Source organism: Mus musculus, chromosome 5, assembly GCF_000001635.26.
Source record: "Mus musculus strain C57BL/6J chromosome 5, GRCm38.p6 C57BL/6J".
Classification (NCBI taxonomy): Eukaryota; Metazoa; Chordata; class Mammalia; order Rodentia; family Muridae; genus Mus; species Mus musculus.
Window position 1 is genome coordinate 135010069 of NC_000071.6, and position 67625 is coordinate 135077693.

The 67625-nt window shown below is 51.0% G+C and overlaps 5 protein-coding genes, 1 long non-coding RNA gene and 1 other non-coding gene across 26 annotated transcripts in view; 3 read left to right on the plus strand and 4 right to left on the minus strand.

The window, feature by feature from the left end:
• Positions 1–2107, plus strand: part of Abhd11 (abhydrolase domain containing 11) — a 3024-nt gene extending 917 nt beyond the window's left edge. For 3 of the 5 annotated variants that reach the window (NR_033794.1, NM_001190437.1, NM_145215.2), the window contains 5 exons: positions 1–49; positions 819–992; positions 1142–1312; positions 1416–1597; positions 1819–2107. The exon at positions 1–49 is cut by the window's left edge. Coding sequence is in view for 3 of the 5 variants with exons in the window: in NM_145215.2 (NP_660250.1) it covers positions 1–49; positions 819–992; positions 1142–1312; positions 1416–1597; positions 1819–1951 (709 nt within the window). In the remaining 2 variants the exon portion in view is untranslated. Of the gene's footprint in view, positions 50–818; positions 993–1141; positions 1313–1415; positions 1598–1799 lie in introns of all 5 variants that reach the window. The other 2 variants (XR_003955705.1, XM_006504492.4) reach the window with 2 other exon arrangements.
• Abhd11os (abhydrolase domain containing 11, opposite strand) lies at positions 2054–3089 on the minus strand. Its single transcript, NR_026688.1, has 4 exons — positions 3017–3089; positions 2626–2720; positions 2362–2482; positions 2054–2264 (listed from the first exon to the last, which is right to left on the minus strand). It is a non-coding gene; the product is annotated as an abhydrolase domain containing 11, opposite strand (long non-coding RNA).
• Positions 3090–13413: 10324 nt separating this feature from the next.
• Stx1a (syntaxin 1A (brain)) lies at positions 13414–41032 on the plus strand. 5 transcript variants are annotated; one of them, NR_152855.1, is made up of 10 exons: positions 13414–13542; positions 27058–27135; positions 27408–27507; positions 31169–31243; positions 31863–31936; positions 32041–32149; positions 32525–32598; positions 35529–35790; positions 38843–39036; positions 39759–41032. NR_152855.1 is itself a non-coding variant. In NM_016801.4 (10 exons), exons 1-10 carry the CDS (start codon positions 13513–13515, stop codon positions 39834–39836), a joined length of 867 nt encoding a protein of 288 aa, NP_058081.2. In that variant the 5' UTR covers positions 13414–13512; the 3' UTR covers positions 39837–41032. The 5 variants fall into 5 exon arrangements, 3 of the variants coding, with proteins under 3 accessions (NP_058081.2, NP_001346108.1, XP_006504463.1); NR_133683.1 differs by having other exon boundaries at positions 35529–35666; NM_016801.4 differs by having other exon boundaries at positions 35529–35666; positions 38926–39036.
• A 1856-nt stretch (positions 41033–42888) lies between these two features.
• On the minus strand, positions 42889–54891 carry Bud23 (BUD23, rRNA methyltransferase and ribosome maturation factor). 8 transcript variants are annotated; one of them, NM_025375.4, is made up of 13 exons: positions 54456–54891; positions 53946–54107; positions 53816–53853; positions 51181–51276; positions 51005–51087; positions 50666–50762; positions 49039–49135; positions 47552–47602; positions 46774–46859; positions 46271–46316; positions 45960–46018; positions 43481–43570; positions 42889–43356 (listed from the first exon to the last, which is right to left on the minus strand). In NM_025375.4, exons 2-13 carry the CDS (start codon positions 53991–53993, stop codon positions 43302–43304), a joined length of 846 nt encoding a protein of 281 aa, NP_079651.2. In that variant the 5' UTR covers positions 53994–54107; positions 54456–54891; the 3' UTR covers positions 42889–43301. The 8 variants fall into 8 exon arrangements, 7 of the variants coding, with proteins under 7 accessions (NP_079651.2, NP_001350253.1, NP_001350256.1 ...); NM_001363324.1 differs by having other exon boundaries at positions 43477–43570; XR_003955691.1 differs by lacking the exon at positions 54456–54891 and having other exon boundaries at positions 46774–47045; positions 53946–54057.
• Positions 43920–44048, minus strand: Gm25492. The gene has a single exon (XR_003956112.1).
• Positions 54138–55297, plus strand: Dnajc30 (DnaJ heat shock protein family (Hsp40) member C30). The gene has a single exon (NM_025362.3). The coding sequence runs from the start codon at positions 54183–54185 to the stop codon at positions 54840–54842; it is 660 nt and encodes a 219-aa protein (NP_079638.2). The 5' UTR covers positions 54138–54182; the 3' UTR covers positions 54843–55297.
• Positions 55298–62830: 7533 nt separating this feature from the next.
• Positions 62831–67625, minus strand: part of Vps37d (vacuolar protein sorting 37D) — a 5428-nt gene continuing 633 nt past the window's right edge. Inside the window, exons 2-5 of one of the 5 annotated variants that reach the window (XR_001784645.2) lie at positions 66390–66561; positions 64326–64408; positions 63448–63915; positions 62831–63417 (exon numbers count right to left, since the gene is read on the minus strand). Coding sequence is in view for 4 of the 5 variants with exons in the window: in XM_011240873.3 (XP_011239175.1) it covers positions 63523–63915; positions 64326–64408; positions 66390–66577 (664 nt within the window). In the remaining variant the exon portion in view is untranslated. Of the gene's footprint in view, positions 63916–64325; positions 64409–66389; positions 66578–67625 lie in introns of all 5 variants that reach the window. The other 4 variants (XM_011240873.3, XM_011240872.3, NM_001199677.1 and 1 more) reach the window with 4 other exon arrangements.

Consider the following 67625-nt stretch of genomic DNA (forward strand, 5'->3'; position numbering starts at 1 on the left):
CAACTTCAACTCCCTCGCCAAGGCAATGGTTCAGAGGACTGGCCGGAGGGTGAGCTTCCGGATGGGGCGGTGCATGGGTGGGCGGGGGCTAAGGGGTAAGGCTGAGGGCAGTGGACCTAGTTTCAATCACTCAGGTCTGGGCTCTTGGTGACCTGAAAATGGAAAGTTTCAGTGCCCAGTAAACCGTAAAACATCTATGAAGAGGCCTGGTCCTGTAAGATGCCCCACAGTTAGTCCATTTATGTTACTGAGACATAACAGGTCTCTTTGTCAGGTCCCAAAGAAACTTGGGACAATTTTGTGGCACCTACTAGCATGCCAAAGCACACTCTAGCCTCCTGGCTTACTCAGTACGAGTGGCAGCTCTCTGCTCTTGTTACCCCCGACCCCTTACTATAAACCTTTCCAGTCCAGAGGCTTCCCGTCCCCCAGCGTCTCTTTCCTGTTAACCCAGCCATTTAAGCCATTTGCTCCCTGACTACTCTGATCCTCCTTTGGTCTGCATGCCCTCTCTCCTTGGCACCTGAAGTTCTCATTTGATCTCCACATGTACACCATGGCACGTGCTTGCGAAGATATAACTTGCGCACATGCATACATGTGTGTATATAATAAAGCAACTAAGGAAGTTGCTCAATATTAACCTCTGCACGTGCGCATGCGCGCGCGCACACACACACACACACACACACACACACACACATACACACACATACTTATGTCTCCAGACTTCTCTCCCTAGCTGCTCTGTGGACCCTATCAGGCTTTTCGTTGTCTGTAGTCAAAGTAACACCATTCCTGTTTCACCCCCATCGCAGGTGCTGACGGTGGATGCCCGGAACCACGGTGACAGCCCCCACAGTCCAGACGCAAGCTATGAGGCCATGAGTCAGGACCTTCAGGGCCTCCTTCCACAGCTGGGTCTGGTGCCCTGCGTCCTCGTTGGCCACAGCATGGGAGGAAAGACAGCCATGCTCCTGGCACTGCAGAGGGTAAGCTACACCTATCTGGGTCCTCTTAATGCACTCTAAGCCCATTGATAACGTGGGACTCATCCACACTTTGGATGGCCAGGTCCAGAAACTCTGCTGGCGGCTCAGAGTTTGTCTGGGACCTGCTCTGGTCTGATTCTGTCTCCCAGCCAGATGTTGTGGAACGATTGGTTGTTGTAGACATAAGCCCGGTAGGAACCACACCTGGATCACACATTGGAGCCTTCATAGCAGCCATGAAGGCTGTTGAGATCCCAGAGAAGGTGCCGCACTCCCAAGCCCGAAAACTGGCGGATAAGCAGCTTAGTTCGGTTGTCAAGGTGACGCACGCCCCCCCCCCCTTTCCCCATGGTGTGTGTCAGAGGAAAAGTGGTGGGTGGGCCTCACAGGGAGCCCCTTCACAGCTGCCAGGTCTCCCCACAGGAAGCGGGCATTCGGCAGTTCCTGCTCACTAACCTGGTAGAGGTGGGTGGGCGATTCTCCTGGAGACTGAACTTGGATACGTTAGCTCAGCACTTGGACAAGATAATGACCTTTCCTCAGCAACGTGAACCCTACTCGGGGCCAACTCTCTTCCTGCTTGGTGGAAATTCTACATATGTACAGTAAGCCGGTGTGGGACCATAGGAAGGGGCATGCTTTGCCCACCACCAGCTATGGGAGCCTGCGTGGGCTAGGGGAGGCGGGGTATCTGGGAGCCTGGCAATACCACTGCGCATGAAGGCTCATGCACATCTCTCTCTCCTGTTCTCTCTCTCTCCCTTTCTCCCTCTCCCCACACCTCTCCATTGTCTTCCCTCTCCATTGGCTTCACTATGGCGGCCAGACCCAGCCACCACTCAGAGATTAGGCGACTCTTCCCTCAAGCCCAGATTCAGACCGTGCCTAACGCTGGCCACTGGGTCCACAGCGACAAACCCCAAGACTTCATGGATGCTGTCACCAGCTTCTTGGCTTAAGAAGTAGCTCCTTGGAAGAGCAGCCAGGGGACTCTAGGCTTGGGATCTGTGCCATCTTGCTTCTGCACAGAAAAACTCAGGGGCACGGAGAGGGTCCAGGAGTACAGAAGTGGCCCAACACTTTTAATGAATAAAGACAGTTCCCCTTTAAGCCCTGGATCCGTTTTCACCACCGTCGCCCCCACTGACCCCGGGAGAGTTGAATCCAGGAACTTCTGCCCGGGCTTGTGTTCTCGTGTGTTCCCAGGGTGCCTCTGGGCTCTCCCTGCAGCTGACTCCGCACCCGCTCTCGAACCATATGCTGCATGTCTTCCTGGGCACGGGAGAGAGAGCAGGTCCGAGGCAATCCCTGGGGACGGAGGGGCGGAGGGGCGTCTTCCAAGACTCCCGACTCAGAGGCTCCACCCTACCTCCCAGGCCTCCACCTCCTGTTTCAGCTTCAGTTTCTCCTGCAGGACCTCCAGCAGCTGAGCCTCCACTGTGCGCAGCCTGGCTCGACAGGAGTCCAGCTCCTCTTCCACCGCGCGCTTCCTACAGGCAGTGGGGGATGGGGGTGGGGGTGTTCCAGTGGCTGTCTTCTGGAAATATCTGGAGCCCCCTTCCTCTCCTCTAGTAGGAGTGAGTCCCCACTTCCCCCTCCTCCACCCCACCCCCACCCCCAGAGTTTCTCTCACTTAGCAATGGCTTCATCCCTCTCCTGCAGTACTTGCTCCAGGGAAGGTTCCGCCCGGGTGTCCCCCAGTGCTCCTGCCGCTTGGGATTCTGGGTTCTGTTGGGGAGTGATGGATGAGGAGGCAGTGACCTGGGGCTTGTCAGAAGGAGAAGCCTCACCCTGGGTCCTTCTGCCCTGCCTCTGCCCTGCCTCATGCTATTTCCACTCAGTTTTACCACCCTTTGCCTCCAGGGGGTGCTGCGCCGGCATCTTGTAAAGGAGACCCTTAGTCTGGCTAGCCGGGAAGTAGACTATGGGACTTTGCAGAATGGACAGTGTTTGAAGCTCCTGAGGAGAAAGGAGTTCCCACACAGCCCTACAGAAATGCTACTGAGTGCTCTGGAGTCGCTTACCTTTCTATGAGCTTAGAGAGTCAAGGCCTGGTGACTGAGACTTGTCAGTTGGTAGAGGCTAGAAGACAGAGCCCTTTGCCCTTCCAGGCAAGGCACTCCCTAGCAGACTCCACCTACAGGAGGACAGCCTGGGGCAAGGAGCAAGTGCACCTCCCTCTTAACACCTTGGAAGGCCCCAAGCCTTTTCCCCAATTCTTGCCGTCTGTCGCCTCCAGGGGGCGCTCCACCCGTGTCTCAGAGGAACAGACAACCTAGGTTTAGTTTAGTTGTAATGCCAAGCATCAGGCAGTGTCTCGTCTAGTCTCCGCCCCCCCTCGCCCCCCCCCCCCGCCCTGCCACGAGGGGTTGACTCTGTGCTAGTTCTTCAAGGAATCATCTGCCCCCAGAATTCTTTTTTTTTTTTAATTAAAGATTTATTTATTATTATATGTAAGTACACTGTAGCTGTCTTCAGACACACCAGAAGAGGGAGTCAGATCTTGTTACAGATGGTTGTGAGCCACCATGTGGTTACTGGGATTTGAACTCTGGACCTTCGGAAGAGCAGTCGGGTGCTCTTACCCACTGAGCCATCTCTCCAGCCCGCCCCCAGAATTCTTATCCCACCTCAAGAGGAAAAAAACAAAAACCCAAGGAACCAGGCATGCTTACCATTTTATTTTTTTTGTTTTGTTTTGTTTTGTTTTGTTTTTCAAGACAGGGTTTCTCTATGTCACCCCGGTTATCCTCTGTAGATCAGGCTGGCCTTGAACTCAGAGACCCACCTACCTCTGCCTTCTGAATGCTGGGAATAAAGGCGTGCGCCTCCACCGCCTGGTTCATTACCAATAGCTTGAATCCCATCTTACCTTTATGCTGTTACTAGTATACCCCAAACACGCAGTGCCTGGGAAGCAGTCTAACTGAACTCAGCATTTCCAAGCTGAGGGACTTTTGTTTGTTTTGAGATAGGGCTTCTCTGTGAGACACCACTGCTTGACTCTAAAATGACCACCAATCCATATTGGAAATAGAAAAATACTTTTGAGATTTTGAGCATCTCTTTTGTTGTTGTTTATTTGTTTTTGGTTTTCTCTGTATAGCCCTGGCTGTCCTGGACCTCACTCTGTAGACCAGGCTGGCCTCGAACTCAGAAATCTGCCTCCCAAGGGATTCTACTAGGCAGGGGCTCTACCACTGAGCCACGCCCCCAGCCTCTCACTGGGGGATTCTAGGCAGATGCTCTACCATTGAGCCATACCCCAGCCCATAATATAGCATTTTGTATAAGGGACTTGAGCATCTCAGCATCCTAAGATTGGATAATGGTAGAGAGGTTTTTGTTTTTTGTTTTTTGTTTTGTGTGGCCTTAGCTATCCTCTGTAGACCAGGTTGACCTTGAATTTAGAGGAAACTCTGCCTCCTGAGTGCTTTGGTTTATTTATTTATTAATTTATTTATTTAATCTATGTATACGAGTACACTGTAGTTGTCCTCAGACACTCCAAAAGAGGGCATCAGATCCCATTACAGATGGTTGTGAGCCATCATATGGTTGCTGGAAATTGAACTTGGGACCTCTGGAAGAGCAGTCAGTGCTCTTAACCACTGAGCCATCTCTCCAGCCCGGTTTACACCTGTAATCCTGTACTCGGAGGCAGAGGCAGATCTCTTGAGTTTGAGGCCCACCTGGTCTACAGAGCTGAACTGAGTTATGTTGAACTAGGTCCCGCTCTTTCCCCCAGACAGGGTTTCTTTGTGTAGCCCTGGCTTTCCTGGAACTAGCTCTGTAGAGGCAAAATCACATTGAAAGTCTTCTCAGAAACTACATGGAAGATGCATTCTAGGGCTGGTGAGATGGCTCAGTGGTTAAGAGCACCGACTGCTCTTCCAAAGGTCCTGAGTTCAAATCCCAGCAACCACATGGTGGCTCACAACTGTCTGTAATGGGATCTGATGCCCTCTTCTGGTGTGTCCGAAGACAGCTACCGTGTACTTACATATAATAAATAAATAAATCTTTTTTTAAGAAAAAGATGCATTCTAAAGATAGGATATATGTGTTACTCTTTTTCCCTCTCTTCTGAATCTGGGAAAACGCACATATACATTAAAAAGAAAAGAAATTGCTTTACAGTTTTTTACCTCTTCATTTGTGTTTCCTTATGCCATATCAAAAACATTCCTTCGTAATACAGGGGTAGCTCGGTGGCTGAGCCCTTGTTGCAGAGTTCAGTTCTCAGCACCCTTGTCCGGTGGCTCAAGACTTCGTGTACTTCCAGCCCCAGAGGATCCGATACCTCCAAAGGCATCCATGCACACAATAAACACCTTGTGGGTGTAGCTCAGCAGTAGAGCATCTGCCTAGAATTCCCCCTACTGAGGGGTGACTTGGTAATAGGGTGCATGTGTGAGACTCTGGGGTTTATCCCCAACTCAAAAACCACGTTGGGGGTAAAGCTTCCTCCTCCTTCTCCAGGCACATTCAGCCCCTTATACTTCTCTGTCTCCCTCTTTCACTGGCAGCGGGGGGTGTCACTGCCAGGGTGTCTTTGCCGCCACCTTCTGAAGGGAAGGCAGCTAGACAAGCGAAGCAGTACCACCTTTGGCCTGAAGGTGGCAGCAGCCCCCAAGAGCAAAGATCCCATGAGCTGCCCCTACTCCCTCAACGTGTGAAATGGAAACCCTCCCCAGGGTGGTGGGCAATTCCCAGGGTTCCTTTGTAAAAAATATCTGTTCACCTGACTCCGCATGTGCTTTCTGCTCACTCTATCTAGTGACACCTCTGGAATCAAGGGGCATGACCCAGTGTGGGTGGTGGTGGTAGCGGCACTGGCATGGAATCCCAGCATTGGAGAGGTGAAGGCCGAAGAAAAAGGAATTCAAGATCATCCTTGGTTACATATCAAGGTTAAGGCCATAGCAGGCATAGTGGCCAAGCCTTTAATCCTAGGACTCAGAGGCAGAGACCAGCCTGGTCTACACAGCGAGTTCCAGAATAGTCAAGGCTACACAGAGAAACCTTGTCTCAAAAACCAAAGAGGAGGGAAGGAAGGGAGGGATGGAGGGAAGGAAGAAAAAGTAGGAAGAGGCTAGCCTGGGGTAAATGAGACACCGACTCTACAGGTGTTTTCCAGCCCAACCCTCATCTGAACTCCAGGGCATACTTGTCTGCTGGCTTTCCCATGGAGCTGTGATGGAGAGCTCAAATTTAAGAATACCAACCACAGTCCAGTGATATCCTTTCCCCTGTGGCATCCTAATCCTCCCCCTCCCTCCCCACTCCCCGTCTGTCTCTCTGCCCTGTGAGATAGGCACCCTGAATGGCCTTGGCTGTTGTGGAACTCACTGTGTAAACAAAGCTGACCTTGAACTAGGTCGCTGCCTTCTGCATTTGCCTTCCCAGAATTGAGGTTAAAGGTGTGAGCTACACACAGTTTTATTTTGAATTTTAAGTTTATGAGTATTTTGCCTGATGCCTACAGAGGCCAGAAGAGGGCGTCAGAGCTGCTCTTCCTTATGGGAGCTGAGACCCAAACCCAGGTCTTCTGAAAGATCGGCAGGTGCTCATTTTTTTATCAATCAATCTATTTATCTATCTATTGGGCTTTTTTTTTTAATATTTATTTATTTATTTATTTATTTATTTATTTATTTATTTATTTATTATATGTAAGTACACTACTGTAGCTGTCTTCAGACACTCCAGAAGAGGGCATCAGATTTCGTTACGGATGGTTGTGAGCCACCATGTGGTTGCTGGGATTTGAACTCAGGGCCTTTGGAAGAGCAGTCAGCACTCTTAACCGCTGAGCCATCTCACCAGCCCCCTATTGGGCTTTTTTTAAAGACAGGGTTTCTCTGTATATTCATTTTTTTGTTGTTTTATATATTCATTTATTCATTTTGAGTCAGGGTTTTTCTGCACAGCCCTGGCTGTCCTGAAACTCACTCTGTTGACCACTCCGGCCTTAAATTCAAGGGATCTGTCTGCTGAGTGGTGGGATTAAAGGCATGCGCCACCATAGTCTGGCTTAATTTTCTTTTTAATTTTGTGGATGTGGGTCTGTGCCATAAGTGTGGGTGCCAATGGAAGCCAGAGATGTTGGATCCCCTGGGGTTGTAGTTACAGGTGCTCATGAGCCGTCATGTTGAACTGAGGACTGAACTCAGCTCCTCCGCAAGAGCAGCACTCTCTGTTAACCTCTGAGCCATCTCTCAGGTCCTGGACTACTTTAAAATACACACACACACTATAATAAAAGCATTTATTTATGTATTTATTTACCTTTCAAGACAGGGTTTCTCTGTACAGCCCTGACTGTATTCTGGAACTTGCTTTGTAGACCAGGCTGGCCTTGAACTCACAGAGATCCACTTACTTCTGTCTCCCAAGTGCTGGAACTAAAAGGCATGTGCCACCACTGCCTAGCAACTCTTTTTTAAAAAGGACAATAACCAGGCTGGCGAGATGGCTCAGCGGTTAAGAGCACTGACTGCTCTTCCGAAGGTCCTGAGTTCAAATCCCAGCAACCACATGGTGGCTCACAACCATCTGTAATGGGATCTGATGCACTCTTCTGGTGTGTCTGAAAACAGCTACCGTGTACTTACATAGAATAAATAAATAAATCTTAAAAAAGAAAAAAAGGACAGTAACCATTATTCAAATACTGAGTTCTGTTGGCCCCACCTTTAGTAGGTGTTACAATCCAGCTCTTTCTTTCACCACCGTTGTCTGCCACCCTGCCTTCAGGACACAGCTTATGTGTGTTCCTCCCCTCAACCCCTGTCAGCCTGTTAACCTGAAACAATCCTGTTAAAGCCTATGGTGGACTCTACCCATGCCTCTTCTGCCCAGCAATGATAGGCTAAGATCGCTTGAAGCTTCTTGAGCCCACTTCCTCCATGGACTCTGGCTTCATCTCTTCCGAGGTCTTCCTTACCCACAATGCCCCAGGCTTCCTCACTTCCCTGATGTCCCACACACATGCTAGACACTCTTCCTGGTCACTGCTGTGGTACATACTGTCCCCTCAGCCCCAAGCGCTCTTCCCTGCATGGTTTACCCCTCCCCTCCTGAAATTTCCTCAAAAGCTGTCTTCTCAACAGAGACCATTTATTTCAAGTGGGAGCGGGGCTGGACATGATGTCGCCCGCCTTCAGTCCCACCCTGCACTGGGAGGCAGAGGTTAGGGTTCTTTATGAGTTTGGGGCCAGCCTGCTCTACATAGCAAGTTCCAGGCCAGCCAAGGCTACATGCTGAAACCAGAGCTATGCGATGAGATTCACTTTGGGCGACATGAAACTCTTGATTTATTTACTTATTTGTTTGTTGTTTTAGTTTTTGGAGGCAATCTCTGTGTGTAGCCCTGGCTGTCCTGGAACTTGCTCTGTATGTAGATCAGGTTAATCTCAAAACCAGTGATCCCTTTGTGTCCGCCTAAGGAGTGCTGGGATTAAAGGCATGCCCCACCAGGCCTCCTAGTTGAGACTCTGAGTTAAAGAATATAGACATCAAAAGGACCTGGTGGAGGTGGGGAGAGGTTGGCTCAGTCAGTGAAGTGCTTGTTTTGAAGTGTGAGGATCAGTTGGATCATCAAAACCCACTTGAGAAAACTAGGAATGGTGGCACGTCCTTGTAGGCACAGTGCTGGGGAGATGGAGGCAGGAGGATGCCTGGCCAGAGAGTATCACCTGCTTAGTTCCAGAGCAGTGACCAACTCTATCTCAAAAGTGTGTATATGGAGGTGTGGGGTGGGGCCTGGGGGTGGGGGTGGCTGGAGAATTGGCTCAGCAGTTAAGAGCACTGTCTGCTCTTGCAGAAGACCAGGGTTCAACTCCTAGCAACCACATGGCAGCTCAACGTTGTCTATTCTCCAGTCCCAGGGAATCTGATGCTCTCCTTTGGTCTCCTTGGACACCATGCATGCATGTGCTGCCCATGTACACCTGCAGACAAAATACCCACACACACTTTTTTTTCTGAGACAAGGTTTTGTTATGTAGCCCTGGCTGTACCAGAACTAGCTCTGTAGCCCAGGCTGCCTCAAACTCAGAGATCTGCCTGCCTCTGCCTCCCAAGTGTTGAGATTAAAGGCATGCACCACCACATAAAATATTTTTAAAAAGACAAAAGCAAGTTAGCACAGAGATAGAAATTATATAATAAAGAATGCTTTTAAAAACCTGAAGAGCCGGGCAGTGGGGGCGCATGCCTTTAATCCCAGCACTTGGGAGGAAGAGGCAGGTGGATTTCTGAGTTTGAGGCCAGCCTGGTCTACAGAGTGAGTTCCAAGACAGCCAGGGCTACACAGAGAAACCCTGTCTCAAAAAACCAAAACCAAAACCAAACAATAGCTGAGAACGCCTAGGGCTGGGGGTGGGGTGAGAGTGGGGGGGAGGAGAGAGTTAAAAATGACAATACTCAAGCTAGGAGTCGGGCTGTGTCTGTAATTCCCGTCCCTTGAGAAGCAGAGACAAGGTGATTGTATCAAGTTTTGGGCTAGTTTGAGTGGGCCAGCCTGTTACATAAAGAGGGTTACATAACCCTCTTTAGAGGTTAGGAGTGTAACACCATGGTAGAGTTCCTTAGAATCCCTCTGTGAGGGGCTGGGGGCATGGCTCAGTGGTAGAGCCCTTGCCTAGAATCCCTCAGTGAGGGGCTGGGGGTGTGGCTCAGTGGTAGAGTCCTTGACTAGAATCCCCCAGGGCAGAGCTGGGGGCGTGGCTCAGTGGTAGGACACCTGCCTAGAAACCTAGAATCACCCAGTGAATAGCTAGGGTCATGGCACTATGGCTCTGCAGTAGAGCATTCAACAATGAAAGAAAGAAAGAGAGAGAGAGAGAGAGAGAGAGAGAGAGAGAGAGAGAGAGAGAGAGAGAGAGAGAGAGAGAGAAACTAAGAAAGAAAGAAAGAAAGAAAGAAAGAAAGAAAGAAAGAAAGAAAGAAAGAAAGAAAGAAAATGTTAAGGAAGAAAAAGAAGAAAAACAGCTTAGAGGGAAGTGCACACTTTTTTCATTCATCTTTTTAAAAAGATTTATTTATTTATTTCATGTATGTGAGTACATTGTTGCTGTCTTCAGACACACCAGAAGAGGGCATCAGATCCCATTACAGACGGTTGTGAGCCACCATGTGGTTGCTGGGAATTGAACTCAGGACCTCTGGAAGAGCAGTTGGTGCTCTCTTAACCACCGAGCCATCTCTCCAGCCCCTCTTCGTTTTCCATGCTGATATTTAACATGTCTGCATGAGTGATGTTGGCAAGATAGCGTGGCTTTCTTCAGGAAGCAGCAGTTTCTCATCTTCCTGAAGTCTCACCCCACAGACAGATACTGAGTTCTGAGGACATAGCCGTGACCCACTCCGCTCCCTATGTATAGGAAATCCACTAGATCGGGGCTAGGCAGCTTCCTGTCAGTCAAATTGGCCATGTGGAGGACAGAGAGAGGAGATGTGCAAAGTATCCTGGCACACTGTGTGGCACCTGTACTCCCAGCTCTCAAGAGCCTGAGGCAGGAGGGTCTTAAATTTGAAGCTAGCCTGGGCTACATAACATAATATATCCCAGGCTAGCAGTGTGAGGCGCTGTCTCAAAATACAAAGAAAAAAAAAAATGCTGGACTTGTAATTCGGTTGGTAGAATGCTAGCCTAGCGTGCATGAAACCCTAGGCTTCCTCCACAGCTCTGCATAAAATGGGAAAGGTGGCACACGTCCGTAATCCCAGCACTTGGGAGGCAGGCTGTTGTAGACAGATGTTCCACCATCTTCAGGAGCCTGGCTGGGCCTGTTCATAGTAGATCTTTTCTCAGAGAAGGAGGGAGCAGAAAGGTTCATGGGACTCTCAGTGAGTATCCAGGCACCCCTCTCAACCAGTTGTATACAATTCTGCCCTCCTATGGTGCATGGGGGTGATGCTTTAGGGAGGGGCTAGGGTATAAATGTGGGGAGATCTAGGGGAGGGGCTCTATCCATGCAACCATGAAAAAAATCACTTGGGGGACATCTTAGGGTTTCCATTGCTGTGAAGAGATACTCTGTCCATGGCAATTCTAATAAAACATTCAATTGGGACTGGCTTACAGTTTCAGGGGTTCAGTCCATTATCATCAAGGCGGGAAGCATGGTGGTATGCAGGCAGCAGTGATGCTGGAAAAGGAGCTGAGAGATCCACATCTTGATCCACAGGCAGTAGACGGAGACCGTGAACCTCCCGGGGCATAGTTTGAGCATGTATAACCTCAAGGCCCACTCCCACAGTGACACACTTCCTCCAACAAGGCTACCCCTCCCTGTGGATCTGTGGGGACCATTCCCATTCAGACCACTGTGGGGAGGGGGTAGCTTGAGGGAGCATCTATTCACCTGGAAGAAACCCCTCACCAATGGGAGTAAGGCCAATAGACTCATTGGTAGCCCACGGTGAAGTCTGGTTGCAATATGCCTACCTGGTTTGTTTGGGGACCTTGGAGTAGGGGAACAATACAGAGGGAGGAAGATCAGGGATTCAAGGTCATCTTCAGGTACATAGCAAGTTTGAGGCCAGCTTGTGTGTGTGTGTATGAGAGAGAGAGAGAGAGAGAGAGAGAGAGAGAGAGAGAGAGAGCTCATTGAGTAAAGGCACTTGCTGCTAAGCCTAAGGACTTGGATTGGTCTCTGGGACACACAAGGCAGAAGCAGAGAACTGACTCCAGCAAGTTGTCCTGACCTCTCTGTGTAAGCCGTGGCATTCTCATGCACACAAATAAATGATGTAACAAATATTAAAAATAAAATATAGCATAATGTTGATGTCTAGACAACCGGAAAGGCTATGGCTCTCTCCCGTGCCAGGACACATTTGTCTCCTGTCAGATTTTTCTAGGGACGGAGGGGAGGCTGAGCCCGTGTCCCAGCGTGCCTGTCAGCCAGCCATCTAACCTGCACTGAAAGTCTGGGAGAGGTGCCAGGGCCAGACACACTGGGCAGCAGGAGGCTGGATCCAATCCAGAACCGTGCCTTGGTAACTCTAGTGTACAAGGAGGTGTGGGTGTGCTTGGCTTGGGGTCAAGAAAGCCTGAGACCACTTGTGTGTGTGTGTGTCTGTGTGTGTGTGTGTGTGTGTACTCTGTAACAAGATGCTGGCAGGAAGCTAAAAGGTACATGTCTGCCAACCGGCAGGCTCTTCACGTTGCTCTACAGGGACCAGCATACCGTTCACGTTGCTCTGCAGGGACCACTGAGATCTTTCCACTGGGCCTAGGTTTGAACAGCCTACAGCTTCCACACAGGAAATAAGACGTCAGGCCTGGCATTTGAACTCCGGGCTGGAGGCATGGAGGGGTGGGGGTGGCAAGCTTTTTTTTTTTTTCCTTTTAAATATCTTAAACATTTCATTTATTTGTTTGTGTATGTATGTATGTATGTATGTATGTATGTATGTATGTATGTATGTATTGTGTGTAAAGAGAAAGGCAGTCAAATTGAATCGAACAGGTGAGCTGAGAAACTCTGGGGAGAGTAAAGAGGCAGCAACCCGGTCTGGAGACAGGGGGGTGCTCAGAAAGGTGGGAAGGTTTAGAATTGACCACTACAGAGAGGGCTTTATTTTACTTTATATTCACTTGGCCATGTGCCTCCTGCCTCCATCGTGTGGTTGCATATATGTGAAGCACGGAGCTCACTCATGTGGCGGTCAGAGGACAATTTACAGAATCCAATGCTCTTCTTCAGTCACGTGGGGCCCAGGGCTAGAACTCCAATCGTTTGTTTGTTTGTTTGTTTGTTATTTTTCAAGACAGAGTTTCTCTGCGTACCTTTGGCTGTCCTGGAACTTGCTCTGTAGGTCAGGCTGGCCTTGAACTCAGAGATCTGCCTACTAGGATTAAAGACATGTGCTATCATCACCCCGCTGGAACTCAGATCTTTAAGCTTAGTGGCAAGCATCTTTACCTGTTCAGCCATCTCAGGACAGGATGGGTGGTTGGAGGGGGTTGCCGGGGGTCGGTTCAAGAAGGGATTTTCAAACCTGGCATTGAGGCTCATGTCTGCAAAACCTGTACTCCTGTGGCTGAGGTAGGAGCAGGTGTTCAAGGCTAGCCTGGGCTACACAGTGAGACTATCATTGAACAAAGTGGAAAGGGTTCCACTCCAGCAAATCCAGGGGAAAGGAAGGACTCTAAGAGTCAGAATCCAGGGTCTATCTAGATAATGGGTGGCTGAGCAGAGGTGGGGGCTGGGGCAGAGAAGGGCCAAGGAGTTGGAGCTGCATCTAGACAGAGATCACTAGTTGACGAGGGGAGGAACCAGGTCCCGAGGGCTGGGTTTGTACCCCTTTGCGCTCCCCGTAGGCGGAGCCCTGGGCGGGATATATCCGGGCGTGGAAGCATGATGGGCGTGGCCAGCTGGGGTTGGGCTTGGGGGTCCCAGGGACTGGGGCGGGGCGCGGGCTGGCGCTGCGCAGCCGCGGGGCGGCATCCGCGCATGCGGGACTTACTCGGTTGCAGCCGGCGCCTACTGCCACTCCCGGGAGCATGAAGGACCGAACCCAGGAGCTCCGCACGGTGAGTCCGATCCTCGTGCGCCGCTCACCCGGCGTCTTGTAATTCTCCACTTTGTTCCGGCATGCCACCGAGGCACCTACAAGGGGACGGAGGGAGCCTTGCAAAGCTGAGGGACCCTCGAACCCCCATGGGAGTCCCACCCCTCCGATCTACTTCTGGTCACGGACTCGAGCCCTTCAGCACCGGGACTGATGGCTAGAACCTGGGGTTTTGAGGAACTTTTCAGGGCGTTCCTGTTTGGGGCGATTTGGAGGGCTGTTAAGGGGTTTCGGTGGCGGGATGCAAAATCGTGACCGTTCTTCGCCCGCTTGTCACCGTCCTTGCACTGTCCCCTGGAGGCTGAACCTCTCGTTTCCTTCCCACCCCCCTGCCCAGAGTTCCCCTCCCAACCCCATCCTTGGGCGCGCTGCGGAAACGAGGCCGCCGGGTGGGGGTGGCCTCTGCGGGAGCCGTCTCTTGGGGCTCCCCATCACCTGTGGCTCCCATCACCTGTGGCTCCCGATCCACCCTGGTCGCTTTAGGGATACCCGGCTTGCTCTGGATTAAAGGACTCAACCATATCTACCCTTGGTCCACCTTTGGGCTTCCAGGCAACCCAGGCTGTCATTTCCCAGACCCTTCCCGGATTGCCAGGTCTAACTGCGACCTGGATCTATTTTCCTACCTGTGTGAGAGAGGCCTCTGGGGTGTGGCTCTTAGGGCGGGGTTTCGAGATGAGTAGAAGGCAGTAGAAAGGTTCTAAGTCAGAGCCCATGATCCTTCAATCATGAGACCCCACTTTTAACACAGGGGAGTGCCCTTCTCTGGCCTCAGACCCTAGAGGGACAGAAATTAAGCTCTCCCGTGAGAGGGTTAAATAAGGGCGCCACATCAGATTGTCATATCTGATTCCTCAGCAAACCCCACCCGTTGATTTCTGGGTGTCCCCCCAAGCTGGGTGGCGTCCTAGATCCCTCTCATCTTGTGCCCCACTTACAGCCCTTCATAGAAAGTTTTGTTTTGGGGCTTTTGACCTAATGGCTGTGATTTCTGCCTAGCTTCTCCATCTGTGCCTGGATCCCTCTACCATAATACCAGCCATATCTATGCTCTCCAGTCTAGCCTTCATCCTGTTCCTGACCTGCAAGCGACCCCCACATGCCTTCAGACCTGTATTATTCCTGGCTGGATGCCCAGTGCCTCATCTATTTCAAAGGAAACAGACAGCCTTTCAAGTCATATATAGTGTTTAAACACTTCCCCACCCGCCCCTTGTCGTTGCCCTCAAGTTTCCGGTGTTTTTATGTTTTACGGTTTTTTGTTTTTTTTTTTTTTTTATGTAAAATCCTTCTCTGTACCCCAGGGTGGCTTGGAACTATATAGTCTCATTGGGTCTTAAACTCAAAGCAATCCTCCTGCCTCGACTTCATGAGTGCTGAGATGACAGCACACACTATTGTGTCAGACTGGTGACAGATTGAATCAGATAGCATGTCCAGGTGATAGATGGCAGTGATGTGGTCACCCCAACGTGTGCCCCAACCCGTGTGACTGTCATGATTGTATGAGGAAACCACAAGCCACGAACACAGGCCTTTCCACGTGGTAGCAGCCTTTCGCTTATCAGCCTTCAGCCTCTCTGCTAAAGCTGAAACTGAGGCACAGCAAAAGTGGCCCACTTGTTTGTTGGAGGAGTGGTCAGTTGATCAGGGTCAGACAGCTTGGGTCGTAAAAAGCTTGAACCTAGAGCTATGGCCCCAACACTGTCCTGGGTAGCCCTGCATAGCGATGACAAACTTGACTTCAAACTAACGCTATATGCGTTCTACCCAACCCAGGCATCAAATCCACTAGAGACAGTCCTCTCAGCTATCTGGCCTTGACCGGGGTTGGGAAGGGAGTGGTCCTAGCTGTTCCAAGCATGGCTGGGGTGAAATAGTCTTGGGGGCTGCTGTCATTCTTAGAAATCCCTTGCTCTCCTGGAGTTCCAGTTTGTGAGATGCAAAGAGGACACTCGGAACTAGAAAGGTAGCTCGGCTTGTAGACATTTGCAGGGGAGTGGGGGAGAGGGGGCACCTGTCAACCATGTCAGCACTCTCCAAATGGAGGCTGAAGGACCCTCAGTTCACCATCGTCCTTAGCTTCACAGGGATTTTGATGCTATGTAGCGTGGGATCCATAAGAAATGACAAAGGGGGAAACTCAGCACCCAGCTTCTTGGGGCTCGAGGAGAGGTCCTCAGACTTCCTCAGACTTTCGACTGTGGCTGGAGTTCTCAGGAACCCCTGAAGCCCAGGAGTCAGGGTCACCAGGGATGGAGGCACCTGGTGCTGCTGCTGCAGGACGCACACAGGGCATCTGTGTGCCTGCTCCAGCTTTCCCTCCCGTTTCCTCCTCTGCCTCCTCCTCCTCCTCTTTCTCCCCCACCCAGCACCACCACATTTGGAAGGAAGGAGAAGAAGGGAGCTTATTTATAAAAGTCACACTTGGGGAAAGAGCTGGCGTGCTTCCTTGCCGCTGTGCTGTAGGCTGGGCCCGGCCCTCTTGCCATCTTCAGCCCCGCCTCTCCCAGATCTGCAGATTGCACTTTGAAATCGATCCTGAAGGGGCCAGCAGCCTCCCCCTAGCCTTGTAGATAGGCCCATGGAAGCTTAACCCCTCAGAGGCCAAGACTGGTCCAGGATCACACAACTGGGGAGAGAGTTAAGTATGGTATTCTCCTAACGTGGGATGTAAAGAGGCCTCATCCCCAAAACTCAAGGTCTCCCTCATTTCCTCCCTTCCCTTCATTTGTGAGAAAAGAGCTGATCTTAAACTTGTTATGTTACCAAGGTTGGCCTTGGTAACTCATGATCAGGCAGATTCCACCTCTCAAACACTAGAGTGGTGGTTATGTAGGTACCCGCCTACTGATTCTCTTTTCTTCCTTCCTTCCTTCCTTCCTTCCTTCCTTCCTTCCTTCCTTCCTTCCTTCCTTCCTCTCTCTCTCTCTCTCTCTCTCTCTCTCTCTCTCTCTCTTTCTTTTTCTTTTCTTCATTATTCTTTTTCTCCCCTTAACACAGATATACTAAGTATCCCCAGGCTGGCCTGGAATTCATTATGTAGCTGAGGGTAGCCTCAAACTACATGCAGTTCTTCTGCTTCTGAGTCCCAGTGCTGGGATTTCGGGCATGCACGGTTGCAAGCTCAGTTTACCTAGAGATTGGGGTGGAAGTCAGGTCCTTGCTGATCATACGACTCTACCAACTTGAACAACAGCCCCAGCCCCAGGCCTTCATTTTCTTCTGGAGAATTCTGTTCCCATGAAAACACAGAGTGTTCCCAGATCACTGGTCACTTCTGGGTGGGGCTAGCATGACCCAGGGATCTACTACAGGCAGTAGAGGATAGGTATTGCAGGGGCAGTCAGAGCAAGCCAGCCTGAAAGTAAGAGATACATGTGTGGCCCTCTGAAGGCAGAGACCGGGTGTGATCCCAGAGGAGGGGCCCGTGATGGGAATTTAGACCTTCCCCCAAATGAACGATTTCAGCATCAGACCTGCAGTGTCTCCTGATACGTATCTGCCATGCTAGCTACTCAGGATGCTGGATTGGGAACATCTCAAATTCAAGGTCAGTCTGAACTACATTGGGAGTTCAAGATCAGCCTCAGCAACTTAATGAGAGCCTGTCTCGAATAAAAATGTAAAGGAGAAGCTAAGAGAACCTGCTTTAGGCGGGTGGTGGTGACGCACGCCTTTAATCCCAGAACTCGGGAGGCAGAGACAGGTGGCTATGAGCTTGAGGCCAGCCTGGTCTACAGAGTGAGTTCCAGGATAGCCAGATCTACACAGAGAAACCCTGTCTCTTTTATCTCCTGGGTACCAGGCACACACGTGGTACATATATGTGAGCAAAATATACACTTAAATTTTAAAAAAACTCTTTAAAAAAAGTTAAAAATATAAGACCTGGGGATGTAGCTCAAGCCTAGAATCCCCCAGGGAGGGGCTGGGGGCTTGGCTCAGTGGTAGAGCCCCTGCCTAGAATCCCCCATTGAGGGGCTGGGGGCGTGGCTCAGTGGTAGAGCACCTGCCTAGAATCCCCCAGGTAGGGGCTGGGGGCGTGGCTCAGTGGTAGAGCCCCTGCCTAGAATCCCCCAGGGAGGGGCTGGGGGCGTGGCTCAGTGGTAGAGCCCTTGCCTAGAATCCCCCAGTGAGGGGCTGGGGGCATGGCTCAGTTGTAGAGCCCCTGCCTAGAATCCCCCAGTGAGGGGCTGGGGGCGTGGCTCAGTGGTAGAGCACCTACCTAGCATATGTGAGGTCCTGGGTTCAACCCTAGTATCAAAAATTCTTTTTAAAAAGCACACCGGGAGGGGATAGATATCAGGACCCCTCACACCTGGTACCCATGTTTCATGAGATATAGGACGGGCAGAATTTTCTGGAAGAGGAAGCCCAGGGTTTCCTTTTTCCTTGTCCACCACTAGTCTCCAGCTCCTCTACGTACCATCTCTGTCTTATGCTTAGTTGTGCTTAGTCTGTCTTCTCTCATTCATAAGATGGAACTGACACTAGCTAGACTTAGTGGCGTAGGCCTGTAATCCCGGAACTCGGTGGATGGAGACAAACGGATAAGGAGGTCAAGGCCGTCCTTGGCTGCATAGCAGTTAAAGCCAACCTGGGCTACGTGATACCATGTCAGAAAGAAAGAAAGAAAGAAAGAAAGAAAGAAAGAAAGAAAGAAAGAAAGAAAGAAAGAAAGAAAGAAAGAAAGAAAGAAAGAAAGAAAGAAAGAAAGAAAGAAAGAAAGAAAGAAAGGAAAAAAGAAAAATGAAAAAAGAAGAAAGGAAGGAAGGAAGAGAGAGAGAGAGAAGCAGAGATTGGAATGGAGCTCCCCTTACTAGAGGAGACCGCAGACTTAATGTATGGTTTCCTTACTCCTCTCCAGCTCCCTGGGAGCAGGTTCAGAGGACACCCTGCCTGAGCAGGTGTGTATCTGGGGTGACTTACAGGACCATCTCCTCCAGTGGCTCACAACTCTTAGACCCTTTAACACAGCCCCTCAGGTTGTGGTGACCCCCCCAACCAGAAAATTATTTACGTCTCGACTTCATAACTGTCATCTTGCTACTGTAATGAACCGTAGTGTAATGATGGTTCTGACTTGTGACCCCCGTGGAAAGGTCATCCAGCACCCCTGGGTCACGACCCACAGGTTGAGAACCACTGGTCTCGTCAAACTGCTGGTTTTAACACAAACATACGGTTGAAAGAGGACCAGGGGGTTATTTAAGGGTCCACATCCCTGCACAACCCCTTTCTGGGGTCTGTGAAGGACACTGAGCCTTGGGCAGGGACCTTAAGTTGGAAGTGGAGTTGCAAGAGTCACCAAGCCCCGGGGTGGAGACGGGATGCGAGGCTGGACATGGGAGCTTGCTTTTCTGGGGACCCAGCCTGCCTCTCTCTGCATATCCCTGTCTGGAGCTTGGGCCTCTCTACACTAGCGATACTGACTTTGATTAGTCACTAAAAAGAGGAAGAGAAAAATAAAATAGCCCTGTAGGTAGACAGCAGAGCTGGCTGGGCTCAACAGATGAATCAACCCTGCTGGCTGGCCTGCTGCCATCCCCCAGCCTCTGCGCCTCCCAGAGCAATCACACTGGCTTCCTGGAGAAAAAGTGTCCTAGAATACAGGAGTCTCTGCCAGGAAGACCACGGAGACTGTCCTCAGCACCGCGAGGGACAGCTTCCGGTCCCCTGTCCTCAGTGGTGAGGTCCCGTCTTCCTCAGTATCTTTGCTGGGAAAGGCAGTTACTCCTAAGCCCTGCAAATTCCTGGAGTTCAGAGGGTCAGAGGCAACTCGGGCGGACTCCGGCGGGTGGTGGGGGTGGGGTGGTTCTCTCCTTCCACCTTTGTGTGGGTCCCAGGGATCAAACTCAGGTTTCCAGGCTTGTGTGGAAAGGGCTTTCCCGCGCCGAGCCATCCCACTGGCCAAGGCCCGCCTCTTAACGGGAGGTGGAGGCTGTTCTTATCTGTACATTTACTTGTTTTGTATTTGTTTGGAAGGGGCACACAAGAACCACAGTGTGCCCATGGGAGTCAGAGGCCACCGTCCAGGAGTCCATTCTTTCTATTCACTATGTGGGTTGAACTTAGGTCATTATGCTTTGTGGCAAGCCGCTGAGATGTCTCATTGGTCCAGGGAGGATGTGTGGGGGTTTTCTTTTTGCATTGATGGTTTACTTGTTGTTCTTGAGCAAGATTTTGCTTTAACTCTGACTAGCCTTAAACATACATTGATCTTTCTGCCTCTGACTCCTGTATGCTGGAATTAGTTACCACGACCTCAGTGGACATTGTCATGTTTGTTTGCAGTGCTGGAGATCAGTCTCGGGGCATTATACATTCTAGGCAGGGGCTCTACCACTGAGCCACGCTCCCAGCCCCTCACTGGGGGATTCTAGGCAGGGGCTCTACCACTGAGCCACGCCCTCAGCCCCTCACTGGGGGGTTCTAGGCAGGGGCTCTACCACTGAGCCACGCCCCCAGCCCTTCCCTGGGGGATTCTAGGCAGGGGCTCTACCGCTGAGCCACGCCCCCAGCCCCCTCACTGGATTCTAGACAGGGGCTCTACCACTGAGCCACACCCCCAGCCCCCTCACTGGAGGATTTTTAGGATATGTGGATAAATGCACGTGTGTGCAGGTGCCCCAGGATTCCAGAAGAGGGCGTTGGATCCCCTGAGGTGGAGTTACAGGCCCTGTGAATTGCCCAATGTGGATGCTGAGAACTGAACCTGAGTCTGAACTTCACCTCCAGTTAAGAGGCTGGCCTTGGCCAGTGGGCTGGCTCAGCTGACCAATGTTGAATTCTTAACTGCTGAGTGGTCTCTCCAGCCGCCTGGGAAAAAAAGATTTTTAACTCTTCTCCTAAATGGTTCTGGGTATGAATCCGGGTCAAAAAACCAAACCAAACCAAACCAAATCAAACCAAACCAACAACCAGGGAATAAACAATAAAACCTGCCAGGGGACGCTGGTGAGATGGCTCAGTGGGTAAGAGCACCTGACTGTTCTTCCGAAGGTCCGGAGTTCAAATCCCAGCAACCACATGGTGGCTCACAACCATCTGTAACGAGATCTGACTCCCTCTTCTGGAGTGTCTGAAGACAGCTACAATGTACTTACATATAATAAATAAATAAATCTTTAAAAAAAATAAATAAACAAATCCTGCCAGGAAGAATCAAACTGTTAGGATATGTGAAAGAGAGGGAAAACCGAGGGCTTTGTGTCATGCAGGTGGCACATTTGAGAGGTGGAGGCAAGAGGAGTTCTATGGTAGCCTGGGCTACATAGCCCAACCCTGCCTCATAGAACAAAGAACGAAGGGAGGAAGGAAGAAAGGAAGGAAGGAAGGAAGTAGGTAAAGATGTTCCCATGTTTCTGGTTTGGAGTTCCTGAGCACTGAAGGGTTTCAAGTTTGTGGAGAGGGCTCTGGCCAGATTGGCAGCAAGGCATCTGTACTGTATGACTTCTGCGAGTGTCTGTCCATAAGATGTTTGCGCCTTGATCTGCACTTACCTCATGGGTCCAGCTGCTGCCTCCATGCCAAAGTTCACCACGTCCTTGCCGTTATCCCGCCCTTCTCCATAGCGTCCACTACCGCCAAATGGGTCCTTAATCACCCAGCAGATATCTGACTGCTCACTGGGGCTTGTCGGTTTGTTTGTGACAAGGTCTCATGTAGCCCAGGCTGGCCTTGAGCTTGCTATGTAGCCGAGGATGACCCTGAACTGATCCTCCTGCTTCTGCCATCCCACGTGCTAAGATCACGGACATGCACCACCACATTCGGTTTATTAGGTGCTCGGGATCAAACCAGGGGCTTCATTCATGGTAGGCAGGCAGTCTGCCAACTGCGCCACCTTCCTGGTGCCTGGGTAACCACTGTGTGTTCATGTAGCATGCCAATCCTGGTCAAGACTCCAGGAAGAAGGCATGCCAGGATAGCCAGCTGAGCCAGGTGACCTGATTTTGTTTTGGTCAAGTGTGTGTCTGGGAGGAACATCGTGGCCCATATCTGTAATCCTACTACTAGGGAAACAGAGGCAGGGAGATGGGGGTTGGAGACTAGCCCTGTGAATAGAGACCCTGACTCAAGAAAACCCGGAGAGAGGGGCTGGTGAGATGGCTTCAGTGGGTAAGAGCACCCGACTGCTCTTCTGAAGGTCCGGAGTTCAAATCCCAGCAACCACATGGTGGCTCACAACCATCTGTAACAAGATCTGCCCTCTTCTGGAGTGTCTGAAGACAGCTACAGTGTACTTACATATAATAAATAAATAAATCTTTAAAAAAAAAAAAAAAAAAAAAAAAAAAAGAAAACCCGGAGAGGGAACCAAAGGAAACAGGGGAGATCCTTCCTGTGCCCTTACTCTAACCTTCAGGACCGGGCAGAGGAGGGTTTGGGGTTTCCATGGAAAGAAGTATTAAATGATTATAAATTTTAAACTGTTTCAGTTTTGCTGGGCGTGGTGGCATACGCCTTTAATTCCAGCACTCGGGAGGCAGAGGCAGGTGGATTTCTGAGTTCGAGGCCAGCTTGGTCTATAGAGTGAGTTCCAGGACAGCCAGGGCTATACAGAGAAACCCTGTCTCGAAAAAAACAAACAAAACAAAACAAAAAACTAACAAACAAACAAACAAAAACCTAAACTGTTTCAGTTTTCTCTCTTCTGTATTCTCTCTCTCTCTCTCTCTCTCTCTCTCTCTCTCTCTCTCTCTCTCCCTCCCTCCCTCCCTCCCTTCCTTCCTCTGTCTCTTGTGTCGGGGTGTGCTTGCTATGGCTTATGTGTTGAAGTCAGAGAACGATTTTGTATCGTTAGCTCTGTCCGTCCACCTTTCTGTGGGCTCTAGGGATCCAGCGTGGGTCATCAGACCTTGCAGCAGGTGTGTTTGCCTGCTTAGCCACCTCACTAGCTCCCGCCTTGTTTTTAAGCCAGGGTCTCTCTTATTTCTTCAGCTTGACCGCTTATGTGTGTTTGTAGGTTTCCAGTGGGTTCTTCTGGCCCCGCTTCCATCCCCCCACCCCCACCCGGTAAGCACACCGAGATCTCAAATAATAGGCACTGCATCCAGATTTTTTTTTTAAAATGTGGATTCTAGGAATTGAACCCAGGTCATTGAACTCAGGTCATCGGGGATGTAAGGCAAGCTCTTTGACCTGCTGAGCAATCTTGCCAGCCTGCACTGATCATGTGATCTCTGGCTATATTAATAGAGTTGGACCATCCATCCTGGTCAGCTTTGGTTTGTTTTTGTTTTTGTTTTGTTTTTAATTTTTTTAATTAGGTATTTTCTTCATTTACATTTCAAATGCTATCCCAAAAGTCCCCCAGGCCCTCCCCCCATTTTTTGTTTTGTTTTGTTTTGTTTTTGAAAAAGGGTTTCTCTGTGTAGCCCTGGCTGTCCTGGAACTCACTCTGTAGACTTCGAACTCAGAGAACCACCTGCCTCTGCCTTCTGAATGCTGGCATATAGGCGTGGGCCACCACCAGTGCCCAGTTTGGTCAGCGTTTTTTTGACACTACTCAGACTTCAGCAGATTCCTTTTGTGTACTGTGCGCGACAGAGGACAGAGAGAGGCAGGACAGAACAAGTCTGGGGCCTCTGTAGAAGAAAAGGAACGTACACTCCCGGTGAGGAGCGAACACTGGCAAGATGGTTAGATCTCTGATACAGCCACCCTAGGGGGGAGACGTGAAAACGTTCTTGATAGCAGAGAGCCAAGCCACAGGGAGGAAAAGAGAGCCAAACAGTGTTTGTTGCCTTCTAGACACGAGCAGAGCCGTCTGGGTAAGGTGGTGATGGAGCGCTCTGTCATAGGCACACAGGCAGAGGCAATGGAATTCTCCTCAGCTCCCTGAGGGCATAAAGTATGGCTGTGGCTCCCAAGGACATGAATAGTGTATGGGAAACCGGAGGCTTGAGGGAGGTCTCCCTAATAGAGGCAGCATCTGAGGGAAGGGATGGAAGCACGGGGCAAGCAGAGAGTGGCTTGCAGGGGCAGGAAGATGCTCATAGGGACTGTGCAGTCTCTGGATTGAGGAGAGAAGGAAACAGAAAGGTCTGAGTGAGAAGCCCTGAAGGAGCGAGGCAGTGATGGCTGACGTGACAGCGTTTCTCTGTTGTGGTCCTGGCTGCTCTGGAAGTTGCTCTGTAGACCAACTCATAGAGTTCCATCTGCCTCTGCCTCCCAAACGCTGGGATTAAAGGCACGGGCCACTACTGTCCAGCTTTAATTATCAACCTGACACAACCTGGGAAGAGACTTGATCTTCAGTTTGTCTGGATTGGCTTGGCCCATGGGCAAGGCTGGTTGGGGCTGTGTGATGTTTATGTGGGAAAACTCAGCCCACTGTGGGTGGCACCATTCCTTAGATCCCGAACTGAATAAGGGTGGATGGTTGTGAGACACCATGTGGATACTATGTATCGAACTCAGGTCCTCTGCAAAAGCAACAGGTGCTTTTAACCACCGAGCCATCTCTCTAGACCTTCTCTTTGCTCTTTACTGGATGTGATGTGACTGAGTCTCTTGAGCTCCTGCCGCTATGACTTTTGTAACCTGGAATTGTGAACTAAAATAAACCCTCTCTCCGCTGAGGTGCCTGTTCTCAGGACGTTCATCACAGTAGCTTGAGAGGAGATTAAGACCGTGGAAGAGGGACTTGGGAAAGATAATTCCTATGGGCTTTGAGAGCCATGACAGGTTTTTACCACAGTGGGGAGGTCTGACCCACACCTTCTGATTGGCTTTGGGGACACTCTGAATGACGCCTTCAGAGTCTCCCCTGAATGGTCCCTTCCCAGCTCTGCCCTTGTGGATGAGGTCTGGCCATGTCCCCACCGGTCTTCAGTCTAGTCCAGCCCTCGGGAGGCGATGGGAACGGTTAGACAGATTCTAGAGAGGAGAAGTGCCTGTGTGAGGAATGGCAACCCAAGGCTCCAAGAGTGGAGCAGGGGGCTCAGCAAGGCTGGCCCATGGCTTCTGAAGTGTTAGGGACAGAACCCAGGGCTTCATGCACTCTAGGCCCTCTACCAACTGAGCTCTTTTTTTTTAGTGCATTTTTTTTATTATTTTTAATTTTTTTTTAAGTATATACTTATGCCTTTGAGCGGGTATGTGCACTTGAGTGCAATGCCTGCAGAGTCCAGCAGGGGGCACCAGATCCCCTGAAGGTGGAATTACAGTGGTTGTGAGCTGCCTCTTGTGGGTGCTGGGAACCAAAACTCTGATCCTTTATAAAAGCAAATGAGCTCTTAACTGATGAGCCAGCTCTCTGGGGCCATTTTAGCCTTTTGATACAGCATCTCATGTAGCCCAAGCTAGTCCCGAACTCCCCCTTATCCTCTCACTTCAGCCTCTGGAGTACTGTTGTGATTACAGGAAGGCGCTAGCCTGCCCAGCTTTGGACATTCCCAGAGGAGAGAACTGGAAACTGGGTATGGTGGTAAAATGGCTATAATTCTAAGGACCTAGGAGATGGAGGCAGAAGGATCAGGAGTTTAAAACCATCCTCAGTTTCACATTGAGTTGGTGACTATCTTGGATTAAATGAGACCCTGTCTCAACAAATGAAAATAAAGGATCAGGCAAGATGGCTCAGTGAGTAAAGGGGCTTGCTGCCAAACCCAGTGATCTGAGTCCAATCCCCAGGACCCACATGGTGGAAGGAGAGAGCCAACTCCTACAGTTTGATCTCTGACCTAGGTCAGGAGCGTTACCTACCTATACATGGTGTATGCATGCCTTCCTGCATACACCACAATTACATGTAATGTTTTTAAAATTAAAAATGTTAAGTAACTAAGAAAAAAAATCAAAGTCAATAGAACTTTCTCGTTCCACCTTTCTTAGCACCCCAGTCCTTTTCCGGGTCCCCTGAGCTTGCAGGAGGTTGAATGGCAGGAGCCCCAGTTCCACTGCTAAGGACCTGGCTGGCTGGCTGGTGACAGGGAACAGAGCTCTTGCAGGCTGTGCCATGCCTCAGTTTCCCTACAAAGTGCCCTGTGTGACTCAACCCCGGTCCAGGAATGGCCTCTAAGTGTGACAATACTTCCTTGTCTGTAGGATGGGGGAGGGATGGCCACCTGCTGGAGACCACAGGCTCCCGGGGAGAAGGAGCACAGTGGGGGTTTATTTTAGCTGCCCGGGGGAGGAGGTGTGATCTGGAGATGGGAGGGGCCCCTCAGAGCTGCCTCCAGAAAAGCTTCCAGCCGCTCTCTCTTGTATTCAGCCATTCTGCTGGTCTTGCTTTGACTACGAAACGGGGACGCCTGTGTCTTGCTCTGAGTCCTCTGCCCCTACAGTCAGTTATCACTATCCCCACATCACGGAAGAACATCAGTCCTGTAGCATGGTACGTCCCTGAGCCAGGCTTTCATTGAGAGAGCAGGCAGTACCCTCTGTGAGCCCTGAGCTTCCGTCCCGTAGGTGACAGTTCTTGCTCTAGGGTCACGCTGGTGTACCTTGGCTGTGGGAAGGACATTGGACTGAGCTCATGACCCTGGCTGACTCCAGCTCTGTTGGATAGGAAGACCATGGCCAGGGCTGGGGAGATTACTCAACAGTTAAAATGCTTGCTGCAGAAGCAAGAGAACCCGAGGTCAGATCCCCGGAACCCATGCCGCGTGAGTGTGGCAGCCCGCCTGTAAATCCAGCCACAGAAGGAAGAGAGACAGGGCATCCTTCGAGCAAGCTGGCTAGCAAGACTAGCCTCATCCAATCAGCAAGCTCTGGGTTTGATTGAAAGATCCTGTCTCAATAAATGAGGTGGATGAGCGACGGAGAACGTCAGCTTCAGGCCTTCGCCTGCATGTGCACCCACACGTGTACAAATATGCGTACACATATGGGCAGCATGCACACATATACATGTGCACACACACACACATATGAAAAAGGAAAAGGAAGTAACTGTGGCCAGAAGGCAGACGCCTAGTCTAATTATTCCCTAGCTGGTGATTGGTGGTTTTTGTATGGCTGCTTTGGGGACATTGGGACCAACAGGTCTTGGAGACACTGAGCTCCATTTTAATTGAGAAGCAGGCATGGTGGCACACGCCCACAGTGCCAGCACTCAAGAGGCTGAGGTAAGGTTAGGAGTTTAACCGTAGCCCAGGCTACAAAGTGAGCCACTGTCTAAAAACAGAACAAAACAAAGACCATTGATCACAGGTCAATGAGTCCTGGCTTGCAGGGAGTCCGTGAGGCAGAATTTGGAGACCCCAGTGGGGCTCAAGGCTCAGTTAACTCAGACAGCAACCTATTGGCTGGCTTCAGTTTTAGGGACCACTGACCAAGTCTCATAACTACTGGTAGGGGACATGGCATGTTGTGGCTTGTGGGGCGCAGGTTGTCTGTCTCTGGGACTCCCAAGAAGAAGACAAATGTCCAAAGAGCCTCACTGAGCTACGTGTGAAGATGGCTCATAGTTTGGGCTCTCGGGAGGCCCACGAATATTCTCTCACATGTGCTCAACCCTGTCCAGGCCAAGGACAGCGATGACGACGACGATGTCACTGTCACTGTGGACCGAGACCGCTTCATGGATGAATTCTTTGAACAGGTGGGAACGAGGCTCCTCAATGTCCCCTCTTGTACCTACCATTCCTCACTCATGAGCCAGTGTAGGACTCTCATGCACCCAACCCCTGCTCACCATCATCCCCCTCATACAACCCCCCCGGGGTGGGGGTGCTCCAGTGTGAGCCAGTTTGAGGGTGAATAGGCCAATGCTTTACAGAGTCTATGCTTGGCGCTGTCCAGGAGCTGTTCCCAACCCCCAGTGCTGGCCCATCTTTCTTCTGATTTCCTAACCTCTCTGACCTGGGTCTGCAGGTGGAAGAGATCCGGGGCTTTATTGACAAGATTGCCGAAAACGTGGAGGAGGTGAAGCGGAAACACAGCGCCATCCTGGCCTCCCCGAACCCCGATGAGAGTAAGCGAGAAGACGGGCCCCCTGAGCTCCAGTTACCCTGCACTGGGGTGTGATGGGCAGAGGGGTGTTAGATCTACATGTGTAGAAGACAGGGTTCCTTGCACTGGGCTGGAGTTAAGTCAGCGCCCACTGTCACCAGTAGACATTGACCTGCTGTGAAGACTGGCTATGGCCAGGGATGGCGGGACATACCTGTGATCCCAGCAGGCAGTGGTTGAAGGATTCTCCTCCCCCCAAGCCACCCCAAAAAAGGTTCAGGGACTTCCTCAGCTTCAAAGAGAGTTCTAGGCCAGCCCCACCCTCCCCAGCTTACTGGCTTTCCCCTAAGGGCACAGGAAAGGCAGGAAGCTCTCCTGGGATGCTGGGAAGGAGGGCCCATGAATAGTTGGGAAGGTGGGTGGTGGGTGGGTGGATGGATGGTTGGACCGATGGAGGGAGAAAGAAAGTCGCCTGATGAATTGGAGGCTGCCCAGCCTAACCCCACCCTTCTGGGATCTCCAGGGAGCAGATGGCAACTCTGAGGTAGAGCTCTGACCAAGCAGGCAGAGAGCTTCCTGTGAGCTCTGGCACCCTGCCCCATGGTAGCCCAGAGCCCTGCATTCCCACGGCTCCAGGAAGTCAGTCACCTGTCTCCCTTCACATGGGCATCCTGTGTGTGTCTTAGGTCCCACTCAGTCCTTCAGTCCTACACAGGGCCCCTTGACCTGACCTCAACACTCCTGTTGAGATACTCTGTGTGTGTGTCAGTAGATGTGAGTGTTTGGGTATATGTGCCCATAGGTGGGCTTCCAGGACCACAGTAAACTGTCAAGTGTCCTCTTGGCCCACCGTGCCCTGTATTTTGCTTGGTTTTGTCTTTTGAGATACTGTCTCAACTGGGCGGGCGATGGTGGCACACGCCTTTAATCCCAGAGCTCCCAGGGAGGCAGAGGCAGGCGGATCTCTGTGTGTTCAAGGTCAGCCTGGTCTACAGAACTGGAGAGCCAGGGCTACACAGAAAAACACTGTCCCAAAAAAACCCAGAGGGGGGGAGGGGGAGGGGGAGAGAGAGAGAGAGACTGACTGACTCATCATACAGACCAAGCTGGCCTCTCTTTGTTCTTTTATTATTATTTTTAGATTTATTTTATGTGCACAGCATGTATGCAGGTGTACCACTTGTGTGCTAGGTATCCAGGGAGGTCAGAAGAGGGCATTATGTCTCCTGGAACTAAATGGAACTACCATGTGGGTGTCGGGAACCGAACCTGGGTCCTCGTAACCACTGAGCCATCTGTGCAGCCCCTCCCCCCTTTAAAAGTTACATCTATTTATTGTATTTGTCTGTGGTGCTGGGGTGGAGGTTGTGCCATGTGCACATTCAGAGGCCGACTTGAACTTTCAGGACTTGGTCTTCTCCATCCACAGCGTGGGCCCCAGGTACTGATTCAGTCTCTCGCCTTGGCGGCAAGCTCCTTTACCTACTGATCCAGCTCCCAGGGCCGGTCTTGAACTCACTAAATTGCTAAGGATGCCCTGAGGCTCCTGCATCCGCTTCATCTGTGCTGGGATCACAGACCACCACACCGGTGCTTTGTTCAGACAATGACTGCCATGTTGATATGCATCAGGTTGCCAGGGCCCAGCCAAGACCCTCTGCCCTGGAGGGTTTCCACTGCTTGGCTCACGGAGGCACTGACTGGCAAGTCCTCTGTCTCAGACCTAGGCTAGCCAGCAACTCATACCTGCCTGCCCTCCATGTTTTTTGAAGCTTGCTTCATTCCATGTCTGCTGGGAGGTCCCAACTCCCTGTGGCTCACATATGACAAGAGAAGGAAGGGGGACCTTGTGTCTCCCTAATCCAGAGTTAAGGCTCCCTCTGGCCCTTTGGTTTAATGTGTTTGAACCAAGAGCTGTGATGGCAGCTGTATTTTAGGAGCCTCTAGGAAGACAGAATGCAGTGTTTGGGACCTAAGGAGACATCTAGGAGGGGGAAGAGAGAGGGGGACCACCCAGGAGCATGGAAAGGGAGTCCGGTCACCTCACTCCATCCCTTTTCCTAAAGGTGTGTCCACAATGGCAAGGATGACGTGTGTGTCTCTGTCTGTGGTTATCTAGGTCACTGTGTGTCCCTGTGTGGGCTGCGTGATATGGTAATTTTGTGGTTAGAAGAGAGCAATGAGCTTCAGATGCAGCTCAATGGATCGAGAGCCTGGCTGCCGTGCACAATGTCCTGGCTTCAGTCTCCAGCAGCACATAAGCCGGGCATTGGTGGCACATGACCGTAGCCATTCTAGCATTTGGGGAGGTAGAGGCAAAGAGATTAGGAGTTCCGGGTCATCTTTGGCTACACGGGAAGTTCAGGATAGTGTGGGCTACATGAGATTATATCTGAAGGAAAGGGGGGCTGACAAGGGGACCCTTAAGCTGCTGGACATACACACCGTACCGGAACGGCTCAGCTTCATTTCTCAGCATTCCTGTGTGGCCTACAGAGTGGGTGTGGTACCTAGGAACTGAGCAGAGGTGCCAGGCTGAGATGCAGCCACTCACCAGGGGGAGAGGGCGTCCCATCGGGGCTGTGGGGCAGGGCAGAGCTAAGGGGGAATGTGGAAATTGGCAGCAGGTCGGGGGCTTTCCTAGATCAATGCTGCTCTCCCTCCTCGGGGGCTGCCATCCGGCTGGGCTATTTTAGGTCTGAGCAAAAAAGGCTGAGACTGCAAGAGCAGCTGGTGACCAAGTTTCCTTTTGTTCATGGGAGGAAGGCTCCCTCCGCCTCAGCTCTGCAGAGCCCCTGCCCTGTCTCACTCACATTCCACTGAGTAGGTGGCTCTTGATCCTCATACACTACCACCACTGTCACCTCTAAGCCTTGTCCTCAGGGTGTTAGGAAAGGTGGTTGCCTGGGACCTGCTCCCAGTTTCTCCTGAAGACAGGCTGGTCCTGGTGGCTTCCTGGAAGAGCTACAAGCTGAACACCCTGAGGCCTCAGCCAGCCTGAGGTCACAGCTGTGGCTAGGACAAGGGCCACTGTTTTCCCTTACCTCTGTTCACCTCTCCTGACCCCCAGTGACCTGTCACCTCCATGGCTACAATCCTCCCCCCACCCCGGGGTATTATTTCTTTGAAACTGCTGTTCTGTTACTACTCCCGCACCCCCAAAACCAGGGTGCCCCCTGCCTCAGCCACTCAGGGCAGCTAACCACCTAGGAAGGGCAGCTTTGTGAAGAGGAGTCCAAGGTCAGCTGTGGCTTTCACTGGGAGGCAAGGTGAACCACTGTGCTTCAGCCTGGTGGGTGTCTCTGCTTGCCCGCCTGAGCCATCCGGTAAAGCCAGGTGAACCGAGCTCATCCCACTCCCCGGCACACGGCACCCGTTAAGTAAACAGTCCTCAGCGAGGGCCGACCAGCCTTAAATTTAGCCCCATCTGTTATCTACAGGGGAAGGGAGAGGCAGCGGAGGAGGAGGGAGGCTTCTTGGAAGGCAGTGGGAGAGAGGGTGAGACTGTAGCTGCCGGTGGCCTTGGCCTAGAATTGCAGCTGTAGACCAAGACATCGCCTAGGGGAGGAGGGAGATCACAAGGCTGGGATTTGCCCAGAGCCCTCCATCCCATTCCTAGTGCTAGAAGCTGGCACCATGTCTTCTCCTATCCCCCTCCCACCCCCCCACCCCCCACCTCATAGAGACAAAGGAGGAACTGGAGGAGCTCATGTCGGACATTAAGAAGACAGCGAACAAAGTTCGCTCCAAGCTAAAGAGTAAGTCGCCCTGGTGGCTGGGGACCTGGGGATGTGGCTCAATTGGTACAGCGCTTGCCTAGCCTACGTGAGGTCCTGAATTCAGTTCAAAATGGAGGTATAAGGATCAGGACAGCCGAGGCGACATAGCTTGAGGACAGCCTGGGTTATATGAGAATTGTATAGAAATAATAAACTAAAAAATATTTTTTAAAATTAAAAATGTCCACCCGAAGAGTATCCATGCATAGACCATAGCTTGTCTCTGTTCACAGACATGCATGCATGTCCAGTGGCCAGGGCTGCTTAGGGGACATGTTCTACAGCGGGGGTAGACACCTGGTCCTCCCCACCTTCCTGCACAAAAGTGGCCTGAGCTGCCAGACCCTGCACAGCACCCATTTGGGTGCACAGGGTTGGGTGTGTGCTCACACGGAAGTGTACACAGCTGTACACACCTCCCAGCTGGAAGGACTGCTGTTGGTCCTGCGTCCATTATTGATTACAGTTTGCCTTCCATGTGACCCCCCATCCCTTGTGGTTGGGGAGGGGAGCCGAATCCTTGACTTATGGGTGGGGTCGATGCATGGAGGCAGGGAACTGCTCAGCGGCCTCCTTTCCTCACTCCTCCCCACCCCAGGCATTGAGCAGAGCATCGAGCAGGAGGAAGGTCTGAACCGCTCATCAGCCGACCTGAGGATCCGGAAGACGCAGGTGCAGCCATGGCGAGGGTGGGCGGGCACCTGAGTCTCTGGGTTTTCCGTAGAGCCCACTACCTAACCTACCGGTACCCTTGTCTCCCCGCCCCCGACTGCCAGCACTCCACGCTGTCCCGAAAGTTTGTGGAGGTCATGTCCGAGTACAACGCCACTCAGTCAGACTACCGAGAACGCTGCAAAGGGCGCATCCAGAGGCAGCTGGAGATCAGTGAGCTGGGGCAGGGTCCGGGCTGGAAGGGAGGGCCTGGGGTTGTGGTTTGAGCCAGGAGATGGTGGTAGGTGTGGCCTGTGGCTAGGGGTGTGACTTGGGTTGGAGGGGTGGTGCCATGAAGAGTCTAGGTATGGGGGTTTGGGCTAGATAGAGTGGGGTTGGGTAGGACCTCGTGGTGTGCTTATGGCCTGGTGGGCGCGGGGGTGAGGCCATTGATGAAGCCTGTGGCTGGAAATGGGGGGGGGGGGATCAATAACGGCATGGGGGCGGAGCTTATAGCTAGAGGTGTGGTTGAGGGTGGTGCTTTGATCAGAAACTAGACCCTATTGAGCTCGCAGGAGAGGGCGTAGCTTAGTGTGATCCCACCCACAGCCGGCCGGACCACGACCAGTGAGGAATTGGAAGACATGCTGGAGAGTGGGAACCCTGCCATCTTTGCCTCTGGGGTGAGTGTGAACCCCTCCCCATTTACCAGGACTCATTAACCACATCCCTCCGCACTACAGCACAGTGTGTGGGTCAAACCCAGGAGCAGGGCTGTGTTTGGATACTGCAGCGAAACGAGGCTGATTTTAGAGAAAGCCTGAATCGAAAGTGAAGGGAGGCCTTCACACAGGTGAAATACACACAGGTGAAGTGGTGGTGCATGCCTTTAATCCCAGCACTTGGGAGGCAGAGGCAGGTGGATCTCTGAGTTCGAGGCCAGCCTGGTCTACAGAGTGAGTTCCAGGACAGCCAGGGCTACACAGAGAAACCCTGTCTCGAAAAAAAAAAAAAAAAAAAAAAAGAAAGAAAATGAAGGGAGGGGACCAGATTGAGGGTCATATAAATGCCAGTGACAGGGGTGAAATTTCAAGAGTTGTGTCAGGTTAAGATTAGATAAAGGAGCTTGCTGCCAGGCCAAAGACCTGAGTTGGACTCAAATGGTGGAAGAGAGAACTGCAAGTTGTCTATACTCACACCACACACACATAGCACATGCACCCTGCACCCGTACACACCACATGCATATACACACATGCACACACACCATATGCACACACTCATACACACACACACACACACACACACACACATATATACACACACACACACACACACATATATATATATACATATATATACACACACACACACACACACACACACACACATAGACACACAGAAATACACACAGGGAAAACACAATGCACATAAAATAGAAATAAATAAATCTTTTTTGTTTTGTTTTTTGTTTTGTTAGTAGCCACCACGCCCGGCTACTTATTTTGCTTTTTAAGATTTATTTAGGGCTGGTGAGATGGCTCAGTGGGTAAGAGCACCCGACTGCTCTTCTGAAGGTCCAGAGTTCAAATCCCAGCAACCACATGGTGGCTCACAACCATCCGTAACAAGATCTGACTCCCTCTTCTGGTGTGTCTGAAGACAGCTACAGTGTACTTATAATAATAAATAAATCTTTGAAAAAAAAAAGATTTATTTATTTTGCCAGGCGGTGGTGAAGCACGCCTTTAATCCCAGCACTCAGGAGGCAGAGGCAGGCGGATTTCTGAGTTCCAGGCCAGCCTGGTCTACAAAGTGAGTTCCAGGACAGCCAGGGCTACACAGAGAAACCCTGTCTCGAAAAAACCAAAAAAAACAAAAACAAAAAGCAAAAAGCAAAATAAGTAAATAAATGTAAATAGAAACACCCCCCCCCAAAAAAAAAAAACCCAAAAAAACAAAAACCAAAAAAAAAAAACCAGGGCTGGAGAGATGGAGATGGCTCAGTGGTTAAGTTCAATGCCCAGCAACCACATGGTGGCTCACAACCATATATAATGAGATCTAATGCCTTCTTCTGGTATGTCTGAAAACAGCTGTAGTGTACTCATAAAATAAATAAAATCTTTTAGAAAGAAAGAAAGAAACAAAGGAACAAAGAACGAAAACCCCCAAAACAAAACTGGGCTGTAGCGTGATTGTTAACGTTCTTGCCTGCTACTGTGAAACCTGAGACTCAATCCTCTTCTCTTTCTAAAACCCAGCAAGGTTGCAAGCCTATAGTTTCAGCACTAAAGAGGTAGAGGCAGGAGGATCAGGAGTTGAAGCTTATTTTTGGCTCTATCGCTTGTTCCAGGCCAGCCTGGGATACATGAGATCCCTGTCTCAAAACAACCCAATAAAGGCCACCAGGGTGGCTCCGCAGGTAAAAGCACTTTGCTGCCAAACCCAAGTATCTGGGTTCGATGCTCAGGACCCCCATCGTGAAAGGAGAAAATTGACTCCTGTCTGGCTTCCATACATACATATACTGTTGGACATGTTTGCATGAGCACACACACATACACAATAAATAATGAAAGCAATAATTTTTTTGCAACAGGGTCTCACTGTGTAGCCGTTGGTTGTCCTGGAACTCTTTGTGTGAGCCTGGGTGGTTTGGAACTCATAGAGATTGGCCTGCTTATGCCTCTCAAGGGTTGGGATTAGAGGTGTGCCCCACTATGCCTGCCATAACAAAACAGTCACTTGGTGAGCACTCACTGTGTGGGGGAGTGTCATCGGCTCCTTATTTCAGGCAGGAATTGAGTCACACAGAGACTAATTAGCAATGGTGCCAAACAGGAGGTTGGAAAGGCTGTGGCTGCTGCTTCTGGGATATCTCTACTCAGCTGCCTCCCTCCCGGGCCCCTCTTCCAGTCTCATTTCTGTTGCTGTGAGGGGAAAAAAAAAGCCCCAACAAAAAGCAACTCAGGGGAGGGGGGTCATGTTTAGCTGACAGGACTGAAGCAGCAAGTCACATCGCAATCAAAGCGGAGAGAGAATGAATCTTTGCATGCCCGGTGCCCAGGATCTTCTATGTAGGGAATGGTGCTGCCCACAGTGGGCCGGGTCTTCTCATATCAGTTAACATTGATAATTAAGAGAGTCCTTCAGAGGCATGTCCCTAGCTAAGCTGATTTAGACAGTCCTCATTGAGATGAGACTCTCTTCCCAGGTGAGTCTAGATTAGGTCAACTTGACAAAAGTATCAAGCCTGGAGATGACTGTGGTTGAGAGTCCTTGCTGCCTTTCTGGAAGACATGAGTGTGGTTCCCAGCATCCATGTCTGACAGCTCATAACCACCTGTAACTCCAGCTCCAGGGGGCTCCGACACCCTCTTCTGGCCTTCTCAAACACCACACTCGTGTATATACCCAGTACAGAAGGTTGTAAGCTACCATGTGGCTGCTGGATTTTAAACTCAGGCCCTCTGGAAGAGCAGTCAGTGCTCTTAACCTCTGAGCCATCTCTCCAGCCCCCTACATATAGAGTTAAAAACAAATAATGATAGCCTCCCTCCCAGTCCAGCCCTTCTCCTCAGCACCAGGGTCCCTCCGCTCTACCCTCTAGATCATCATGGACTCCAGCATCTCGAAGCAGGCCCTCAGTGAGATCGAGACCAGACACAGTGAGATCATCAAGCTGGAGACCAGCATCCGGGAGCTGCACGACATGTTCATGGACATGGCCATGCTGGTGGAGAGCCAGGTGAGTCCCCTCGTCACCGGCATCCGGCGGCTCTGGCCCCCAGCCAGCAGCATCCAGGGCCACACTAACCCCTTCCCTTTCCACCCAACACGCTGCGTGCCCGGGAGGGACAGAGTATCTTCAGGTAACCATAGACTGTTGTAAGGGCCTCGAGGGATCCTACTGCATGGCTCTGCTTGTTCCCCTAGGCCCTGCATGGCCCCACCCCTCACCCCAGCCCTGTCCTGGCTTCAAGAACTATAGCAGAGGCCACTGTAAACTGGCTGCTTTGCTAGGAGCAGAACACATAGCAATGAACTGGGCAGCTGAGCGGTGCTTACGGCAGTAAATGGCTATTGGGTGGGAAAGGGTGGCACAGACTCTAATAGTACAGGTGGCTTAGTCCCTAGTGCTGGGAGCTCAGGAGAGTCCTAGGTAGGCATGTTCAGCAAATGGCCTAAAAGTTGAGATTGTGTGTGGATGTGTGTGTGTATGCTTGTGTGTGTGCACGCACTTTGTATTTTGAGACAGGGTCTCTTATTGAATCTGGAGTTTACCAAGTCAGTTATGCTGGCTGGCCAGCGAACCCCAGGTCCTCCTGTTTCCAGCTCCCAGAAGTCAGGTTACAGGCACATGCCACTATGCCTGACTTCTTAGCTGGGTGCTGAGGATCAAAAGCGAGGTGTCTGTTAACTGAGCTGTCCCAGCCCCATTTCCTGACTCGACTGCAAGTTTATTTTCTTTCTGTTTTTATTTATTTATTTATTTAAATTTGAGACCATATCTTGCTATATAGACCAAGTTGGCCTTGAACTCACAGAGATACGATTGCTGGGATGAAAGGTTGTGCCTATGGCATAACATATATGTCTCCTCAAGGCTTCCTGTGCCCCAGCAGACACATGTATGGGGAACAGACCAGCTGGGATGGGCTCCCAGGAGCAGTGAGGGTGACGCCCAGCTGAGGGACCAGCAGTCCCAAGAGCTCAGGGAGTGGTCAGGGCAACCCAAAGTTGGAGACAGACGAGGTGGTAACCGGTAGTGCTGGATATATGAGTGAGACTGTTCACTTACCTCTTTGGCTCTTATCGGCTGTGTTTTGTTCTGGAGACAGACCTCATATATGCCATGCCAGCCTCAAACTTATGTAGCTTATGATGACCTTGAACTTCGTTGTTTTATTATAATTAATTTATTTCATTTTTTGCTGTTGTTTTGGTTTTTGAGTGTTTTTTTTTTTTTTTAAATGTATGAGTGCTCTGTCTGCATGTACACACACCTGCATGCCAGGAGAGGTATCAAATTCCTTTGTAAATGGTTGTGAGCCACCATCTGGTGCTGCGATTGAACTCCCAGATCCCTAGAAGAACACCCAGTGCTCTTAACTGCTGAGCCATCTCACCAGCCCAACCTTGAACTTTAAAAAAATTATATATATATTTATTATTTGAATGTGTATGGGTGTTTTGTCTGTATACGTGTCTGTGCACTAAGTGCCTGGTACTCACGGAGCACCAGAAGAGGATGTCTGACACCCTGGGACTGCTGTTATACATTGTTGTGATCTGCCTTGTGGGTGCTGGGAATTGAACCAATGTCCTGCAAAAGTCACTAGCATCCATAACCATCCAAGCCATCTCTCCAGTCTAACACTGGACTTCTTTATTTAAAAAAAATTATTTTTATATCCGTGTGTCTGTGTGTTTGTCTGCCTTTTTATATCTGTGTCTGTGTCCATTTGCGCTTGCAGGGAAAAGCTCCCTCTTTCTCTTATAGGGGGCCAAGGGTTGAACTCTGGCTTGGTGGCAATCAGCTTTTATCCCCTAAGGCATCTCACCTGCTGGACCTTGCCTCTCGTTCCCACATGATGGGCTCACAGGCCTATATGCCTGTATTCAGTGGACACAGTGCTGGAGATCAAACGTGGGCCCTCCCGCATCCTAGACAACCACAGCAGCAACTGAGTCACCTCTCCACTCCCGCCCCTTGCTTTTGTTTGAGACAGGGTCTTCCTCTCTAGCCTTGGCTGGCCTCAAACCTATGGCGCTCCTCATCCCTGAGTGCCAGGATTACAGGGGTGAGCCACTATGTTTGGTTTTGTTGACGTGGATTTTATTGCTGACTTTTTCGTTTTGGTTTGGCTTTGTTCCTTTGCCTTTGTGAAATAACCTTGCTCATTAGCTCAGGCTAGACTTTGAACTCTGGATCCTGTCTGGGCTGCCTCAGTGCTAACATTTTAGCTGTCACCAGACCTGGCTTTGTTGAAGATTTGTTATTGTTTGTTTGTTGGTCAAGGTCATTTAGGGATATTGTGTGTTTTGTGATTTCTTTTACCTTTGTAAGAAAGCATTTTGAGGGCTGGTGAGATGGCTCAGTGAGTAAGAGCACCCGACTGCTCTTCCGAAGGTCCGGAGTTCAAATCCCAGCAACCACATGGTGGCTCACAACCATCTGTAACAATATCTGACTCCCTCTTCTGGAGTGTCTGAAGACAGCTACAGTGTACTTACATATAATAAATAAATATTTAAAAAAAAAAAAAAAAAAGAAAGAAAGCATTTTGCTCTGTAGCCCAGACTAGTCCTATCCTCCATATCTTCCTGCCTCAGTCTCCTGAGTGCTAGGCTCTCAGACCAGGCCTGGATAGACCAAGGATTCTAGGGCTGTGATAGCAGTGGGGAGGTCTGAGGAAACTGCTGTGTCCTCCTGAGAAACCCTGAGGAAAAGACATCAGACTTAGACTGAGACCCAACATGGCTGTAAGTCTGACGAGGCAGTGTTATGGTCAGATGAAGGACATGGGACCCAAAGAGGACTGTGGGAACTGGTCAGAGTTTCGATGTCTGAAGACAGCAGACATGAGCTTTCTGGAACTGTCTCCCTAAGGAAAGAGTAGAGGCTTGCTCATGCTCACCCGGTAAGCTTTGGCCAGGGAAAGCACAGCTTGTGGTGCACCCACTCACACCCTGCCACTGCCTGGCATTGTCCATTTCCTAGGGTCACAGCTGGCCACCCTCTGCATGGTCCTCAACCTTGTCTGAGACTGCATGGCCAATGCCACACCCCGGGATGGCTGCTGTTTGGGACCGGTGGGAGCTGCCCCTAGCTGTCTTGTCCTCAGGACGCCTGGCCTGGTGGCACAGGTGAGAGGCTGCATGCCCTCCTCCCACAGCTCCTCTCTCTCTTTCTGACTTCAGGAGACTTTCCTGAACCCCTACCCTGCACTCCCTCCTGGTCCTGAGGAGGGACGCCTGGACCTTGGGTACCCCCGGTCCTGCAGGGGGAGATGATTGACAGGATCGAGTACAATGTGGAGCACGCCGTGGACTACGTGGAGAGGGCCGTGTCAGACACCAAGAAGGCCGTCAAGTACCAGAGCAAGGCGCGCAGGGTCAGTGGCCAGCTCTGCTTAAGCCCATGCCCCAGAGAGCCCCCAGACCAGGGGATCCTCCTCCCCCACCTGCTCGGCCTGTTTTCACAAGCTCCAACCATAGCCTCCACTTCTTCATCAACAATCCGTTCTAGGCCATCCCCATTCCTAGTCCTGACCCTCCAGAACCCAGCCCCCATTTTACTGATTTTTGCTCGTTTTCTTTGTTTTGTTTTAATTTGTTCTATATTGAGGCTCACTATTGGGAATGGAACCTAGGACCTAGCAAATGCTAGACAAAAGCTCTACCCCAGCCACGCCCCCAGCCCCTCCCCAGGGGATTCTAGGCAGGGGCTCTACCACTGAGCCACGCCCCCAGCTCCTCCCTGGGGAATTCTAGGCAGGAGCTCTACCACTGAGCCACGCCCCCAGCCCCTCACTGGAGGATTCTAGGCAGGTTCTACCACTGAGCCACACCCCCAGCCCCTCCCTGGGGAATTCTAGGCAGGAGCTCTACCACTGAGCCACGCCCCCAGCCCCTCCCTGGGGCATTCTAGGCAGGGGTTCTACCACTGAGCCACGCCCCCAGCCCCTCCCTGGGGCATTCTAGGCAGGGGTTCTACCACTGAGCCACGCCCCCAGCCCCTCCCTGGGGGATTCTAGGCAGGGGCTCTACCCTCACTGTACCCACCCCCCCCCCCCCCCACCTGCTCTTCTGAGGCCTGCCTTTTGTGTCCCTGTAGAAGAAGATCATGATCATCATTTGCTGTGTGATTCTGGGCATCATCATCGCCTCCACCATCGGGGGCATCTTTGGATAGAAACCACCCCACCCACTGCTCCATTCTGGATGGGTCTCCCTGAGGAGGCCCCTGGCTGCTGCACCTAGCTGGGTTGCCCTCCCCACTCCTGCCTTCTGGCTGGGAGTCCTTTTCCCTCCCATCCCACACTGCTCCCTCTCTGCCATGAGGCTCCCGTCCCCACCACCCTGCCCCAAGCCGTGTCGTGTGCATGATCTTGTGACAGTGTGTGTCTGTACAGGAGGCAGAGTCGGGAGCAGGATTGGGAACAGCCAGAGTGGCTGGGTACAGGCCAGTGCGGGGCAAGACTCGGGCCCTGGCCAGGTCTGCCTTTCTTCAGCCTGGGGTCTACACTTCCCTGGGACTCAGGCTCCTTTCTGGACCCCAACCTTGCCCTCACTTGTCCCGTCCTCTGGCTTCTCCAGCTCTTCCCACCATGCCAAGGCACCTGGAAGGTGGGGACCAGCTGGTCACATGGTGCTGCTTTTCAGGTTAGGGGTGGGGATAGCTCAGCACTGAGTCTTTGTTAGCTGCCCCTTGCCCGGAGGCTCAGGGTGCCACGGCTGCGGGTGTTAGGAGCACCTAGTACCCTCTCTTTGGGCAAAGCCTGACAGTGTCTCTGGCCCTGGGAGTCATGTTCCTGGGCTGGGCCTGAGCCTAGTGACCCTTTACTAAGAAGCTTAGTGGTGTCATCTCCAGCCTTGCTTTGAGTTGGAGGGATGGAGCAGGCCATAGTCCTAACAGGCATGGTAAGTTGTGGCCAGAGTTGCATGTTGGGGACAGCAGTTCCCTGCGCCCTTTATGCTCTGAAAGCCAGGTGTCACTTTGGGCCTGTAGTCTCACCCTGCCCCGTCTCCCATTGATGTGCCACGTGGTATCAGGTGTACTGGATGCAGTATTCAGCAGCCAGCTGGGGAGGGGGCTCCCCACTTCCCCCCTTGCCATCTTGGGGCTTCTCAGAGTCAAAACTGTACCCCCTGCCCCAGGACCCCTTTCTCGCCCACAGGCAAGGAGTATGCATGCGAGTGCATGCAGCGGGAGCTGGGGCCGTGTCTGTGTGCCCCCTTTCCCTCAGCTTTGCTCCTGCCCAGTGACTGTGACCACTGTCCGTGCTGCCTTCTCACGGCCACCTCCCTTTACCCCTTCACCAAAGGTCTTGGTACAACCAGCTGCCCATTTTGTGAGATTTTTATGTAGAATAAACATTTGTATCTGTAGTGAGCCTCTGTTTGGAACATCTTTTCCACCTGCAGTATAGGAGACGTGGGATCAACCACGGAGGTGCTGATGGGGAAGAGGCTCAGAGATGAAGGATCCCTCCCTCCTCGATACACAGGCTTTCATTTGCCTCAGGGTAATCAGTGGTTAACATCTGGGCTTTTGAGACGTGCCCAGAACCTCACATCCTTACCTAGGGGAAGCCAAAGCCCTTGTTTGTCAAAGGCAAGGTTCCAGATGTCTCGTCTATATGAATGTTTTACCAGCATACATGTGTGTGCCTGGGGCCCTAAGAGGTTGGGAAAGGGGGTTGGAGTCCCTGCAACTGGATTTATTTATAGTCTTTAGCCCCCGTGTGGGTGCTGGGAACCAATTCTCATTTCGCTGTATAAGCAACAAATGCTCTTAACCGCTGAGCCATCTCTCCAGCTCATAGATCTTGTTTTTAAGTTTGGCTTGTTTTAAGACAGGGTCTCACTAGGTAGCCCTGGCTGGCTGTTCTATGCTGGCTTCAATCAGAGATCTGCCTGTTCTGCTTCTCCAAGTGCTGGGATTAAAAGGGAGCACCACCACACTTAGCTATTTATTTACGAGTAATTATCTGTCATGTGAGTATATTTGGGCTGGAGAGATGGCTCAGCGATTAAGAGCACTGACCGCTGTTCCGAAGTTCCTGAGTTCAATTCCTAGCAACCACATGGTGGCTCATAACCACCTGTAATGAGATCTGATGCCCTCTTCTGGTGTGTCTGAAGTCAGCTACAGTGTACTTACATATAATAATAAATAAATCTTTTTTAAAAAATTACATGGTGGTGCAAACCTTTAAACCCAGCACTCAGGAGGCAGAGGCAGGCGGAGTTCTGAGTTTGAGGCTAGCCTGGTTTACAAAATGAGTTCCAGGACAGCCAGGGCTATATAGAGAAACCCTGTCTTGAAAAACCAAAAGAAAAAAAAAATTGTCTCCAGAGGAGAGTGTTGGATCCCCTGGACTTGGGGTAATTGGTATTATACATTCCCAATGTGAGTTGTTGAAACCAAACTCAGGTCTCCTGGAAGAGAAATGAATGACTGTAACCACTGAGCCATCTCTCCAGGTCCTTAAAGAAAAAAGTGCATGTGTGCCTGAGTTTGTGTACACGTGTGGTATGGGGAGGTCCAAGGACAACTTTGGTCCTGGCCTTTTACCTTGTTCAAGGCAGGCAAGATCTTTTGTTCCCTGAGTATAGCTGACCCAAGTCTCTAGGAATTCTGCCTACTCACGTCTACAGCTTTACTGCATCTGACCTCACGTGGGTCCTGGGCATCTGGATCCCTCATTGGCTTGTCAGGAACTGGGCCCAGTGAGCCTAGGTCCCGGATATGGTCCTTGGGCAATGCCCCTCCGGGGTTAAGGCCGTAGCCCCCCCCCCCCCCCGCGCCCCGTTCAGCACCTTCCTGCCACGCCACGCCCAGGTGTCGTCTCCCTCCTAGGGCTCACAGAACATAGCTATCAAGTGTCTTCAGCCCCCCACTTCCCTCCCCTGCCATCTTGGATGCCTGTTGGATACCACACATCCCAGAGCCCGAGGCCACTAAGCACTAAGATATTTAAACTCGAGGCAAGAGGCTTCGGAGTGGCAGAGACCTGAGGCAGTATATACCTCAGACACCCAAACCCCATTCCCAACCCTGTGTGACAAGTGACATGCAAGTTGAGTCCCAATTCAGGGACCCACCCTATGCCCTTCGAAAGTCACAAGGATACTTCTGTCCGTTCCAGGCCTGTAAATTCAGCTCCTAGCCAAGAGCCATGCAGTGCTCCCCCCGACAGAGGGACCTGAGACACCGGCTCATGCAGGGCCAGGGACACCAGTTACTTAGAAAGTCATTTAATGCATTTAGGACAAAATAAAGCATCCTTAGAAATTCTTTTCTTTTTGTTTTTGTAAGACAGGTTTTTGCTGTGTTGCCCAGACTGGCCTGGAACTTTCCATCTTCTTGTCTCAGACTCCCAGGAGGGTGTTGGGATTACAGGATCTGAGCTGCCAAACCCAGATCCCTGGAACTCTTTTAGTGAAAAAATATTTTGAGAGCCTCCCAACTTTTCTAAAATACTATGTTGCTAGCTGCTGAGGTAAACAGTTCAGTCCAGAGAATTCCCCAGAGGCAGGTCCCGGGCTGGGCAGCTCCCACTCTCTGAACAGAGTGGGTGGCCAGGACGGCTGCAGGACTGGCTGCAGGTGTGGGTGGCCAGGCTCTATCTCCAATTGATTAGATACAGCGCACTCAGAAGCGGGGCTTGCGCTTTCGGCCGGTGTACTGGGTGTCAGGTCTGACCTCCCTGCAGACAGACAGACAAATGGACTCAGGAGAATGAAGAGATCTGAGACCTCAAACACAGATGACATCTTGGCGGCCACAGCATCCCCCTCCCTGCCTGTTGCCCATCTCCAGCCACTACTCACTTGCCCTGGCGCCTGCGCCTCTCCTTCTTCTCTAGGACCCATTCCCGGCTCTTCTTCACCAGGTCCCTCCGTGCCTTCTTGTGTGGGGCCCTGGCCAGAGACAGAGCGAGAGGATGGCTAAGATGTGCACAGGGACAGCCCTGAGGCTCCCTCTTCCCTTCTGTGATTTCCACTCTGGACTCCTCAGCAACAGAACCAAAACCGTGGCTTAGCAGAGCTGTGGAGTGTGGTCCCTGCCCCTGCAAGATGCCCTTGTGTCTGGCATGCTCCTGGTCCATGGAGTGACTCCAGGAAGGAGTTATTCCAAAGCCTGGTAGTGTCCAAGGGAAGCCATGGTGCCTGCACAGACCAGTGTTGCCACTTACAGTGCTCCTCAGGCTTGGGAATTCAGTGTGGCTATAAGAGCAGTGCCCACCCCACACCCCAGTCAAGTTTCTGTCAGTGTCTGAGGCCGGAAACAAGGCTGCCTGCTCATAGCAGTCCTGACGAATGCTCCTCACAGCTGATCTTGGCCTCCAGCCCTGGCCATGGAGGAACACGATCCCCACAGCTCAATGGACAAGAGGCCCAAGGAAGACGGGTGTCTGCTCACCCACCCAGACACATTCCCATTGGCTGCTGGGCTGGAGTGATCAAGCCTAGCTTGAAGGAGAGCTGCCGGCTGCTTCGGTATAGACTGAGGACCCTGGGTGCTGGCAGAAGCCACGAGCTAGCCTTGCCAACCCTCCCCTAGCAAAGCCAGATGAGAGGTCCAAGCTACTCAGCATTTGGGGTGGGATGAGACTGTGTATCCAGGTCACACGGAAAGAAGGCAGGCTACCCGAGGCCAGAAAGGAGCCATGGAAGGAAGTCCCAGGCTGGTCCAAAGGCCAGCGAGGAGCCAGCCCTCCTGGGTGACGGTGAACAGCGGGAATTCGTGAGGTCAGATACGGCAGCACAGCGACCCACCATGCACAGCGCAGGATGTGTAAGCATGGCTTGTGACAGGAACCTGGGAGGCCCCTAGCTGCCATGAAGACAGGAGGGAGGAAAGGGACTGAGCGGAGTGAGGAGGAAAGGGAAGAGGGATGGGACAGCCATTCCACTCACTGACACCTGCCCTAAGATGCATAAAGGGGACTGGACGCCTTGTGCTTCCTCTGCAAAGATGAGCAGAAACATCTAGAAGAAAGCCTGGCGTGGTGGCGCATGCCTTTAATCCCAGCACTCGGGAGGCAGAGGCAGGCGGATTTCTGAGTTCAAGGCCAGCCTGGTGAGTTCCAGGACAGCCAGGGCTACACAGAGAAACCCTGTCTCGAAAAAACATTAAAAAAAAATGAAGACAAAGGAAGGAAGGAAGGAAGAAAGGAAGGAAGGAAGGAAGGAAGGAAGGAAGGAAGGAAGGAAGGAAGGAAAAAGAAAAAGAAACATCTAGAAGAGTCTTAGAGCTAGAAGAGTTTTAGAGCTTAGAGTCTAAAGCTCAACCAATGGAGAATGAACCCCGAGTGGGCAAGGGTCAGGGGTCAGGTGCAGTCAGAGGTTACTACCAACATGTGAGGGCCAAAGAGCAAACAGAACACTGTGTGGGCAGAGCGTGAGTGGGGACAAGATGGGAGTCACTAAACAAAAGGAAGAGAAAGTCATCGAGGTGGAAAGGAAGGGAAGTGGCCACAGGCGCCAGGAATGATGGGGGAGACTGTGTGGAAGCCTGTTTATTTTCTTAGTAAAACAGAAACGGGGCAGGTGAGAGGGCTCAGAAGGTTCAGGAGCTTGCTGCCTGAGCCTGGCCCCTGACCCGCACCCACTCGTGGTCCCCTGCTCATTCTCCATTGAGCTTTGGGACTCTTCTAGACGTTGCTTCTACTCACCTCTGCAGAGGAAGCACAAGGCATCCAATCCCCTCTACAGATCTTATACCTCATCCTTACACTAAGGTGTGTTGGTGACCTCATCCTTACACTAGGGTGTGTTGGTGACCTCATCCTTACACTAGGGTGTGTTGGTGACCTCATCCTTACACTAGGGTGTGTTGGTGACCTCATCCTTACACTTGGGTGTGTTGGTGACCTCATCCTTACACTAGGGTCTAGTGGTGACATGCGCTTTCTGTAAGCTGGGCTTTGTTGAATGCTCTGAGTATCTGATCTGTGGGAGCTGTGTGTGTGGATAGGAAGGACTCGGGAGGGTGTGGATGAGGATGCAGGAGCCAAGGAAGGCAGGGACCCAGGCGGTAGTTGAACGTGGTTGGGAGGAGGGTGTGGGGGAACTGTACAGGAGCACCCTGCCGAATGCGTTGAGAAGGGGCATGCGCAGGTTCACACAGGAAGCTAAAGCGCTGAGGCTGCCCCAGGGCTCATCCTGAAGAGGGGGCAGACACAGTCCTAGAGGCACATCTGGTTGCAGCATCTTTGGTGCTGCAACTGTGTGTAAGCTAAGGCTCGGGTGAAGGTGGAGAGTGATGCCCCAGCCCCTGCCTGGTCCCCACATCTGTGCACCTTACCGCTCACTGGTGAACATGGACTCGGAGGCCTGGTCTGCATCCTGACTTTCAGTCAGCCCCTGCAGGAAACGCAGCTCTCAGTCACCCTGGAGCTCACCGCCCCAACACAGAAACATGCATCCAGGTCTGAGTAAGCCCCATAGGCCTGAAAGACAGGCCACAAGGGTGGGAGTTTCCTCCCAGGACTTACAGAAGTCTCAGACTTCTGGGCTCTGTATGCAGGAGACTGGGGAACCCTGACCTCAGCAGCCCTCCCAGCCCTTGTGTTGGGAAAACAAGGCGCGGTCTGGAAGCCCCAGGCCCCTCCTTACCTTTGGCAGGGAGGTGGAAGGCCCAGAAAACAGACAGAGGTAGAACCTGAAACAAGGGGGCAGTAGGAAGCCTGGCTCACAGGCCTAGCAGCACAGAGTCTTTGTCTTACACCTTTTATGGCCCTGCTCACCTACCCAGCATTCCTCTGTCTACTCAGCAGCCTGAAAGGGCCCAGAGCTATGGAGACAGCTCTTCGTCCCAGCGCCTGCTGTGTATGTGCATACACATGAAGGCAGAGGTCAGCCTCAGCTGTCATTCCTCAAGTCACTGCCCACCCCATTCCTTGACAGGGTGTCTCACTATCTGAGAGCTCACCAAGTAGGCTAGGCTGGCCGGCCAGCGATTTCCCAGAGATCTGCCTATCCTCACTTCCCAGTCACTGGGATTACAAGCAAGCACCACACCTGGCTTTTTAGCTTGAGTGCTGGAAAAGGGACTCAAGCCCTCATCCTTGCAAAGCAAGCACTTCCCCCACTGAGCCATCACCAGTCCCGGCACTTACTTCTTTGCTTTGGCACTGTTGGGGAAGTCTACCACCACGCCGCCAGTGAAGCCTGCCCTCGTGGCCTGGGTTGTGATCAGCTCCAGCTGGAGAGAGGAGTCAGGGAATGGACAGAGGGACAAGAGGGACAAGAAAAGGACAAAAGCTGGAGATATCCTCAGCCCTCGTTGGTCAGAATCGAAAGCGCTCTCTAACTAGGCCTTTCCCACTCCCGAGGCCTGGAAAGTCACCATGGCAGAATTCAGGCTGCAGCCAGTCTCAGCAGCTGCACCCTGAGGAAGTATCAGAAACAACCAATTCTGTTCATTTCCAATATCTGGTCCAGGGACCCATTTCTCAACCCAACTAGAAATGAGTGAGGCAACTAGAGCAGACTTAGTTCTGTTACTACAGAATCCCTTACCTATGCCACACAGGAGAGAGCTGCCGAGGTCCTCTTACCTGCTCCTATCTACCTATTGGGCTATGAAACTAGGCAGCATCAGCACCGCCTGACATCGCCTTAACTCTTCTCTCTCAGGGATGCAGATGGAGGCCAGGTCCCAGTGCATACTAGATGAGACTAAGCCAACCCCAGGTTCCCTACCATCTCACCTGACAACAGAAGACAACATTCCAGCCTCCCCTACTGATACACCCCCTCTTGGGACGCCATCTGGGGTCACAGTGCCATCACTAGGATACCCATTCCCTTATGGTGCCCAGTGGCAAAAAGGCAGCTGAGTGGAGAAAACTGTTCTACACTCTCCCCTCCCAGCAGCCCTCGCTACCTGCTCACCTGCTCCGAGTTCTCAGGGTACAGCTGCAGGACAGCTCGGGCCCCACGGACCTGTGGGAAACAGAAATATCAAGACCACATAAGCCTTCTGTGGAATTATGACCACAGCACTCCTATCATGGGCAAGATACCATTCTTAGGGCTCAGAATACCACCACCACCAAAAGACTCCTGAACTTCTCGAGTGCGTGCTTGGAAAGCACACAGTTAATTTACAGTTGCAGGAAGGAAAACTGGGGCCAGGTGGTGCATGTCTGCAACCTAAGCCCTCAGGAGGCAAAGGCAGGAGGATCACCACGAGCTCAGGGCCAGCCTGGTCTACACAGTTTTAAGTCCCTATCTCAAAAGAAAAGGGACAAGAAACCCAGGAAACCCTGGGATTAAAGGTGTTTGCCACGGGCTGGAGAGATGGCTCAGTGGTTAAGAGCACTTGCTGCTCTTCCGGAGGACGGAGATCCCAGCACCCATGTGGCAGCTCACAAGCATCTGTAACCCCACACCCAAAAGAACTGCTACCTTCATCTGACCACTGTAGACATCAACCACAAATGAGGTGCACAGACATACATGCAGACAAAACATACACACATGTAATATAAGAAAAGAAAATAAGAAAAAAAAAAGAACGAATGAAACAAAAAGAAGGAAAAAGGTATATGTCACAATGCCTGGCATGATTTTTTTGTTTGCTTGTTTCTCGAGACAGGGTATCTCTGTGTAGCCCTGGCTATCCTGAAACTCACTCTGTAGATCAGACTGGCCTTAAACTCAGAGATCTGCTGCCTCTGCCTCCAGAGTGCAGGGATTAAAGGTGTGCACATTCATCCAGCTAAGAAATATTTTTTTTCCAATACAAAGAAAAAGTTAGAGAAGGGCTGGAGAGATGGCTCAGCTGTTAGGAGCACTGACTGCTCTCCCAGAGGTTCTGAGTTCAATTCTCAGCAGCCACATGATGGCTCACAACCATCTGTAATGGGATCCGATACCCTCGGATGTGTGTCAGAAGACAGCTACAGTGTACTCATACATACAATAATTAAATAAATCTTTAAAAAGAGTCAGAGGAGGAGGTAGGGGAGGAGCTTGTGGCGGACAGGGCACTCTGGCAGGCCACCTCTGTGTGCTGCACATCTCTCCTCACTCAACTCAGTGGCTCGGATGCTGGCCATGCTACCCCTGGGCTTGATCACATCAGCTCTTCGCACCTGGGCTTTTTTTCTTTTGCATTTCTGAGACATCTCTGGTTGACTTTGAACTTCCTATGTATCAAAGGCTGGCCTTGAACTTCCCACTGTCCAGTCTCTGCCTCCAAGTGTGAGGATTCCATGTCTATACCACAGCGGCCAGCTAAGTCTCCACAGGCTGTGGGCTCCTTTCCTAGTAGCCTCATTATGGAACCCTTCAACTTCACCCTTGCACTTACAAGATAGAAGACTGACTGACCGACAGTCAGACAGACACAGACAGAGGAAGGAGCTTATACTCACAAGGGCAGAGTACAAGGAAGAAAAGAAGCAGTACAGGCGCCTGGCAGGGACGTCCGACTTCTTGTTGGCGTTGCAGAGCCACTGCACAGCAGAGATGCTGAAAAGGAAGAGACCCCTTTAAGTAGGCCCAATGCCTTCCTTAAAGGCCTCCTGAGGCCTCTGCCATCCACCACCCACTCTAATTTGCTGCCTGGAGCTCCCATCCTACCAGTTCACTCTTGACCACTTCTTTACAGCCCAAGACCACTTGGGGAAGAACTTCCTTCCTTCAGCCATTCCAGGAAAACGTTTTCTATGCCTTCATTCATTCTCTCCCACCAGGGGAGCACTGGCACACAGCCACTCATCCCTTCACATCCTTCTGCTGTATCTACTAAGTCTCTTTAAACCCCGATCTCAAACCTTCTGCAGTTTCGTTCTTTGCTTCTGGCCCACCCCTCCTCACACCCAGCCATCCTACTGGCTCGGCATGGGCAAGGCCTACAGTTTGATCTTCAAGGCCACAAAACAAAAGCAACACATCAGCCAGGCGGTGTACACATTTAATTCCAGCACTTGGGAGGCAGAGGCAAGTGGATCTCTGCGAGTTTGGCACCAGATTGGGCTACATAGTGAGATCCTGTCTTCTTTAAAAACAAAACAGAACACACACACACACACACACACACACACACACACACACACACACACACAAATGCTTCAACTTTGAGCCAGGATCTCATGCAGCCTAGCCTCCAACTCTTGTGGCAGACAATGAGCTTGAACTGCTAACCTCCTGCCTCCACCTCCCAAGTGCAGGGATTACAACCACATGCAGCAACACTTCATACTTCCAACAGTAACTTCAATACTCCAAAGCAGGTTATTAACATCAGGGGCGGGAGAGCTGATCAGTGACTAAGAGCACTTGCTGCTCTGGCAGGACACAAGTGTAGTTGCCACCATGCACACAGCAGCTCACAACCTTCTCCAGTTCCAGGGGACCAGGCATGCATGTGGTACATGCCCATGTGGTACATGCCCACACACACAGGCCAACACCTGAGGGTGCTCTCTTGCCTCCACTTGTCTGTATGCACAGACTCAAGAACGTCCACACACAGAACTAGTTTTTGGCTGTCTTTGTCCTTATAAATCTAAAAATCTTAGACTGTATATCTGTTGAATTACACTTATTTACTATGCCTGCATCCTGGTTCATGTATGGAGAGCAAATAATAATTTTCAAGAATCTTCTTTTTCAGGGGCTGGAGAGATGGCTCAGCGATTAAGAGCACTGACTATTCTTATGATGGTCCTGAGTTCAATTCCCAGCAACCACATGGTGGCTCACAACCATCTATAATGACATCTGACGCCCTCTACTGGTGTGTCTGAAAACAGCGACAGTGTACTTGCATATAAATAATAAATAAATCTTAAAAAAAAAAAAGATTCTTCTTTCTCTCCACCATGTGTATTCTGTGTATGAAATGCAGGTTTGCCAGGCTTGGTAAAACGCTCCAGTGATCACTGAGCCAGCTCCCCAGAACATGTAAATGTTTAAATGTGGTGTGATGACTGCTATACAGCCAGGTTTAAGAAACGCTGATCTATGAAAGTAAAAGTGGAAGGTAAAGATTGTCACCTGATGCAGCCATCAAAAGAGCCCGGTCTGAAAGGGACGCCCTGGCCCATGTCCCCTAGCAGCAGGTCCCCCTCTGTATCTCGGTCCAAGGCGGCATCTACATTGGAGGAAAACAAAGTATGAGTACAGCTACAAAGTACGGGTACAGCTGATGCAGACAGGTGTGGTGGGCAGGCTTGTGACCTCAGTAACAGGGAGGCTGGGGCAGGCGTGTCCCAAGTTAGGGACTAGCCTGGGCTATATGGCGAGACCTTATCTCAAACAAGCAAATAACCATTTCAGCAGCTCCTCACAAAAGGGGTTGGTGATCTTGGTAGGAGGCAAGGCACACACACTTACCCAACATGGCAGGGCTGATGTCAATGCCCACCCAGTAGTGTCCCTCTTCTGAGATATAATCTCCACTCAGCCCAGAACCGCAGCTGAAGAAACGACCCATTGAGGCCCACATTGCCGAACCACAGAAACCCTCCACCCTGACCCAGACAATTAGACCTGGGGCCCCAGGACCTCACCCAATGTCTAACAGGTAAGAAGGCTGACCCTCTGGTAAACAGAGGAGCTCCAGCGCTCGCTCAGTCATCTTGGTCTGGATGTCAATCATCCGTGAGCTGGGAAGGAGAAAAACACAGGAGCAGTTATGGAATTCTGGGTCATATTTCTCCTAGACCAAAAGAGTCAGGAAAATAAAGAAGCAATAATCAGTTAGAGGGACTCTTTCTACCTTAAATTCTTTTTACTTCATTTAATGTGTGTGTGTGTGTGTGTGTGTGTGTGTGTGTGTGTGTGCGCGCGCACGCACATGCACAAGCACAAGATCAGAGGCCAAATTGCTCAATCTGGTTCTCTTCTTCCAACAGGAATTTCTAGGGATTGAACTCAAGTCATAAAGCTTTACCCTCTGAGCTATCTGGCTAGCTCTTGCCTAACAATTTTAAACTTACAATTCTAACTTGAAATCAACAAACTCAAATGCAGTCCTGTGATGGGCATGGATGCTTCCACAAATTTCTGTACTCAAACAGCTGAGGCAAGACTAAGAGTTTAAGGCCAACCTGGGCAAGACCCTGTCTCAAAACACCACCAGTGGGGGCTGGAGAGATGGCTCAGTGGTTAAGAGCTCCAGTTGCTCTTCCAGAGGTCCTGAGTTCAATTCCCAGCAACCACATGGTGGCTCACAACCATCTGTAATGGGGATCCGATGCCCTCTTCTGGTGTGTCTGAAGACAGCTACAGTGTACTCATATACATAAAATAAATACATCTAAAAAACAAAAACAAAACCAACAACAACAACAAAAAAAAAAACCACCAGTAAAGTAGTCCCAAAAGTCCACTTGATAGAGGTGCATGTCATTTTATTGTGCACATATTTTATTAAAATGTGTGTTTGTGAGTGTGCGTATACATATATAAATGCATACAGTACATTGTTTTGCCTGCATGTATGTCTATGTAAGGATGTCAGATCTTGGAGTTAGAGATGGTTGTGAGCAGTCATCTGGGTGCTAGAAACTGAACCCAAGTCCTTTGGAAGAGCAGTCAGTGCTCCTAACTGCTGATCCATCTCTCCAGCAGAGCTGGCAGGAATAGGACCAATCACGCAGCAAGTGACGAGTCAGGGACCACCTACAACTCGACTGGGCCTTCCCGCTTTACTCCTTAGGAGTGTCTTCTCTCAGAGTCACCTTCCATACTTCCTTTCACATACAAGGACCAGCAACGGACAACAAACGTTAGGCTGTGGCTCGGTGGTAGAGCACTTGCCTACCACACAAGAGGCCCTAAGTTCAATCCCTAGTACCTCCAAAAAGCAGCAAGATTCGCCTCAGGAGTCAACGGTGAGTGCCTGGCCATACATCCCACCCCCGGTACCAGAAAATGGAAACCTTACAGCGTCGACCCTGAGAAAACACAGTATAATGCCAGCACGAGGTCCATGTCTCCACAGAACCAAACTCATCTCTGTGAGTTGAAGGATAGCCAGGAAGAATGGGGAAGAGACAGTAAATCAGAGTACAGTAGAGCATAGCTGTGCATGTCTGGAATCCCCATATGCAGACGGCAGAAGGCCAGCCTTATATGATAATGTGGCCATATCTCAAAAAAATTAGCAAAATAAACTATAATCAACTTACTTAACTCTAGAGTTACTAAAGAATGACTTTTAGGCCAATATACTCAAAATGACATTTCAGTACATAATCAGTATAAAATTGTGAATGTGTTGTGTGTGTGTGTGTGTGTTGTGTGTATGTGTGCTCATTTCTTCACATTAGGCCATTTTGACTTACAGTTTTAATAGCTAGCTACTGACTGCCATACTGAACAGAGAATGGCCACACCTGGTCTTCCCAAAAATCAAGGTAAACAGCCCCACAGAAGAGTGTTCCATACAGCCATACGTGCGGGACCATGTCTGCAATTTTACCACTAGTAAGGTAGAGACAAGAGGGTCTGGAATTCAATCACCTCCACTACATAGCAAGTTCAAGAATACTCTGGGCAATATGAGACCAGGTTTCAAACAAACAAACAAAACCAAATAAGCTACCATGTAGAGGATTCAGATATTATTTATGTCAATGGTTGACATGACAACTCAGTGCAATCATGCATTTAAATAAAGATCACAATAAACCCACAATGAGTATGTCCTCTCTCTAATAGTACTGATTCCTTCCGGGGGTGTAGCCTAATGGTAGAGTGCTTTTCAGAATCATCCAGTGAATGGCTAGGGGTGTGCCTCAAAAGTAAAATGTCTACTTAGAATCCCCAAGCGAGGGGCAGGAAGTATCGCTCAGTGACAGACCACTTATGCAGTATGACAGTACCTTATCATATCTTCTAACTATTGCTTACTTTACCACATATTTAAAACACATTGTCAAACGACCCAGGGTAAACTGGAGATGAATATACCCACACTGAGGTAGCAAGATCTTTCCAGGAGCTCAATGGCTTCAAGTTCCCTTTACCGGTGGCAGAACTGCATGTACGCAGACCCACACACACACACACACACACACACACACACACACACTCACACACACTCCCAAATTCTACATGCTTTCCAAGGGACGCCCATAATCGGGGCGACTCGCCGATCCCGACCCCCGCGATGCCGCTCAACAGCCATGCTCTCCTCACTTGCGAACGTATTTCCGGGCTTCATTCTGGTCATAAAACTGTTGAGAAGAGAAAAACACATGGGAGTTTTAAGGGAAGAATCCAAAAGCAGTCATTCTAGAAAAAGACCAAGACCTGGCGGGGCTCTCACCAGCTCCGGCGGTCCGCTGTGTTCGGGTCTCCGGCTACGAGATGCCATCTCGATGGTATGGCAACGCTGGGACCGGCGAGCACTAGCGCGACGCTTTGACGTCATCAATCTGCGCCCGCCTCAGGCGGACCTTTTCCCCCGCCTTTCCTTTTATTTGATTGGCTAGAAGGTGGGGACGCCGCTCAGGATTCGAGGCCTCCATTGGCTGCCTCGGCGCCGCCCCCTCCCAGCCACAACATGGCGGCCGCGCGCTGCCTGGGGTGGACCCTGTCACCGCTATGGAGATGGTGGCAGGTCCGGGGGTTGCCTCCGAGTTCCGCCACGGGTTTGTGCTCGCGAGGGAGGACTTACTCCCGCACCGCCCTCTATGAGCTGCTGGGCGTCCCCTCCACGGCCACGCAAGCACAGATCAAAGCGGCGTACTACCGGCAGAGCTTCCTCTACCATCCGGATCGCAACCCCGGGAGCGCCGAGGCCGCCGAGCGCTTCACGCGCGTCTCCGAAGCTTACCTGGTCTTGGGCAGCACCATCCTCCGGCGCAAGTATGACCGAGGTTTGCTCAGCGACCAGGACCTGCGCGGACCTGGCGTCAAGCCCTCTAAGACGCCCGTGGCCGATCCCGCTCCTCCTCGCCCTCCTCCCTACACCCCTCGGGCTCCCGGTGGCTCTAGGGCTTCTCCCGGCGACGGTCGCACCATGTTCGACTTTGACGCCTTCTACCAGGCGCACTACGGAGAGCAGCTAGAGAGAGAACGGCGTTTGCGCGCCCGGAGGGAAGCCCTTCGCAAAAAGCAGGAGAACCAGGCCAACAAGGGGACCAGCTGGGACGATACACGAGACGCCACTTTCTTTGTCGTCCTTTTCCTTATCTTCGTCTTTGTTGGCTTTCGTATTTAATCGGAGAAAAGGAGGGGAAGGGATCCAGCCCAAGCAACCTTCCTTTCTAGACCTTTGAACCATTGGTCTGCGATTGACTTGACTTCCTCTAGTGGTGTTCTCTTGACCCTCCTCACACCCTCCAGCCTGGCCAGTGATCAACACATCCCTCTCCTTTGGTCCAGAAAAAGACGCTTTTCAGTGGCCAAGAAAGAGGCCCCCGGATAAAGATTCCTGTGAAGACCAGAAATTTAAGTGCTTTCCAGAGTCCCCTGGGTGCCTGTTCATTTCTAGAAGTTACCTTCAGTTGCCAACTCCCAGAACACTTGCTGCGGTTTTAACCAGAAGCCCTGAGCAAGATTTGCCCTGTCCCCTGCCACATGTCTGTATAATAGGTGGTGTTTCCCCTGTAACTGCTGAACTGTGCAATACGACTGGTTGTCCGATGCCAAAAAGATTTAATTCTTGGGGACTCGAGTGAAATTTGTTTTTCTGTGTTACCCCAAGCCACAGGTGAGACTTGATCAAAGATCCAGCAGACGCTGGGGATGTAGCTCTGTGAGAGAATGCTAGCAACAAAAGGCACAGGGTTTAGGCCCCAACTCTGTTATCTTTTGTGTCCTCCTTCCCCACTAAGAAAAAGAGTCAAAGATTGCCAATTTTTTCCCCTCAGTTCTGTACCACACCATTTCTGTTGTGTGGAAGTGAGAAAAAAAAAAAAAAAAAACAAAGGCTTGAGGGTAAGGAATGCAGTTCTGTGTCTAGGGAGTGCCCTTGGGTGCTGTGTGAACCTAACAGCAGAAGGATATGATTTGTCCTTCATATTTTTCTCCACAGTGGTGGTGTAGGGTGGTGTTACTGGAGCCAAGTTCATCTTGGGGCAGCTTGCATGCCTGTCCTTGGTCTTTCTTTCGCTAGCTGCTTGCATTGCTAAGTGTGCAGCCTGTTAACTGTGACAAGACTTGGAGGTTGAGTTCTTGAGTGTGGTCCTCTCATCTATGGTGCTGATCACAAGCGCCCTAAGTCAAATCCCTCTAGTGAGGCTCCTGGACTGTGTGAGTAATCTGAGCCTAGAAGAAGCAGTAGGCTCACTGGTCAAGGTATAGACCAAGGGTAGGTCTCTAATCCAGGGAGGCTGAGTCTGGGGGTTTGTGACCAATCACTTAGCAAGATCTGTCTTTAAAAGGATACAAAGTGACACACAGGGGCCGTGTGCAAAGCCAAGAGACTCCAGCACCACCTCAGAGCTCAGGCTGTAGCCCAGTGGATCGGATACATGCCTTGAATGCACAAATCCCTGAGTTCCACCCCAGCACCACATAAACCAGGCTTCATGGCACTGTGATCTTGGCACATTTTGGAAACAATATCAACTTTGTATCACAGACTAGCCTAGAACTTTCCATCCCCTGCCTCAGTGTCCTGAGGGCTAGGACCGCAAGCATGGGCCACAGACCCACAGGGATAAAGGAGGCTTTCAGGAGAACTGCCAGAAAGTGGTTCACTTGGTAACATTGTATGCTTCCCATCTCCCAAGATTTTACAGGGTTTTCTGTCCTGGCAATGGACATTAGTCCTACCTTGGAGAGCAGCCCCCACCCCCCACCCCCCACCCCCCACCCCCGCAGGGGAAGGTGGGGCTGAAGAGATGAGTGCAGATGTATAGGAAGGCCGAGTGAGCAGCAGACATGAGGCTCAATCAGGAAGATGACAGGCAAAGATGCATGTATCTGGCGCTCTCTTGCCAGACTGCTAAAGTGGGAAATGGGTAAAATCCTATCATGGTGTTGATACACTCTGATCCCTTCCTTCCTTCCTCCTTCCCACATTCTGGCAGGTCATCCACATGGTGCACCTTTGGCCTCTGTCACCGTTCCAGTATGATTCGAGACAGGATGTGACAGCGTCTGTATAATCCCAGCATGTGGCAGGCTGAGGCAGGAAGTTCTCCAGCTTAAGGCCAGCCCAGGCTATACAGTGAGACCCTGTCTCAAGGAAGGTAGAACCTGGGCAGGGTGCTCCACACATGTATCCTAGCACCAGGAAGGCAGAAACGAGCTCACCCACAGGGTGCTGGTCTACATGGTGAGTTTTAGGCCAGCTAGGGCTACATAGTGAGGCCCTGTTTCAAACAGAGAAAATGGGACCTATGAAGTGGCTCAGTGGGTTAAGGACTTTGTCTTGTCGCCAAGCATAACAACCTGAGATGCGTCTCTGGAAGCTACATGATAGAAGGAGAGAGAGAACTTCCTTCCTCTACCGTCCAAGAAAGGATGTGTGTGCCCAAGTGCATCCTCATACCTCAGGCAAGATGAAATAAGCATAAGTAGATAATGTACATAAATGTAGAAAAAAAAGGGTTGACCCAGGCGATTCCCCACAGCATCATGAGAATGGCCACCAACACTCATTTTGGGAAATGAGAGGTCCTGTACCTTGAACCTATGTGTCTCCTGGAAGGTTACCAGACCCCAAGAAGAGGGAGAAGGGAGAGTTGGTAAGTCGTGGGCCTCCCTCAGCCATTGTCTCCAGTGGGTAAAGATGGAGAGAGAAGTGGGAGTGCTGCTCACTGGGTAGAGTGCTTACGCAGCCCTGGGTTCCAGCTGCATAGATGAATTAAAATGACTGAATTCCAGATTTGGACAGCTCTCAGTGGAGCTTCCCTGTGATGAAGTCACACTTGCATCTGCCTGTGGGTGACATCATAGGAAGCACATGCCTGAGGCCCAGGGTTCTGTCTCTATCGAGGCAATAGTGGAAATGGTGGCTACAATGTGCCATTTGCAAGTCAAGTACACAGGAACCGGAGGAAGAAGGACCAGAAGTTCAGTGCCTTCTCTGGGTGCAGTTATTAAGCCTTTAATGCTAGCACTCAGGAGGCATGTGGAGCTCTGTGAATCTAAGGCCAACCTGTTCTACACAGTGAGTTCCAGGACAGCCAGACCTACACAGTGAGATCCTGTCGCAAACCATAACTACAACAGAAGCTGAGGGCAGGATAGAGTCTGGCTTGGAGGGATGGTTCTGTGGTAAGAGCATGAACTACTCCTATAGAGGAACCAAGTTAAATCCTAGCACTCATTTAAAGTGGTCCACAATGGCCTGTGACACCTGCTTGCTCTAAGGACTCCAACTCTCTCTTCTAGTCTCTGGATATTACACTCAGACACAGACACATGTTTGCGCACACACACACACATTTTAAAAAGCAGATTTGGGCCTAGAGGGATGGTTCAGCAGTTAAGTGAGTTTCCTGCTCTTCAGAAGATCTGAGCTTAATTCTCTAAACCCATGGGCTTCTGCTGCAAAGGATCAGATGCCCTCTTCTGGCATCCAAAGGCACACGCGCACACACAGACACACAGGACAACACAGAGACACCGAGACATATAAAGAAAAGAAAATCTTCAACAAACAACAACGAGAAAATCTTTCCGTCTGAGCATCCACATAGTGAGCAGTCCAGAGAAGACATCATCATTATCATCATTAGTACTATTATTTTGTAAAACCCAATTGGGATGGAGAGGAGGTTCAGCGGTTAAGAGCACCTGGTGTGTAGTTGTGGGGAGTGGAGTTTAGAGCTCAGTATCTAGGTAATGAGCCATTTGTCCCACTTACCCCTGTGACCCCAGCTCTGAGCTGGGCAGAGACATGAGTATTTCTGGGCTCTATAGCTAAGAAAATATGAGTCCCAGCTTCAGGGAGAGACCCTGCCTCAAAACACTAGGCAGAGAGCTGGGTGGTAGTGAAGTTGCACGCCTTTAATCCCAGCACTCTGGAGGCAGAAGCGGGCTGATCTCTGAGTTCAAGACTAGCTTGGTCTACAGAGTGAGTTCCAGGACAGCCAGGACTACACAGATAAACCATGTTTCAAAAAATACCTGCCGAGCGTGGTGGCGCGCGCCTTTAATCCCAGCACTCGGGAGGCAGAGGCAGGTGGATTTCTGAGTTCGAGGCCAGCCTGGTCTACAAAGTGAGTTCCAGGACAGCCAGGGCTATACAGAGAAACCCTGTCTCAAAAAAAAACAAAAACCAAACAACAACAACAAAAAAATACCTGATGCCCTGCAAGCTGAGAAGTATATTCTCCCAAACACACACACACATCAAAAAAAAAAAAAAAAAAAAAAAACAAAAACAAAAACACTATGTTTAAAACTCAATCCCCAACCCCTGCAAGACAAAACTTGCCAGGAAGTGGTGGTTCAACATTAACCCCAGCACTCGAGAGAGAGGTGGTCAGATCTCTGTAAATCTGAGACCAGCCTGGAAACAGGGTGAGCTCCAGGCTGGCCAGGACTACACGGAGAAACCCTGTCTTGCAAATGATTCAGCTGTTAAGAGCACTGACTGCTCTTCCAGAGGTCCTGAGTTCAATTCCCAGCAACCACACGGTGGCTCACAACCATCTGTAATGGGAATCGATGCCCTCTTCTGGTGTGTCTGAGGGGAGTGACAGTGTGCTCATGTAAATAAATAAATATTAAAAAAAGAAAGAAAGAAAAAGAACAATGACTCACCCTGTTAAAGATGGCCAGGGCCTTTGGAGAAAGATTGGTGGGCAAAGTGTTTGTCTCAAGGGAAAGAAAAAAGAAACAAAACAAAACACTAGAGGCTTGCAAGATGGTTCAGTAGGCAAAAGCACTCTATGCCAAACCTGACCTGATGCTTGAGTTTGTTCCCCAAGACCCACACCGTGGAAGCAGAGCGCTAATTTCCTAAGTTGTTTTCTGATGGCAATCAATCAATCAATCAATCAATCAATAAATAAATGGAATGTAAAGATGTTCAAATGTTCGGGGTGCGTGCCATGTGCCAGCTGCAGGAGTCTGTCATAGGTAGATTTTTCCCCCCCCTTGGCAATGGGGATGGTCATTCTGGGTGTGTTCATCCCTAGATCCTGGAGGCAGAATATTGAATATGAGAATGCCTGGGATCAAGCCAGGCGTGGTGGCGCACGCCTTTAATCCCAGCACTCAGGAGGCAGAGGCAGGCAGATTTTTGAGTTCGAGGCCAGCCTGGTCTACAAAGTGAGTTCCAGGACAGCCAGGGCTATACAGAGAAACCCTGTCTCAAAAAAAAAAAAAAAAAAAAAAAGCCCGGATTCTTCAGAAAGTACTACTATACATCTATTATCAAGGGGCATTGAGCCTTTGATTTGTTTGGTGTTTTTGGTTTTGAGTCCAAGTCTGTCCTGAAACTCACTCTGTAGACCAGGCTGGCCTTAAACTCAGAGATCCACCTGCTTCTGCCTCCCAAGAGCTAGGATGAAAGATGTGAGCCACCACATCTCACCTCACTGTAAGGCAACCTGAAAGACCCATCTGGTTTCCACGGTAACACTTATCCCTTCCTATGCCCTCTCTGGATTGGGTTCTTTATTTGTTTGGTTTGGTTTAGTTTGGTTTGGTTTGGAGACAGGATCTCTCTGTATAGCCCTGGCTGTCCTGGAACTCACTCTATAGACCAGGCTGGCCTAGAACTCACAGAGATCTGCTTTCCTCTGCCTTCTGAGTGCTGGGATTCAAGGCATACATCACCATTGCCTTTCGGGTGTTTTTGTTTTGAATCTTGAGACAGGTTTTCATTTAGCCCAGGCTGGCTTTAAACTTCCTAGGTAGTAGTCATGGATGACCTTGAGCCTCCTGCCTGCAGCTCTGCAGCTGGGATTACAGATGTGCACTTTCACACCTGGTTTATGCAGTGCTGGAGATGCAGTGTTGGGGATGGAACCCAGGACTGCATGCACGATAGGCAGGCGTGCCACTAACTAAACCACACCCCAAGCTGCCTGGCATCTTATCTGTCTAAGGGAAGGAAGACTGAAGCCAATCCTAGACACTAATCTTCTAGAAACTATTTCTTAAAGTCCTGATCATGGAAAAAGAGGTAGCCAGGCCCAGCCTTAGGTCTCCCAGACTCCATTTTTGAGACAAATCTTACTGTGTACCGTTGACTGGTATGGGACTCACGGAGATCCTCCTGCTTCTGCCTCCTAAATGCTGAGATCAAAGGCCTGTGCCACCACATCCTGCCTCTTTCTCTTTTTGGTTACATTCTCAAAACTGCCTGGAATGTTGGTCTCCTGTCAAAGACAGCAGTGAAGAGGTTGGGAAAATAAAGATGAGGTTCAGTGGGGTTTCTCCAGTGGGGGCTCCTCCCTGTACCCTTCTGGAAATGACTGGTTGAACTTAAAAGCTCTACATCCCAGCCAGGTGGTGGTGGCACACAGCTTTGGTCCCAGCACTAGGGAGACAGAGGCAGGCAGATCTCTGAGAGTTCTAGGCCAGCCTCCTCTACCGAGAGAGTTCCAGGACAATCAGAGCTACACAGGAAAACCCTGCCTGGGGGTGAGGTGAGGGGGAATCTCTAAGATGTAGCAAATCCTTAAGTTCTTCTCACGCATCAGCAGGGATCCCCACATGGAGCCCACTTCTGAACCCCAAGTTCTCCTGCCATTGTTCTTGACTCTATCCTCAAGGCTGTCCTTGGGATATCCCAGGATGAACACACATTCTTCTATTTGCATGCTTTTCTATTCTTGGGAACTTAGTCCCAAGCCTCCTTCTCACCTTTTATACTCCAAAGAGGCCAATGTGGTGTCTCTTTTATATCGAAATCTTTAGTGAAAAATAGAGTCAGCTCAACAACCTCTCAACCTGTAGGTCAAGACCCCTTGGGTCTAACCTCTTACCCCCGCGCCCCTCCCCAAAATTTACATAGTGATTTTTTGTTTGTTTGTTTGTTTTTTGATTTTTCAAGGCAAGGTTTCTCTGTATAGCCCTGGCTGTCCTAGAACTCAATCTGTAGACCAGAAATCCGCCTGCCTCTCCCTCCCAAGTGCTGGGATCAAAGGCATGTGCCACCACTGCCAAGCCCCTACACCGTGATTCTTAACAGTACCAAAATTAGTTTGCAAATTATTTGCAAAGAAAATAATTTTCTGGTTGGGGTCATCGCATCAGAGGAACCGTATTAAAGAGTCCCAGCATTAGGAAAGTTGAGAACCACTGTTCTAGAAGGTTCTGTAGTAATGAAGACAAAGTCCACACTGGCTTTGTAAGCTTCAATAGCACCCCCTGTTAATTTGACAATGACTCACTCTGTAGTTTAGGGTAGCGTGGAACTCATTACCCCAGGCTAGATCCAAACTAGGATTTTGGGATTGTGTCACCATACCTGGCTTTTATAGTGCTTTTGGCAGCCTACCATTATTTACAGGAGTTTCTGTGCCTCTTGGCCAAATTCCTTCTACTTAGACTTGACCTTGACTGACCCAAGAATGTTCCTGCTACAGAGGGGGAACTCACCATGTATTTGGGTTTAAATTCTTATGTAGACTCTGCTAGTTTTGAATGGGTTTTTAGTGAGGGTGACCTTGAACTCCTGACCTTTCAGCCTCAACCCTACCTGCTAGATTACAAGTGTGACCCAACATGCCTGGTCTAGGGAGTGCTAGGGATCGAACCCATGGCTTCCTGCACGCTACACAAGCACTCTTCCAACTACCAGCCCTGGGTCTTTGAACTTTCAATCTTCCTGCTTCAGCCTGCCCCATTCTGGGCTCACAGAAAGGCCCCTCTTCCCGTTGTTCTGTTTGCCAGTCTTCTTGCCCTACATCCATCTGCCAAGATGGCCACTTAATGTCTCTCTAGTGGAAGTCAGATGCCTGCATTCCTAACAGAACCCCTCCATCACCCACTGAAGGTACCATCAGTGGAGGCTGTGGTTGGCAGGCCAGATGGTGGTGCCATCGGGATCCAGCTGACACGCAATCCCAGAATACAAGGTGCAAGCCAGGTGAGGCAACCGGAGACGTGGAGTAGGCATGGCGAGTCACAGGAGCCGGAAATCAGGCAGCTTCTCTCAGGAGGCTGCAGTGGGCCTTACAGGTCAGTTGAGCCTTGGATGGGCAAGGAAAAGAGGGGCTTCTCCCTAGGAGGAAGCGCCTGCTTTGGCAGAAGGTGTGGAGGCTGGCTGAGGGAGCAGAGAGGAGGCGGGGCATCATCACCGTCATCCATCAGCACATTTATTGACAGCCCCTAGGAGGCGGGGCTGGGGACAGAACATACAAAGACAAGGACCTGCCCTCAAAAAGGTTCCATTCTAAGGAGACAGGGACAGAAAAATACAGAATGGTCTTTCCTGGGGGTGGCAGGCTCTCACCTGTGCAGGTCAGAAGCCTCTGTCCTACCTTGCCCCAGGGCCAGCTGCAAGGCCATTGGGGGTGTCCCTGGGCCCGGCTCCTAGGCGGAGGGCCCCCAAACTGCAGGAAGGGTTAGCTCAGGATATGAGAACAATCCAGTAAGCCTTGGCAGTTGTTCGAGCCCAGTAGTGTGGCAGGGTGCGACAGGCCCCCAAGCAAGACCCCTCTGGAAGAAGCAGGACCCCATAAAGTTCTTTTTCATTTGAGGACCTGGCTTGGCACCCTGGAGGCCCCAGCCGGGGAGACGAAAAAATAAAATAAAAAGGCAGAGTTTCCTTGGTGACCGGAGTCCAGCACCCTGCCCACCCCACCCCCAGCCCTCTTCGGGCCTCTTCGGGGAGCCCCTCTTCCCCAGCTCAGCCTCCAGGGCCCTGGGCCTGCCTGAGGCTAGGGGGAGGGGCCTGCCCCTCCCCCCACCCAGGCAGTGGGGGAGGAGGAGGAGCCATGAATCAAGTTTGTCTGGACCCCCGCTGGGAGGCCTCACCCTGGCTCCTACCGATGAGGGGGTTCAGGCTGAGAGGGTCGAGGGCTCAGCAAAGGGGCTGGGCCAAAAGGGCACCCGGGAGAGCCCTTCACTGGGGGCACTGGGCGGGAGTCCAAGGGGGGCAGGCTCCGGGGTACTGCTGGAGGTGGTCCCCGGGCGGCCCCAGTGGGCAGGACGGCAGCAGCAGGGAAGGGTTTGGGGGGATCCATGGCGGTGGCGGCGGCGGCAGCAGCAGCAGCAGTTGTGGGGGCCGGCTGGGCAGAGCGCTCTCGACGCCTCAGCACCTCCTGTAGTTTCTCGGCCTGTGTCCGCCTCAGGTGGGCCAGGGCACGGCCCCTCTGGAAGGCTGGCAGGAAGGCCTCCAGGCTCTGTTCCCCCAGCAGCAGCTGCTCCATCTGGACCTGGGTAGCGTCCAGGAGGGAAAGGGAGAGTTGGGGAGGCAATCTGATCAGAGCCTGACTCCTTCTTCCCCACGGTGACCAGCCAGCAGAGGCCCGGAGCTTCCAACATGGCCCAGCCTCTGGGTTACCCAGACTGGACAGGTGTCCACCTTATTTCCACAAAGAGGGCTGTCCCGTACCCTTCAACACACTTAAGGACCTGCTCCCAACCCAGCCCTGAGAAATGGGCCTTACTACTCAGCCGACCCTGCCCTCCAGTGTCTGTAGACGTCCCTAGGACAGCAAACTCTGCCGTCCTGAGCGGAGTCCAGAAAGTTCTGGAAGCAATCACGGAGGGTTTCTCAGAGAAGACCCCAATGAGACTGGTTTCCCTCCCTGTTGACCTGGCCCCAGCCACCTCTACCCCTCACCTCAGCCTCCTGCTCAGCCTCTTCCAGCTCAGCCTGCAGCCAGCCCAGCGCACATTGGGGGCTCCAGCGATGCATGCTCTTCTCTGGGGACCACAGGGGGACAGACAGGGACTCTGACTCTCCCATTGACTGCAGGTGACTCTACAGTTCCCATCTCTGTGGCCTCCAAATCCTCACCTGGCTTTGTTTTCTTTTGAGGCAGGGCCTCACATAGCCTCTAACTTGGACTGTGTAGCCCAGGCTATCCTTGAACTCCTGATCCTCCAGGATCTAGACCTCAAAGTGCTGAGATTGGAGGCATGCGCAGACAAGTTCAGCTTATTTCTGTTTGTTTGCTATACCGTTGTTTCTTTTTCTTTTAAAAAAAAGAATTTAGTTTTAATTATATGGATGTGTCTGTGTATGGGCGTGAGAACTTGAATGCAGATTTCTGAAGAGGCCAGTGGTTGTCAGATCCAGCATGAAGCTGGAGTCTTTGACCTGCCCAGCATGGGTGTTGGAAACCAAACTCCTATCCTTTCCAACAGCTAAGCCATCTCTCCAGCTGCCACAGTCACTGCCATCATCGCCATCATCATCATCATCAGGTCTTACTATGTAGCTCAGGCTAGCTTGCCAAATGTGGTTATTTTTGCCTCAGCCTCCTGAGTGCTGGGATTACAAACATGTACCACCATACCTGGCTCAGTATGTTCAATAACACGGGCACTACTGAGTGTCTGTGGACAGATGGCCTCCTCACTTCCACATTGAGGCTACCACTACCCAACCCATCAGTTAGGTCAGACATGAGGTGGTCCTACATCCTAGAATATAAAATAAAGCACTGGGAGGTTTTGACCACTAGGGAATCCAAGCTTTGAGTTTCTTCCATTTTTTTTTTAATTTTTATTTCATGTATATGTGTGTTTTGCCTGCATATATGTATGCGTACCCATGGACATCAGAGATATTATTGGATTTCATGGAACTGGAATTATAGGCAGTTGTGAGCTGCCATGTATGGAGGTGCTGGGATTCGAACCCAGGTCCTCTGGAGTAGTAGCAAGTGCTTTTAGCTTTTGAGCCATCTCTCCAGCCCCATTTCTTGTTTTCTGTTTGAGGTTGGGTTTTTACTTATTTAAATGTGTGTATTTACATTTTATTTGCATTGGTGTTGTCTGCATGTGTGTCTATGTGCAGGTGTCAGAGCCTGGCATTACAGACAGCTGTGAGCTGTTCTGTGGGTCTGGGGGTTTGAACCCAGGTCCTCTGGAGGCAGTCAGTGCCTTCAAATGCGGAGCCATCTCTCCAGCCTTTTGATGTTAGGTTTTTTTTAAACTGTTTTAAATAACATTTTTACTTTGTGTTCTTGTGTGTATGTGGGTGGGCACACACATACCACTCAAGAGTTGTAGAGGTCAGAGGTCAATTTCTAGGCGCTGGTCTTTTCCCCTTCCACCTTGTAGGTCCTGGGAAGCAAACTCAAGCTTGCCACCTAGTGTCATTACTTAGTGAACCATCCTCAGCCTTGATGAGATTTTGTTGTTGGCTTTTGGTTTGTTTTTCGTTTTTGTTTTTGTTTTTGAGATAGGGTCTTGGGTAGCCCAGGCTGGCCTCAAACTCACTCTAGCCAAGGCTGGCCTTGAACTACTGATCCTCCGGTGTCTGCCTCCCAAGTGGTGGGACTATATGCATATGTCACCATGCCTGGCTTGGGTCTCCTTTCTTCTACTGCCCAGGGTCTCTTCAACACAACCGTTTGTTTTTGTTTTGATGCAGAGTCTCCCCTCAAGACACAGAGCAGTCTGATCAAGACCTCCTACATAACCTAGGGCTGGTCTTGAAGTTTTGTGATCCTCCTGCCTCTGCCTCCCAAATCCTGGGATTACACACAATGGGGGACCCAGCCCAGTTCTCCATGCCTGCTTCCTCCACAGGTCAACACCTCACTCTTCCAGGAGGCCAAAACCAACTCCCTTCACACTTTGTCCAGGAGTAGGTGTGTCCCAGTCCCACCCTTAAGAACTTGGCACGAATTAAGGCCAACCCCGCCCCAAGCAGGTCTCCTGGGCCGCCCCTCACCCAGTCTCTGCAGTTTGTCTGCGCAGTTCTCAGCCACCTCTCGAAGCTCTTGGTACTTGATGGCCAGGGCTGTCCGACCCATCTCCAGGCGGGGCCGCAAGGCCAGGTTCTCCTTGGCCAGCGCGTAGTTAGAGGCCAAGCAGGCATCCCGTTCCAGCTGCAGACCCTGGAACTGCGGTGGACGAGAGCTAAGAGGCCTGGGCTCAGACTGCCCAGGGTCACCTGAAGTCCACCCTTGCACAACACCCACCACAGGCCTGGCCAAAGGCACCCCGGAGCCCCCAACCTGCAAGGGTGACAGGACCAACAGGTGGAGGGACCAGGCTTTGCCTTGCATCTTTTCTTTGGGCCCCAGTTTCTACTACAATTAAAAACAAAACAAAACATAAACAAAACAAAACAAAACAAAAAACCCGCCTAGCTCACCGAGCTGTTGTGAGACTTAAGTGAACCAAACTATGAAGGCCTCTACAAATGTTAGTTAATTTTTAATTTTTCAATTAATATGTCTGCTTAGGTCCCGGAGGGCTCCCCCCTCCCTCCTCTGTCCCATTTTCTCCGCTTGGACAGCTTGCCTCTCATACCAGGCCTTTGTCTCGCTTCCTCCTCAGGTGTTTGTGTGGAAAGCATCCCCACCCCCTGTTCTGACTCTTGGGGGAGTGATGTTTTCACCCCGAACCTTCCCAGCAACCCCCACTCAGGTCACCCTCTCATCTCTTCTACCCCCTTGTTGGCCCTCTAGTGGAACCCCACACGCCCCCGCGAACACAACACACACCCCCTTTGCTTCTGTGGTCCCCTGCCCCTGCTAGCTGCTCACCTAGCAGAAGGCAGCACTGGGGCCCTGAAGACGGCTGTTTGAGCCTGTTTCTAGGAGGGCCAAGCCTAGCTCCCCGCCCCTGGAGAATGCGCTCCCTCCATCTGTCCCCTGATCCATGCACAAGCCCCTCCTCGTCTGGCTCCTTGTAACACACACTTTCTCTTTCTGTACCCCCCTCCCGACAGACAACCAGCCCGGGCCTATGTCTCCCGTGAAATATACAACTTTCTCTTATGGTGGCCTACAGAATACAAGCCTCTGTATTCAAAGACCCATACCCAATGGCAGACACAAAGCCCCCTCCCCATCTAATGCATTACTACCCCCCCCCCATTTTCCCAGCTATCCTCCCCACCCCAGGTGTCAAGCAGGCCTTCAGTTCTCCCCCCCCAAACAAGGCGCCTCCCCTTTCTGGC

Excerpts from the sequence above, each read along its gene's own strand:
- Dnajc30 (NM_025362.3), top strand. The coding sequence starts at position 54,183 with ATGGCGGCCGCGCGCTGCCTGGGGTGGACCCTGTCACCGCTATGGAGA.
- Bud23 (XM_030254751.1), bottom strand. The coding sequence starts at position 54,050 with ATGACGTCAAAGCGTCGCGCTAGTGCTCGCCGGTCCCAGCGTTGCCAT. Across the intron at positions 46,860-47,551 it reads ACCCTGAGAACTCGGAGCAG|CTGGAGCTGATCACAACCCA; the intron begins GTGAGCAGGTAG and ends TCCTCTCTCCAG. Across the intron at positions 43,571-45,959 it reads TCCATGTTCACCAGTGAGCG|GGCCCCACACAAGAAGGCAC; the intron begins GTAAGGTGCACA and ends GTCTCTGGCCAG.
- Stx1a (NM_016801.4), top strand. The coding sequence starts at position 13,513 with ATGAAGGACCGAACCCAGGAGCTCCGCACG. Across the intron at positions 27,508-31,168 it reads CTCCCCGAACCCCGATGAGA|AGACAAAGGAGGAACTGGAG; the intron begins GTAAGCGAGAAG and ends CCCACCTCATAG. Across the intron at positions 32,599-35,528 it reads CTGCCATCTTTGCCTCTGGG|ATCATCATGGACTCCAGCAT; the intron begins GTGAGTGTGAAC and ends TCTACCCTCTAG.